The 69,074-nt window shown below is 32.7% G+C and overlaps 7 protein-coding genes and 1 long non-coding RNA gene across 46 annotated transcripts; 4 read left to right on the top strand and 4 right to left on the bottom strand.

Moving 5' to 3' along the window:
• Window positions 1-10,376: 10,376 nt before the first annotated feature.
• On the top strand, window positions 10,377-14,191 carry LOC108460629 (probable methyltransferase PMT9). Of its 4 annotated transcripts, none has more exons than XM_017760196.2 (8): window positions 10,377-10,896; window positions 11,105-11,269; window positions 11,363-11,545; window positions 11,678-12,272; window positions 12,477-12,589; window positions 12,720-12,940; window positions 13,066-13,377; window positions 13,811-14,191. In XM_017760196.2, the coding sequence occupies exons 1-8, from the start codon at window positions 10,645-10,647 to the stop codon at window positions 13,812-13,814; spliced, it is 1,845 nt and encodes a 614-aa protein (XP_017615685.1). In that variant the 5' UTR covers window positions 10,377-10,644; the 3' UTR covers window positions 13,815-14,191. The 4 variants fall into 4 exon arrangements, with proteins under 4 accessions (XP_017615685.1, XP_017615684.1, XP_017615683.1 ...); XM_017760195.2 differs by having other exon boundaries at window positions 10,379-10,896; window positions 13,066-13,383; XM_017760194.2 differs by having other exon boundaries at window positions 10,382-10,896; window positions 13,066-13,399.
• Window positions 14,192-14,785: 594 nt separating this feature from the next.
• LOC108458507 (uridine kinase-like protein 5) lies at window positions 14,786-18,771 on the top strand. 3 transcript variants are annotated; one of them, XM_053027214.1, is made up of 14 exons: window positions 14,786-15,054; window positions 15,138-15,229; window positions 15,310-15,379; window positions 15,463-15,578; window positions 15,668-15,764; window positions 15,986-16,065; window positions 16,273-16,467; window positions 16,560-16,643; window positions 16,725-16,785; window positions 16,934-16,994; window positions 17,872-17,965; window positions 18,077-18,134; window positions 18,208-18,290; window positions 18,366-18,771. In XM_053027214.1, the coding sequence occupies exons 1-14, from the start codon at window positions 14,955-14,957 to the stop codon at window positions 18,507-18,509; spliced, it is 1,335 nt and encodes a 444-aa protein (XP_052883174.1). In that variant the 5' UTR covers window positions 14,786-14,954; the 3' UTR covers window positions 18,510-18,771. The 3 variants fall into 3 exon arrangements, with proteins under 3 accessions (XP_052883174.1, XP_017613422.1, XP_052883172.1); XM_017757933.2 differs by having other exon boundaries at window positions 18,062-18,134; XM_053027212.1 differs by having other exon boundaries at window positions 18,062-18,134; window positions 18,345-18,771.
• A 16,521-nt stretch (window positions 18,772-35,292) lies between these two features.
• On the top strand, window positions 35,293-36,259 carry LOC128291753 (uncharacterized). The gene is made up of 2 exons (XR_008281594.1): window positions 35,293-35,476; window positions 35,934-36,259. It is a non-coding gene; the product is annotated as an uncharacterized LOC128291753 (long non-coding RNA).
• A 261-nt stretch (window positions 36,260-36,520) lies between these two features.
• LOC108460158 (SAGA-associated factor 29 homolog A-like) lies at window positions 36,521-40,204 on the bottom strand. Its single transcript, XM_017759527.2, has 9 exons — window positions 39,771-40,204; window positions 38,822-38,915; window positions 38,527-38,603; window positions 37,898-38,007; window positions 37,619-37,701; window positions 37,477-37,530; window positions 37,165-37,318; window positions 36,969-36,982; window positions 36,521-36,781 (listed from the first exon to the last, which is right to left on the bottom strand). The coding sequence occupies exons 1-9, from the start codon at window positions 39,886-39,888 to the stop codon at window positions 36,679-36,681; spliced, it is 807 nt and encodes a 268-aa protein (XP_017615016.1). The 5' UTR covers window positions 39,889-40,204; the 3' UTR covers window positions 36,521-36,678.
• A 1,307-nt stretch (window positions 40,205-41,511) lies between these two features.
• Window positions 41,512-46,193, top strand: LOC108460156 (uncharacterized). Of its 5 annotated transcripts, none has more exons than XM_017759525.2 (15): window positions 41,512-41,855; window positions 42,761-42,859; window positions 42,986-43,094; window positions 43,228-43,383; window positions 44,009-44,113; window positions 44,336-44,419; window positions 44,507-44,622; window positions 44,736-44,837; window positions 44,918-45,034; window positions 45,164-45,220; window positions 45,319-45,385; window positions 45,469-45,522; window positions 45,620-45,694; window positions 45,774-45,809; window positions 45,883-46,193. In XM_017759525.2, the coding sequence occupies exons 2-15, from the start codon at window positions 42,840-42,842 to the stop codon at window positions 45,997-45,999; spliced, it is 1,215 nt and encodes a 404-aa protein (XP_017615014.1). In that variant the 5' UTR covers window positions 41,512-41,855; window positions 42,761-42,839; the 3' UTR covers window positions 46,000-46,193. The 5 variants fall into 5 exon arrangements, with proteins under 5 accessions (XP_017615014.1, XP_017615012.1, XP_052882968.1 ...); XM_017759523.2 differs by having other exon boundaries at window positions 41,513-41,855; window positions 42,983-43,094; XM_053027008.1 differs by lacking the exon at window positions 41,512-41,855 and adding an exon at window positions 41,868-42,224.
• A 143-nt stretch (window positions 46,194-46,336) lies between these two features.
• On the bottom strand, window positions 46,337-50,237 carry LOC108460155 (uncharacterized). Its single transcript, XM_017759522.2, has 9 exons — window positions 49,182-50,237; window positions 48,639-48,694; window positions 48,464-48,546; window positions 48,210-48,288; window positions 47,902-48,012; window positions 47,535-47,644; window positions 47,339-47,422; window positions 47,124-47,161; window positions 46,337-46,668 (listed from the first exon to the last, which is right to left on the bottom strand). The coding sequence occupies exons 1-9, from the start codon at window positions 50,083-50,085 to the stop codon at window positions 46,598-46,600; spliced, it is 1,536 nt and encodes a 511-aa protein (XP_017615011.1). The 5' UTR covers window positions 50,086-50,237; the 3' UTR covers window positions 46,337-46,597.
• Window positions 50,238-50,343: 106 nt separating this feature from the next.
• LOC108460154 (golgin candidate 6) lies at window positions 50,344-56,633 on the bottom strand. 4 transcript variants are annotated; one of them, XM_017759520.2, is made up of 19 exons: window positions 56,238-56,633; window positions 55,734-55,786; window positions 55,514-55,641; window positions 55,349-55,401; window positions 54,951-55,097; window positions 54,780-54,853; window positions 54,619-54,688; window positions 54,350-54,403; window positions 54,124-54,219; window positions 53,834-53,884; window positions 53,666-53,752; window positions 53,427-53,540; window positions 53,268-53,339; window positions 53,009-53,194; window positions 52,779-52,882; window positions 52,563-52,611; window positions 52,299-52,364; window positions 51,439-52,194; window positions 50,344-51,191 (listed from the first exon to the last, which is right to left on the bottom strand). In XM_017759520.2, exons 1-19 carry the CDS (start codon window positions 56,259-56,261, stop codon window positions 50,652-50,654), a joined length of 2,724 nt encoding a protein of 907 aa, XP_017615009.1. In that variant the 5' UTR covers window positions 56,262-56,633; the 3' UTR covers window positions 50,344-50,651. The 4 variants fall into 4 exon arrangements, with proteins under 4 accessions (XP_017615009.1, XP_052882966.1, XP_017615010.1 ...); XM_053027006.1 differs by having other exon boundaries at window positions 54,831-54,853; XM_017759521.2 differs by lacking the exon at window positions 55,734-55,786 and having other exon boundaries at window positions 56,238-56,591.
• A 1,765-nt stretch (window positions 56,634-58,398) lies between these two features.
• On the bottom strand, window positions 58,399-61,403 carry LOC108458067 (uncharacterized). Of its 27 annotated transcripts, none has more exons than XR_008281415.1 (5): window positions 61,297-61,338; window positions 61,158-61,230; window positions 60,463-60,530; window positions 58,972-59,165; window positions 58,399-58,835 (listed from the first exon to the last, which is right to left on the bottom strand). XR_008281415.1 is itself a non-coding variant. In XM_053026844.1 (4 exons), exons 1-4 carry the CDS (start codon window positions 61,341-61,343, stop codon window positions 58,697-58,699), a joined length of 432 nt encoding a protein of 143 aa, XP_052882804.1. In that variant the 5' UTR covers window positions 61,344-61,358; the 3' UTR covers window positions 58,399-58,696. The 27 variants fall into 27 exon arrangements, 2 of the variants coding, with proteins under 2 accessions (XP_052882804.1, XP_017612796.2); XR_001867233.2 differs by having other exon boundaries at window positions 58,972-59,174; window positions 60,463-60,538; window positions 61,297-61,312; XR_001867237.2 differs by having other exon boundaries at window positions 58,972-59,144; window positions 60,463-60,538; window positions 61,158-61,374.
• Window positions 61,404-69,074: the final 7,671 nt, after the last annotated feature.

Here is a 69,074-nt window from a genome sequence, read left to right as displayed (position 1 = left end):
CTCTCAATTGAGCTAATTTGTTCAATTAATACTTAATTCTATCACTTTAAACTACTTTATAATATTAGAGATCAGAATTTCATCACTAAACTATAATTCCAAAATTTTTCACAATTAGGTCCTAAAATCAATTTCCATCAATTTTAATTGATAAAATCATCATATATCAAAATTAAAGATTCAATTCTATGTTTATTCATCATATTCTTCCAGTACTCATCTATAGCAACTTTAAAAATTAGCCATGAAATCAAAAACTAATGACATAGTAAGTTGGACCCAATTGTAAAAGTCCAAAATCTTAGAAATTTCAAGGAGAAAGCAAGAATTAAACTTACATGAAGCTAGAGTATGAAAACCAGCTTGAACCCTCTTCCATGGTTATTTTTCAGCTGATGAAAATGAAGAAAAATGAAAAGAATTCTAGATATTCCAATTTGGTCCCATTTTTATTTAGCTAATTTTGGCAATTTTCCAATTTTGCCCTTATTTCATGCCGTCCAAAATATCTCCTTTGGGATTATTTTCACTTTAGGTCCTTCCTCATTTGATAATTGAGCTATTTAATCTTTTTAGCAACTTTTACACCTTTTTCAATTTAGTCCTTTTTATTTAATTAACCACCCAAATGTCAAAATTTTCTGTCAAAATTTGAATATTACCTTATTGACACTCCGTAAATATTTATAAAAATATTTACAACTTGATTTATAACATTGAGGTCTCGATACCTCTTTTCCTCAATTTCTTAACTTAATAAATCTTTATAAAACACAAAGTACTAATTCAAAAAATCTCTTAAAAATCACATTTGGTTCATAATTATTAAATAAATAAATTTACGAACTTATTTTCAGAATTTAGTGGTCTCGAACCACTATTTCCGACATCATTGAAAGTCAGCTATTATAGAGATTGCTTAGATAGAGTTCACCACGATGCTGCCTGATGCATAAGGTTTGTTTGACGTGCAATTTTCCCATCTCTATTCATTTTTATGCAATTTGTATCATAGTATATATATAATTATAATTTAGAAAATCTATAGGAATAGATAAATAATGACATCAAAATATCGATCATTTTGTTTTAAAAAATAGATGTTTTTAACATCAAACTATAGCACTTAATAACTTTTTTTTGAATGACAGTTTCAAAAAAAACATACTTCTATATCAAAAAAGCATATTTGAAAAATGTTTGGAAAAAGAAAAATATTATGTAGCCTTGAAAGCTTTTTCATTAAAAAGTTTTTTGTATGACAAATAGATTTGAAGTAATATGAATTGGTTGGGGATTCTTATTTTCCTATCGCCCATTTATTATGTTAATGTTATAATAATTTATTATTTTCATACTATTCAATTTATAATAATAAATAATTAAATAATAGAACAATAATTTTATTTTTATATTCATACTATAACTGATCACGGAGCAAATATATATAAGAACTTTAACTGGGTTGTCAAAACTAATCCATTAAGTTTAAATTTTGTAACTTTATGAATCAGTATTTCTCTAAATTACTATATCTCATCTCCTTGTTCGTCATGATAAGTGATAAAAGTAATATATTTTGATCCCATTCTTAATGCATTTTTGGATGATTATTTATGCAAATTGGTGAATTTTATGCTTCTAATACTTTAAATTCATGTTTTTATACTTAGGAGAGCATTTGAGAGTAAAATGTACAAAGAACGAGTGAAAATAGAACAAATAGAGTAGATTTCAAGAGCTATAAGGGGTGGACACATGGCCATGTAAGCGACCATGTCGATTTCGCGATTCGCATCCCAAACATGCAGAAAAACATAATTTTTAGGCTTTCTGGGCATTCTAAAGTCTATAAATACCAAATAAAAGAAGAAAAGAGGGGGCCATGAAAGAATATTGAAGAAAACAACTTGGAGAACACCATTAGAGCCAACTTTGAAACAGATTTTTATTAAGATTGAAGACCTTATTTTAATTTCTTTTGAAGTTTTTATGAGTTTCTTTATTTCCTGTGGTTATTTTATCTTTAAGATGTTTTTATTCACAATTATGAACTAATTTCCTAGATACTTAGATGAGATAAACCTTATGATGAGTTCTATTATTTAATTTCTATTTTATGTGATAAAAACTGGATTCTTATTCTCAGTTATGTGTACTTATCTCTTGTTTTAATATTTTCAGGATGTTAATTCATGTTTAATGTGCTCAAATCAGAGGAGGAAAAGTCCCTGTTTAAGAGTAGATCTAGCATAATTCAGTGGAGTTATATGCAATCTTAGAAATAGGATGACATAAATCTATCGGATTAGAGTCAAATCTAATAAGGGAATCCATATATGGAGTTAATGCGACGATAGGGGTTTTAATTAGAAAGAAGTTTCAATTAATCAACCTAGAGTCAATTGCTCTTACTCTCAAAAAAGATATTAGCATAATTTAGGGATTTTTACGGATCAAGATATCAAGTGGATAAATCATTTAATTCAAATTCATAATAATAGATGAAGTCTAGGTGGATTCTTCATTGGTTATTGTTTCTCTCATTGGTTATTATTATTGTTTCTCTCATTGGTTATTATTCAATTATTTTCCTGATTTATTCTCTGTTGAGTTCTTTAGTTAGATTAATTTAGTAAGTTTAATTTAAACCAATCACTCCAATTTGTCAGCTAAATAATAGAAAAACGGTAATTACTAGTACTTTTAGTCCTCATGGATATGATATTTCTGCTCACCGTAGCTATACTATTTATCAATAGGTGCACTTGCCTTTGTCATATTTTAGTTAGTCTCGGGATTACATCAATACATATATGATATGAGGTTCGCCTGCTAGGGACACATGTAAAGGACTTACAGATGTGGTAAAACAATTGCTCCCCTAAACAAAAGAAGGTTATAAAGTGACCTTCCCAAGTTTGTTGATAGATAAAGTCCACCAAGTCTATTGAAAGGGTAGGATGTTTGTTGATATCAATTCAGACTTAACTGAGTTTCATGTAATTTTGAAAATGAATTATTCGTAAAATTTATGACTTTGAAATTTTAAATTTTTAAAATTTAAGTTTACCACTTAAAGCAAGCTCTGAATTTAGGCGCGATGAAGAAGTTATGAGGGCATATGTTAGAATGGGGACGCACCTTTTTGGCAACTAAGGCAATAGTAATGGTGATGCAAGCGAATTACGTCTTATCGTGAGTGGTTAATCTTTTCTGTTTGTTGAGAATCGTGCGCGAGGGTGGCGCGTGTTTACTTGGCTGTTATTCATTAAGTGTGACTGAACGGTCGCCCCCTTCTTTATAAATATAGATAGTTATCGATTGTTTTTATTTACTCTTATCTTGTTGTTTTATGCTTACTTTGTGGGAATTTTTTTGAAGTCTTTCCAATTCATCTAAGTTCATCTTTGCTTTTGATTTACCTTCATTTTTTCAAATTTTGGAGAGTTTGCTTTCAAATAATTAGAGTTTAAATTGGTAAGTTTGTTTTGCTTTTTGCTATCATTCTTCTTTATTTCTTGTTCTTTCTTTTTGTTCTATTTTGATTATCTTTCAAAAGTTATGGCACTAAAAATATTTAAAGATGTCCTTATTGAAAGTGATGAGTTTGAACGTACAACCACTATGGAGAAGATGTGGCACTTATTGAGATGTAGGGTGATTGAATGATTTTCTAACTTTAGATATAGGTTTTCAATCCTTAAGGGAATAATTATTTAAGTGAGGTGGGTTGAAGGAAGATGATTTGCTATATTTTTTCATACCACCATATGTATTCGAGGTAGGTTTGCATCTATTCTTCATGGAAATTTTGAATTCTTTTGGGGTTGTAGTGGGGCAATTAAATAGGACCTCTTGGTGAGCTCTGGTGGCCTATTTTTTTACATTGCCACCAAATGGAGGAAGTAGCTTTGGTTGACGTGTTTAGGAGAACTACATATTGTCTTTTGCTAGTGGTACTTACCAAAAAGGTTTTATGATATTGACAGCTCACAAGGGGACTATTTTGATGCTGGATAACACAAGAAATAATATGCACTTAGTAAAGGAGAAATATATCGAAGTTGAATAAGTATGCGAAGGTAGATTTCCTTTTCTAATTTCGTAGTCTAAAACCAGTAATGACGTAACGACTCGAAAGTCAATGGTGTCAAAAAGTGTGGTTTTGGAACCCTATTTCTGTAAACTGAACGCGTAAATATTATTATTTAGTAAATATTATTATTAAATATTTACGAAGTTATATTAGAAGTGAACCGAATTTTGATCAGGTAATTTTATCGAATTAGTGTTTAATCAGGGTCCAAGGACTAAATAATAAAAGTGGTAAAAGTTCAATTACTATATGTTTTCATTAATTAGAAATAGAATAAGGATTAAAGAAGTAAATATACCCCTAGAAAATTATGGATGGTAAATGAATTAAGTATGCATGTTTATATTATAAAACTTTAGTAATTAAAATTATAAAATGAAAATTTATTAAATTAAAGAAAAGATAAAAGTTTGGTGGAATGAAATAGAAAGCATTCTTTCTCTTTACATTTTAAAGCTTCGAAACCATATATAGAGAAAGAGGAGACGAACGGTGACCCTGCGTCTAACTACTGTGAACTTTGACCTGCGTTTCCTACTCGCTAGTTTGTTTAACTAACAACATATGACATTGCTTGGCTAACCGCTGGTCAGATTTCATGAATCCTGCCCCCATTTTGGTAGGAAACTTAATTTTCATATAAGAGGTGGAAATAATCATTCTGACCATTCTCATAATAAGACACCCAAAAATGGCATTGCAAGCCATAAGATGGCCTACCACAAAGAATTAAATGTATTTTGTAGTAGTGTGCTCGTCATCCCCAAGGGTGACAGGCAGAGTAATACATCATTTTACTTCAACTAGATGATTAGCAAATCCATATAAAAGGTTCACCTTCTTCAAAGCATGTTCCTTCAACCCCATCTTTTATTACATGTCCCAAGTTAAAACCTTTACAACACTTCCACCATCAACCATAATCCTTTTAACCTCGAATCCAGCAATGGTTGTTGTCACGACCATAGGGTCGTTGCTTTCCTCATCACACACTGAATCTTCATATTCCTCATTAAATTCTACGTTCCATCTCTCTTGCTGACTAACCTCTTCGATGAACTAATCGACATCGCCTCTTGAGATGAGCCTTCTTTTTTTATGTTTGATGTTGCCTACTCTTTATCTGTACCAATTATTACATGTATCGTGCCTCTGACCTTCTATTTACCTTTATCTGCACCTCGCAAACTCTGCCCTGAAGGTGAAGCCTTTTGTACTACAAAATCTTTTAGTTTAACGTTTCTAATAGCCTCTTCTATAACATCCTTCAAAAAGAAACAATCTTCTATCTTATGTCCCTTGTCGTTGTGAAAGTTACATTTGTCTCTTGAGTTGAACTTCAACTGATTGGGTCACATAGGTGGTGGACTCAACAAAATTCCCAAATTCCTGACCTAATTAAATATGTAGGTACGCGAAGCATTTAAAGGAGTGTAAGCTTCAGATTTTCTATGGGAAACATACATTATCGTGTGCTTACCCTGAGGCCTCTAGAATGCCCTTGATGATTTATTCTGCAAATAGTTCCTTTATTGTCCCCCACCTTAGATCCGTAGACTCTAAGAAGAAGGACTCTACTAGCCGCGTGTATTCTGGCGACTTCTAAATTGCCTATCATCCCTTTAAAAGGTATTACGAGCTGCTTTCTTGATTTCCTACACCTTAGTAAACTTATGTGCCCTTTTATATGAGTCTGCCAAACTCTGTGGTCTATTATCAGTAAATGAGTACTGCACATGCTCGTTTTGAACCCCCATAATGAAGATATCAATATCCCATTGGTCTTCCAAATTCTTCGTGTTCAATGTGGTTGTATGAACTCGTTTCACATAATCTTGCAAAGATTCACCATCTTTCTACTTTACTGACATTAAGCCCATTAGAGTACTTGTTATTGGCCTATGAGCACGAAATCTACCAAGAAACATTTAACTTAATTGTGAAAAGTTCTAAATGGAACCCTGTGGTAAAGATAAATACCAATCTTTCGCATTTCCCTTAAGAATTGTCTAGAAAGCCTTATACTTCACCGCGTCCGAGGCCCTTAACACATTCATATAATCATTATATTGCATGAGATATGCTCTGGGATCCTTTCTACCTTCAAACATCTCTTTCGGCACTTTAGACTCAAATGGTAGGTTCACAACTGCAACCTCTAGTGACAAAAGGTTGCTAGAACAAAACAACCAGTGCATGTCTTGTATACTAGGGTGCAATGCTTGAACATCTCTACACAAAGCATCCATCTCATTCTACCATGGCTTTGCATGTACTTCTACAACCTCTTCTTGGAGGGGGGTGACATTGTCCTGAAGATCAAAAAGGTCAAACTACACCTTTCTTTTTAATTCCTCTATCTATCTGAGCAGCTCCTAGTAAAACAATTGCTACTATTCAAACCAGGTACTCTGTTGAGTCATTTGTTCTTTCATAAACCTTATTTGTTCTTGTAAACCAAATAATTGTTGCGATGATACTTCTTGATCAATGGGAAAGGATGGCCCTTGACCAAAATGGGGCATTAAGATTAAATCGATTAGAAACATCTCCTTATTCTAAGTTACCTAAGTTTTCTAGCCGATCAACAAACCAGCCAGTGAAAAGATCCATTTCTCGGGGTTAATTGTCAGTGTCAGAATCTCCTGCTTAGTTCGATGAGAAGTTGCTGGGGAAATTCTCGTTAGGGTGAGTCATTTGGTTTTTTTATTTTTTGATGGTCAAAATCTGTCCATGTTCACCGCACCAAATTGTTGAGTATTTTTGTGTGTCTGTCTCTAAGGGAGCCTAATTTTCCTATTTATATGATATGATTCCTAGATGTGGCGTCCTACGTAAGTCCCATGCATACCAACATGTACCCTATTTTAAGATTAACACATGTTTCCTCAATATGAGTTCACTTGCATAGTGATGCAAACCCATGATGATGATGTGAACCCAACATGTGCGAACCCATGTAAGCGAACTATGGAGGCCATTGCTATCAAATTGAGTCGATCCCAATCAGGTATCCGAGTAACGGGTCGGTAATGACAAACACCATAAAAACACTATAAGATTACACTCTTGCAATTGGTTATAATTTCTCTTTAATATATAAGACTATTCTTTTGGTAATACTTGCACAATTTACACTTAACTAACCGGTCTTTTACTTCCTCTTTTAACGTCTCCCAACTCCAAATTCTTTAATTGATACTCTTTCCTTCAGTAACAGCATTAAACATGAGTTTAATGCTAAACTTCATCAAATTAAGAATTAGATTTTCAAGAAAAAAAAAAGGTAGTATCTCATAGTGACAGAATATGGATGCCTTTCAATTTCTCTTCTCCCTTTTGATAGTAAAAAATTGAATGAGCTAGGCACACCTTCCTCACTCAAATTGTAATGGTAATCTAAGGGATTAATCACTTGTGGGTCACGATTTAGCCTCCCTTTTTTACGTTACTAGCTTGGCCAATTGTTAGCCAAATTTTCTCTAACTTCTTTGCTCTGTCTCCTCTCTTTATTCTTTCTTTTCTTTTGTCAGTACTACCAAAATGTTTAGCACTTACTCTCCCCCGTTCAGCCGATCAAAGTTGCATGGAATAGAGATTGTTTTGGCAACCTATAATGGTGTCAGTTAAGACGTATTCCACTCGTCAACAATTTGGGTTAAATTCAAAAATTTAGTATTACTTCTAAGAAAGTATTTCTTGAGTCAAAAATATTTTTGAGTAAAATTTAAAATTAAAATTTTGTTTTTGACTAAAAATAATTTTTATAAAATATTTTCTTCTCAATAATATTTTTATTTAATAATATTTTATCTCGAAAGTATTTCTTAGAAATAATGTTAAATTAATACTAAAAAAATATAAAAGGTAAATATTTTTCTTTAAAAGATAAAGGTCAATAATATTTGGGTAAATTATACCATAAGTAACTCAACTATGGGCTCGTTTCTATTTTAATTACTTAACTAATTAGATTTTTTATCTTTCTTTGTTGAGGTTAACGAGAAGGTGATGTGATAACTTAAAAATTAGTACAATAACAATTTTAATATTCAACATTTATATATATTGTGTTGATTTAATCATAATTTTAAAATTAACTTTCAATATCACAAATAATTTCAATTTGATCCTAGTTTTAAATATATATATATAATTACCCGAAAACCTCCTACAACCTCTTCCCATGTTCGGTATTCACTATTCAAGACAACAAAACAGACTAAACGAGTTTTTTACCCCAATACTATAAAAAATTATACATGAAAATGGATTATCACCATTAATTACGAAAATAGTATATTTTTTTAGGTCGCGCTACTACAGTGCACAACCTATTTTTAATATTAAATTTTTTCATTTAAAAATTATTATTATATTTTTTTTCGGGTTAGTATAGAACCCAAGTATATGTACGGGAACATACATATATGTTGCGCCTATCTGACAGGCTCAACTAGTTATTTTAATAATGCATACTTTATCCGGATAAAGTATGTATTAGCAGATTCACTAATATGATTATATATATATAGATATTTACGCATGTATCACATTACAAAAACAAAAATTTAAATACTTATACCTAATAAAACATGTATCTCATTACAATAATAGTTATTTTCTAAATAATATATTGTTTTGTAATTTTATTTCTTATTTAATATTTTAATTTAATTTTAATAATACATACTTTATCTGGATAAAATATGTATTAGTAGATTCACTCTATATATATAAATTTAAGGTCCCCATAAAGGTTTTTTTTTTCCATGAGTGATATGACTCATGCATGAAGAAAATATGGGCAACATGCAGGGCAACAAAAGCAACAGCAAGAATATGACCAAAAGCAATGGCGCAGCAGGAGGCAGTGTGGGGTGTTAGCCTACTGTCGACGCGACTAGTCGCGCCTACAACAGTTCGACCCGTTCGGTGTTTTTACACATATAAAATTCGTATTTTTACACATATATTAATATAAATATTAAAATAATAATAATAATTTTTAAACAAAAAATTTAATATTAAAAAAATAAGTTACGCCTATCAAGTAGGCGCTACTTAAAAAATATACCATTTTCATAATTAATTTAGTTAACAACTCATTTTCATGTATTTTTTTTATAATAATATTGGAGTAAAAAACCCGGACACCTAATAAAATAAAAGAAAAAAATTTAAATTGCAATCTTAAGTGCACATGAACACCATATGCAGAAACTGCTATTGATGTATTTAGTGCTCAAGAGAGTTAAAGCAAACCAAAACCAAAAAAGAAAAAAACTTAAAATTGCAATTTGAAGTGGAAAAAAAAAAAACCCAGGAGAATGATCATCAAACCAAACCCAAAAAATAATGTAATATTCTAAATTGAAACAAGAAGCAATTTTAATGCAAAATAAACAGAGAAAGTGATGGAAATAGAGCAGTAAAAATGGGTGTTCACTGTTCAAGAAAGTTAAAACATACCAAACCGAGAAATAACCTTTAAATCGCAATATGAAATCGAAAAAGTCCATGAAGATGAACAACAAACCAATCCTAGAAAAATAAATAATGATATATTCTGAATTGAAGAAAAAGCAGAAAAGAAAATCATTCTTGTTTTCATTATCCTTCATGAGCATCATCACCATACCATTTCCAAGCTTCAGGGAGAGGGAGAGAAGGTCGACGCCTTCCTAACCGGTGACAGTGCCAACATCAGTGGTGGCACACTGAACGACGATAACAACAATAACGCTAACGAGAGAACTGTAGGGAGTTCTAGCGTTTTCTGGAAAAAAAAGAAAAGGAGTTAAAAAGGTAGTTTGTATAATGTTAGAAAAGAATAAATAAAAATCAAATTAACTTATTATTTTATATAAAATGCAATGTAAATTTTTATGTATTTTTAAATATATCTTTTGAAAATTTTAGAATTAGGATTAGATAGAGATATTTTTAATGTTGAGAGCAAATTTTTGAAATTATAACTAAATTAAAATAAAATATAAAAATTAAAGCGAAATTTATTATTATATCAATTTTAAATTTTTACTTCACCCTTAACTGAAAAAGATTAAAAACAAAATTAATTAATTAAGTAATTAATTTAAAAAAAATTATAATTAAATGATTAAAAAAATAGATCTACAGTTGGATAACCTGTGGAGTAATTTAGCCTTAATACATTGCAAGGCTAGGCTCCTAATCACCCAACAAATGCAAGCTTGGTGAGTTTTTAACACTAAAATTTAACCGTACAATATTTTTTGGGAAAAACCTAATAAAGTTAAACGTTTTTAAAATTTAAAAAGATAAAAATTGAGGAATGAAATCTGTACAATAGCGGATAGGAGAATTTGAGCCCAAGTAAAAAAGAAAAAAGAATCAACGTATTATCTATTATTTTTCTCTTAAATTCAATCCAGCGAAAAATCAGCTCAGCTAAATCTAGGGAGCGCTTTTGTTAAGCCCTCTCTCACTCTCATTTTGACACAAAAAAAGAACCAGAGAAATTATTTTTAGGGTTTTAGGCTTTGGGATTTTCTGATCCCAAAATGAAGCAAAAGAATGAGCAAATTCATACTACAAGGCTGTTAACTTATCTTTTAATCGGGTTAATCGGGGTTCTGGGGTTGGTTTGTTTGTACTATGGATCTTCAGTTGCTCCGGGGTCGAGGAGATATGACGACACAGATTCTCGGCTGGATGGATCGGACCCAGTTTTTGGTGGGTTTTCAAGGAACCGAGATTTGGTTGATTTGCTTGACGAGCAAGGATACTACCTTGAAGTTCCTAAGAGCATCCCTGTAAGTATTTCATTTTTATTAGATCAAGTTTTCTTTTCCTTTTTTTTTTCCATCAAAATATTTACTAAAAATTGTTCTTTTCATTTGCTTTTTTTTTTTCGTGCTTCTCTAAAATCTCTTACTTTTGAGTCTTCTTAACTGTCGTTAAGTTTATTCTGGATTTTGTTTTTAGTTTAGCTAAGTAATGGTGTTTTATGAGTTTTTTCAGATATGTGACATGAAATATTCAGAGTTGATACCCTGCTTGGATAGGAACCTTATATATCAGTTGAAACTAAAGCCTAATTTAACAGTAATGGAGCACTATGAGCGTCATTGTCCGCCACCAGAACGACGTTACAATTGCTTAATTCCACCGCCAAAAGGTTACAAGGTCAGTGATGTTCCTTTTTGCTTAAGTTAATAGTTAAAATCTTTATAGTTTCAGTTAGTTTTGATACCAACGAAATTGTTATTAGAATTTCAGATTCCTATAAGATGGCCTGCAAGTAGAGATGAAGTCTGGAAAGCCAATATACCCCATACGCATCTTGCGGAAGAGAAATCAGATCAGCATTGGATGGTTGTTGATGGGGAAAAGATAAAGTTCCCTGGTGGTGGAACCCATTTTCATTATGGTGCTGATAAGTATATTGTTGGTCTTGCTCAGGTAAATCTTACTTATTGTGCTAATGATCCTTTTGTTATTTGCAAGAGTCAAATAATTGCAACTTTTTTTCTTTTGTTTTTCTTAGAAGTTTATTTTTGTTGAGCTTGATGTTGAGTCGTTATATTTATATAGATGCTAAAATTTCCTGGTGATAAACTGAACAATGGTGGACATATCCGAAATGTTCTTGATGTGGGATGTGGAGTTGCAAGTTTTGGAGCCTATCTCCTACACCATGATATCATAGCCATGTCCCTTGCACCTAATGATGTGCATGAGAATCAAATACAATTTGCACTGGAAAGGGGTATCCCTTCAACACTTGGTGTGTTGGGAACAAAAAGGCTTCCTTATCCAAGCAGATCATTTGAGTTAGCTCATTGTTCACGATGCCGAATTGACTGGCTTCAGAGAGATGGGATTCTCCTATTGGAACTCGATAGATTACTGAGACCTGGAGGGTACTTTGCATATTCTTCTCCTGAAGCCTATGAACAAGATCCAGAAAATAGAAAGATCTGGAATGCTATGTACAGCCTTTTGAAAAGAATGTGCTGGAAAGTTGTTGCAAAGAGAGGCCAAACTGTGATGTGGTCTAAGCCTCTGAGCAATAGCTGTTACTTGAAGAGAGATCCTGGGACTCTGCCTCCTTTGTGCAATTCCAGTGATGACCCAGATGCAAGTTGGAATGTGTCTATGAAGGCTTGCATCACCCCGTACTCTGCAAGTAAGTAGAAGTACCATGTGTATGTTGATGGGATTTAAAGTTGTGATTGCTTCCTTGTTGTAAAACTGCATAATTCATTACTTGTAATGTCATTGTGAATGTTTCTCTATCAACTTGAAGATACTGGTCTATTGTTATTAAAAATTGGAAATAGGGTCTGAACTACTTCGCAAGTGTTAACTCGGTTGTTGCTTGATGCTACAGGGATGCACAAAGAAAGATGGAGTGGACTACTTCCTTGGCCACAGAGGCTTACTGCAGCGCCACCTCGCCTTGAAGAAATTGGTGTTAGCTCTGAGGAATTCCATGAAGATACTGTAAGTTTCTGAGATCACAATAGAGTCCCAAGTGATTTACTTCTGCCATGCTTTCTTGATCTTGATTTATTGGTTGGTTTCCCATATAAAGTCTTAAGTTTTGATGTCTATGATATTTCTTATGATGCAGAAAATATGGCATTTTAGAGTGATTGAGTATTGGAAACAGATGAAATCTGTTATACAAAAGAATTCCATCAGAAATGTCATGGATATGAACTCGAACCTTGGAGGGTTTGCTACTGCACTCAAAGATAAGGATGTTTGGGTAATGAATGTGGCTTCTGTCAAAATGTCTGCAAGATTGAAAATTATTTATGACCGAGGCTTGATTGGAACAGTTCATGATTGGTATGCCTTCACTTTTTGTACATATACATCCTTGACCCTTTTTTTTTTTTTTCCATATCATTCTGATAATCAGATATGCCATTTCTTCTTTTTTGGCTTAATTGCTTTCACCTTTGGTTTTGTAGGTGCGAAGCATTTTCTACATACCCACGTACATATGATCTTCTTCATGCTTGGGCGGTGTTTTCGGAGATTAAGGAGCGCGGTTGTAGTCCAGAGGACTTCCTGATTGAAATGGATAGGATACTTCGTCCTGATGGGTTTGTCATTATAAGAGATAAACACTCAGTGATAAATTACATCCAGAAATTTATCACTGCATTGCGGTGGGATGGCTGGTTATCTGAGGTTGAACCCAGAGCTGATGCTCTCACTGGTGGTGAAGAACGAGTGTTAATAGCGAGAAAGAAGTTGTGGACTGATGGGTTTATGACAATGTGAATGTACTTTCTCTCTCAGGTTTTTTCTTAACTTAGTATCATTCCTTGATTGGTCTACATGCTTAGATCTCTGCATTTGCTGATTGTTTCGAATGCTACTCGTCTTCTTGACTCTCTCTTCCACGTGAAGCTGCTAAATTATAAGATACACATCATAACCAAATGCAATTAGGCTTCAGCTATTCTTTGGAGCAGATTTTGTTTCTTTTGTTTGTGCTCTTGAATGTTTTAGCCATCTATGTTTCTCCGATTCTTTTTATTTTTAAAAATACCTTGATTTGACATTCAGATAGGCTTATCAGGATATGATCCCCCAAAAAAAAACCATGCATATTGAGCATGTGGGTTATGACACTCGCATTCAAGTGAAAGTAACATATATGACTAGGTTTGTTATACATTTGAGATTAAAACTTTGTTTTCTTTGTAGATAATAACAGGACCAAAGCTCAAGAGTAATTGGCATCACGTTGAATGTGCAAACTATAGAATGATATAATGCCTGCTGGTTGCTGCAAACAGCGGCAATCCATGAAGAAAAGAAAGAGCGAAGCTCAGCCTTAGACATTTGTTTTGCACTCAATGGGATGTATTTGTTGAAAGTACCTAAAATCACTTTCGTATATTGTTCTTGTTTTCATATGTATTTGTAAACAATTTATTCCCCCTTGAAAAACCTGTTTTAAAGTCCCAATTTTCTTTGTGCATTAAGTACATGTCTGAACCTTGTCCGTCTGAACCTTGTCCTAAAGGTGTAACCAAAAAGCATATTCGAGCTGAAATAGTTAAGATGTTCTATTCCAAATTCAAATGGAGCTGCATCTAGTTTTATTTTTAAATTTAAGATGGTTGCAAGTATACTTATTTATGGGTTGGGTTATCTGTCTGGGTCTAAAAGTTTGGGATCATTTTTGAAAAATAAGCTTGAGTAAAAAAGTTAGATTGTTTAAAATATGTGCTTGACTTGGGTTTGAGCATTCAAAGTTTGAGTTTAGCTCGGCTCAATTTGTTTTTAAGTTTATAATATTTTATATTATGTTATTTTTATATATTATGTAATTTAAAATATATTAAAAAATAAACAGATACTAAATATATAATGTTATTCTAATATAAATATTAAAATAATGTTAAGATAATTATATAAAAATTTTAATAAATAAAAATATATAAAATTATTAAATATTAAAATAATATGAGCAGATTTGAAATCGATTTAGGTTAATTTTTATAAATATGAATAAATTTAAGGAAACTTTTAAATTTATATTTTAAACTGAAATGAATTTAAGCAAGTACAATTATATTAATATCATACTTTAATTTGACCTAGTTTGTGAAGTAAATCTTTATTTAATTTTTATTTAGTAGAAAAAACGATTAGGAAGCCCAGTTGGAAGTGGAAATCAAACTAAAACAAAAGCGCCACGTAAGCTAGTTCCCGCGTAATTCGCTCGCTTCCTTCACACAAGCAGCATAAAAAAGGAACAAATAAATGCAAGCTTCAAAAAATCGTTTTTTTTTTCAATTTTTAAGATACTTTAATATTCAACTTCATCGTTTTTCGATTGATAATGGAGCCTGCTGCATTGAGAAGTGGATTCAATGATCATATTTCAGTCGAATCTAACGGCGGATTTGATTGTCCAAAAAATAAGCAACCATTCATAATCGGTTCCATCTCTTTTCATTTTTTCCATAAATTCTATTTTGTTTCTTTAATTTATTTTTATTTATTTTTAATTTTTTTGATCCAGGAGTTGCAGGAGGAACGGCATCTGGCAAAACGACAGTTTGCAACCAGATCATTTCACAGCTTCACGATCAACGTGTTGTTCTTGTTAATCAAGTAAATCTTTTAATCTCTATTCTTCTTTTATTATTATGTTCTTTTCCGGTTTTTTATTATATATTTTTTCAAAAACTTAGGATTCGTTTTATCGCTCACTCAACGATGATCAATTAGTGAACGTTCACGAATACAATTTCGATCATCCTGGTAAAGGGTTCAAATCAAACTTCTTCAATTATTAATCTTTTTCTAATAAATATTTTTTAAAACATTATTATTTTCTTTTGCAGCTGCTTTTAATACTGAGCTTTTGCTTTCATGTATGGAGAAATTAAGACGGGGACATCCAGTTAACATTCCTAGCTATGATTTCAAGAGTCATAAAAGTATTGAACCGTCACGTCTGGTAAATTTAAATATTTCTTTTCAAATAATTTTGATTTTGTTGAAATTAAATCAGAAATGTCTGACAAATTAAATTTTGTGTTAATGTAGGTTAATCCAGCGGATGTTATCATTTTAGAAGGAATTCTCGTTCTCCATGATTTCCACGTTCGCAATCTTATGAACATGAAGATCTTTGTTGATATAGGTTTATCCGTTTTTCCTGCTGTTTTTGCTTACTTGCTATGCTGGTTAAGTAATCACTGGTATTAAGGGCTTTAAATACGATTTTGGTTGCATTGTTATGTAATAAATGTTATCACAATCAGATACCCTAATATTTAAAAAGTAGAAAAAGAGATAGGTGCTTGAATGTCATTCAAGTCAAACATAGCATAGAATTCATTTATCAATGATAATGGCTAACAGATTCCGATGTGCGGCTTGCAAGAAGAATTCAAAGGGATACAGTGGAAAGAGGGAGGAACATTCAGAATGTTCTCGATCAAGTTAGTACTAGTTCTAGTACTTGTTTATCTCATTAATTACTACATTGGTACGCAAAGCTGGTAATATATGTTTATGTGTGTCATGTTCATGTTTTTATTTTCCATGTTTAAATAGTGTTAGATGTAAGCATAATACAAATTATTACAAGGTGGGCATGCAATAAATGTTTTAGGTTTTTCTTACAAATCTTTGTATCAATTTTGCAGTACTCGAGATTTGTAAAGCCAAGTTTCGAAGAATTCATACTACCATCGAAGAAGTTTGCAGACATAATCATCCCTAGAGGAGGAGATAATGATGTCGCCATTGATTTAATAGTACAACATATTCTTACCAAGCTTGGCCAGCATGATCTATGCAAAATATATCCAAATATCAATGTTATATTTTCAACATTTCAGGTAGCATTTATTTATGTAGTAATTATTTTATTAACTTGCTCTTGTGTCTGAATTCTTTGGTGGGTTGAATGATGTTTTGGCATGGTGTTCAGATTCGGGGAATGCACACCCTTGTCCGTGATGTCAAAACAACAAAGCATGACTTTGTATTCTATTCAGATCGATTGATTCGCTTGGTAATGAAGCTTAAATGAATAGGAAATTTAAGTCAAAAACAATCAGAATGATATAGAATGGTATAAAATTCCATGTTTCAGGTTGTGGAGCATGGTCTCGGGCACCTTCCTTTCACTGAGAAACAGATTATTACTCCAACAGGTAACTCTTCAGCAATTATATTTTTTGTTCGTCTTTCCCACAAGATAGCCACTCATCATGCTATTCCTTTTAGTTTCATGCCATATGCACTTAGAAATTCTTTGATGATTTGTTAATTATCTTTTTCTCTCTCATTTCTTGCTTGCAGGTTCTGTGTATTCTGGAGTTGTGTTCTGTAAAAGGTTATGTGGGGTCTCCGTTATTAGAAGGTGGGTGAATAACCAATTATCCATATTTTCTTTTGTTCTCTTTTCAGGCCATAATTGTTCTCTCTATGCTTAGTCGTCTCAATCATTTATGGATTCACTAAACAACCAAGTCTCAAACTCATCGTCTAAATTTTAAGTAAGTTGGTTCGTATAATCATTTTTATCAACCTCATAAGTTTTGCAACCTTCCTTTTTATACCTAGATTGCGACCCCTTTGTGTGCTCCTGATATAGGAGAACAAATTTCCTCAAAAGAATAATAAAATGATAGTAGAACAAAACAATTCGACAAATCTAAGTCTTCATACCATACAAAACAATTGGGCTATATTAGAACTCTTATTGAAAACCAACCAGGTAATGCAATACTAGTTGAAATATCATAAGAAAAACTTGAAAATTCGAAAGAATGATATACCACTTGAAACTTTCTCAAAGGAGTTCTTAAAAAGAAGATCCGATTTTTTCATTTGCAATTTGGACTTCTTAAAAAAAAGATGCTCTTATCTTTTTTTTCATAACAACATTCTTGGGGAATCTGATTCCCTCTGTTACAAAGCACTACTTTTAAATGATTGACTATGATCTTGAGTGTCAAAGTACTAGAATAGATGTCAGAGTATTCATTATCACTATTTATGATTAGTTTAACCGCGTTGTTAATGTATTATTATTTGCTCGTCGGTAAAACAGTAAAATAAAGATTCATAATGGAACCTTTTAGAAAATAAAAGATGCGCTTTGTTTTATGGAAAAGTCAAACCAAATTCAAGAGTCAAATCAAAGTTCAAACCAAACTGTTAATTAAGAAGAATTTTATATGTGTGTATATAAATAAAAACAAAGTTGCTGATAAACGAGACTTTGTTGATGCCAGTGGAGAAAGCATGGAGAATGCACTAAGAGCATGCTGCAAGGGAATCAAAATTGGTAAAATTCTCATCCATGGAGATGGAAAAAATGGGCGGCAGGTAGGTTGGAAAAACCAATGTTCAAAGAATCTTTCTGCCATACAGGCATGCAGGCACACACCCAAGTTCTCATTTAACTAATAACATTTACTGCAGTTAATTTATGAGAAGCTACCAGCAGACATCTCAAGCCGCCATGTGTTGTTACTAGATCCTGTTCTAGCTTCAGGTTTGACAACATGAACTTATATCATCGTTGTTCTAAATCTATGATGACCTTTCTCAAATGTATGCATGGTTAGGAAACTCGGCAATCAAGGCTATATCTCTGCTTCTTAGTAAAGGCGTCCCAGAAACCAGCATCATCTTTCTTAATCTTATATCAGTAAGTTCAGCCACCTGCTGTTTCTCAGCTATTCCCAAATTCACGTGTCATAAGATGAGTATTGTGAAACTGCAGGCACCGGAAGGAATTCATGCAGTGTGTAGGAAATTCCCAAAGCTAAAAATAGTGACATCCGAGATAGATTCATCGCTAGATAAGAATTACGGGGTGATTCCAGGCATGGGGGAGTTCGGGGATCGCTATTTTGGCACCGATTAGTTATTTTGGTGATCCAGTCTACACGCCCAAACAAAACTTGAAGATATTGACTCACCTTAGCTAGTTTTTGCTCAAATCATGTCAGTTCTGTAAATATTCCTTCTGCCTGCAGAGTACAAGAATTCTTGTGAAACAACAAATAATCCTTGCAAGTACAATTATTCAAACTTGCATCTTTCAACACATTCTATCACGAGTTTTTTTTTTTTTACTCAACACGAATTAACAATATGTCAAAATTCAATTTATTACACTTTTCAAATCCTAGTATTTCCTCCCTTTCTATGGTTTTGAGTTTTCTTGCTCATTTTTCTTCCTTCCCTCCATTGTTCTTAATTCCTTTCTCGAGGTTCTCCTTGTTTCTCTAATTTTTGCTTCCTCAAAGTTATTTCTCAAGGATTTCAGCCCTTGATTTTAGAGCCCTTGAAGCAAGGAGGAACCAGGAGTTCAGGGCCACCCACTACAGATTTGATTTGTTGTTTTAGATTATGGCTGTTCTTTAGATGTTTGAAACTTTAGTCGATGTTTTTACATTTTCTTCTTTTCTTTCTTTTTTTGTTGTTTTGTGTCCTTGGAAATTTCTTTCGTAACATTATATTCACCGATGACTTGAGTCGAGGTCAAAATAAGACCTTTATTTTAGATCCTTACATTCGGTTAAGAATCTTTATTTCAGACGGTTTTTCGTGTACTTCTCATTGTTGTCTTAATTTGTTTTCATTTTTTGTTGTTTTACACTTTTGATTTCTATGACCTTCCTTTTATACTACCATCTTTAGATCATGGTCTGAACTTTTGATAACGTTCTCTAAACTTGTAAGAAAGTAACTTGGATTTTTTATAAAAATAACCTAAAAAATAATTAATTATTTAAATGATTTTTTTGATAAAATATAAAAATAATTTAAAATCTACCGTAAAAGTTGGTAGAGCCAAAGTGTTTGGTGCCATCAATATGCCACGTCAGCAATCTACATTAAAAAATTATTTTTTTGGTGGACTCATGTCGAATGGCACCACTTATATAAATATTAAAGAAATACTGTGATTTTTAAAAATATAGGGGTTTTAAGTAATTTTATCTTTTTCTGGTGAAGCCAAATAAATTAATGTCACCAAATTCTAAGACAATAGCCTATCTGCCTATTTGCCTATTGAAACAGGTAATTTTTTTATTTTTTATTCACATTACTTTTTCTGTTTCTTTATCCTTTATCCTTTTTATTTTATTTTTCTTTTTAAGTTTTTATTTATTTACTTTTTAAGTTTTTTATTTGTCCTTTATTTATTTATTTTATTTCTTTGTTTTATTTATTTATTTATTATTGGTTTTATAAAAATTGAAATGTATATTTGAAAAGTTTTATAATATTATTTTAAAAATTTTAAATATATTTTTTAAAAATTAAATATTATTTTTAAAAATTAAATATTATTTTTCAATTTTAAATACAATTTTAATATTATAAAACATTTCAAATATATTATTTTTAAAGATATGACCTTTCAAATTTATTATTTATTTTATAATATTTTAAATGTATTTTTAAATATTTTAAAATTCTAATTCTAATTTTTTAAATTATTAATTTTTAAATTATTTTAAAGATATTTAAACTTTTAAATTATATTTAAGATTTTAAAATTAATATTTTGTTTGTTGGAGCCATTCTATTACAGTGTATTTTTTAATATAAAAATTTAATATTTAATATTTTATTTTGGTGGAGCCACTCTTTATGGTTCTACCTCTTGGTTCTTTAGCATATATAGAATGGTGAAATTGTTGTGTTTAGTAGGAGAGTTCAAAAATTCTGTTGAAGATGAATAATGAGGTATTTTTAGTGTACGTTCTTGTTTATGATGAAATTATAGAAGGTGATGTTGGTTGTGTATTTCAAAGTCGGCAAAGAGTAGGGTTGCGATTCAAAAAAAATGTGAAGCTAGCAAAAATAAAAGGAAGATTAGTGCGAAAATAGCTATCCGTTGTGGAATGGCGATGTCCAGATTAATTTACAAGTTTTTCATCTCTAAAAATTCGTTCAAATTTTGTGAGATGCAACTGTTAGATGATGATGACTTGGGTCCTATGATGGAAATATGGTGGTCGACTGGGAGTGAGAACCCCTAACCAATTGAGTTATTTGTTGAGTTAGCAAACTTAAAACCTATTGAGAATGTTAGTCCAATAAGTCAACATCGCAAATTTGACTTTGATCTTAATGTTGGATTGACAGACCAGTTAGAATGTGGAGGGACATCGCAGATACCCAAAAATCTAAATTATGGTGGGAGTTCATATAACAACCCTCCCCCTGATCCCCGTCTACAAATACATCTAGAGGTAATAATAAGCACAGAGGTTGATGTCGGAGAAATGACTAATAATGGTGAAGATTCTGATTAGGACGTTGAAGATTTTAGTGCCCCGATGTTGATGAGGTTTTGGACGATATCGATGATGAAGGCCCAGAGGAGGTTAAAGATGTTTACGACCCTTCATTCAGTAACCCAAATCATGGCATTGTTTTATAAAATGAACCTGGGAGCGACATGTTGAACGTGGATCCAGATGCAGCGTATGCATCCGAGTTCCTTGAGTATGCCGATATAGTACCTACTCATAAATTAGCGTCAATTTCACAGTTGGAGGAGTTGTTCGTTGGGAAACGGTTCGAGAACAAGGAGGACTGTATGTTTGCCATCAAACAGCACATCATGAAGTTGTCAATTGATTACAAGGTTGCTAAGTCTACACCGACATTATATGTTGGAGAATGTTGTTTGATAGCAAACACATCCAAAGAATGGGTGTGGTTGGTGGGTTCGAGCTGCATTTATACAGAGGATTCAATAATGGAAAATACAAAAAATTAGAAGGGCGTCACACATACATTGTCGCACGTATGTTTCAAAACCACCGAAAATTGTATGTCAAAAGTATTTGCAACTGTATCATGCCACTAGTGAAAGATAGCCCAATCATTCCTGTGTCGACATTGACTGCGGACATACAAGCTTGGTTTCAGTACAGAGTGTCGTACAGGAAAGCAAGGTGGGCGAAACAAATGGTCATGAAACAATTGTATGGTGACTAGGATGAGTCATACAATGAACTTCAGGGTTGGATTTCAACGATGGTAGAGTACGTCCCAGGAATTGTCATGGACTTGCAAACGTTGCCTTATAGAGGCCCGAATGGACAATTGGAACTAGGGAGAAGAGTTTTTCGTCGATTTTCCTGGACTTTCAATCTATGTATTAGGGCTTTCTCCCACTGCAAACCGCTAGTACAAGTTGATAGAGCATGGCTTTATGGAAAATACATGCAGATACTTCTAATTGCGGTTGCATAAGATAGTAACGGAAATGTACTACCAATCGCTTTCGCCATCGTGGAGTCAGAGAACTCTGAATCATGGGCATATTTCATTCGGAACTTGTAGAGACAGTTTGTCATGCAAGGCAACATTTACATTATCTCTGACACATTGAAAGGTTTTGTTGCTGCGATTCGACAATCTGAGGTTCCGTAGAGGTTCATCTACTGTATTCATCACACCAATGTCAACTTCCACAATGAGTACAAGAACAAAGACTAGCGTAAATGAATCATGAATATGGGTAAAAATATCATACTTAAATTCGTATTTGTAAATATTTCGAATCTGTTTCCCAATTGAGACGGTAACGTGTTTTATCGGAATACATACATAAGACATGAGCTGGAAGCACACCGATTCAGACATAAGCTGACGAGGTTAGAGATTGATATAGTGGGGTCCAAACCTTCTCTTAGACAGTGGTTAGGTAACATGAAGTCGTGGAAATAGGTTTAATATTTTGGCGAGGGGTACCGATATGGTCATATGACAACTAACCTTGTTGAGCCTGTTAACTCTGTCTTGAGGCGTATGCATCACTTGCCAATTTTAGGGGTTTTTTCAGCCACATTTTACAGGCTAGCAACCTTAATGCCAAAAATGGGGTTGAAACAAACAAAACAGTTGGAGGCAGGACACGTGCACATCAAAAAAATCAAGGATGCCATAAAAAAGAACGCTCAAAGAGCTAGGTCGATGAATACAGAACTATATTCTCGAAACTTGGAAAATTTTCAAGTGACAGAGTACATCAGTTGTCGGCCGAGGATCTCGCCATGGTCCTACAAAGTTAATCTCCAAAACAGGAGGTGTGAGTACGGGATGTTCCAAACACTATAGTACTCGTGTACGCATGTAGTTGCAGGGTGTGTTACCTACAGTTTGAATGTCAAACAATATATTGACGATGTGTACACACTTGAACTTGGGGTAACGAGTTCTCCGTGTTAAGGGATGTATCGACATGGGAAGTGCAACCGCCTGAGTTTGAGATGTTGCTAGATCGGCCACTACCTAGGAGAGTCAAAGGTTGATCGACAACAATGAGGATTTAGAATGACATGGATATAAAAGAACAGGTCGATCCAAAGTGTTGCACCATATGTAGAACAGTTGGCCACAATCGAAGCAAGTGTCCCCTTAGAAACGTCTATATTGGTCAATCATCATGGTATGAAAGAAATTAAATGTTGTACCTGATTTTTACATTTTATGGTCTTTTGGAAATAAAGTTTGTATTGTTTAGTGTTAAGCTTTTATTTAAAATTAACAGTTGCAACTTTTAATACTTTAAAAGATATTATAAATTATACAAAAAAAGACTAATACATAAGTTGTGGAATTATAAACCAATACACCAAATATTACTTAACACTTGAAATTTATATAACTCAAAATTGGAAAGAACCGGGGTTGGTATCATCTTTCGAGGTATAGCAGTTTACAGGCTTTCATTGACAGGGTGGACGTTAGGGTGTACTGTACACATCAGGAGGATCGACAGCTAAATCATACGTGGCCTGAGGCGAGATGAAGTACATGTTATTACCAAACATATCAAGTGATATCAATGGTTGGTCTGGGTGAAATGAACTTGAACCACCTATGTTAAGGTGATATGAACTCGAACTGCCCATGTCCGAGTGATATGAACTGCTTTACGACTCATCACAAAAAACGTCAACCCATTGATCTAATGTGTTCAAAGGTTGATCCTCCAAGTCAGGCTCTATCATATATTGATCCTCTAGCTCCCCCATAGGTTGATTTCCATGTTTGACTTGGTCCACGCGCATTTTTCACTTAAATGGGAAATTTGCGTGGCTAGTCCTTCCCCTTCACGCTAGCTTTCAATTGGCCGCTTATTTGGATTTTATTTGTTTTTAAAATTTCCCTTCGAGTTTGCGTGTTGTTTCAAATCAGTCCAAGCTGAAACGTTCCGTTTTGGGGGTTTAGTGCATTTGTTTTTTTAATCCCTACGGGTTTTTGCACATGGCATTTTAGTCCTCCTTGTTGTTTAACAGTTTTTATTTGCTTGTAAACTATCCTTGTGATTTCATTTTTACTTCAATTGAGTCCTTTCATTATTATTATTTTTATTTCATTTTAAATTATTGTAAGTATTCATGGTTTTCTTTGAAAAATTTGTTTAATAAAGGTTCTTTGGAATTATTATTTTTATTTCATGCTATATCAATTGTTGTTTTTATATATATTCGTTTGTATATACTTTTATATTGCGTATTTATGTAGTGCATTACATTAGAATTAATTGTTTTATGTTTTTGTGTTGTTTAGATTATTCTGATGGCTAATCTAAATATCTTTATATATTATTTTATATATATGGATGCATAATTCATATTAATTTAATTTTATTCCATGAATAAAATTTCTATTGGGTTAATGTACGTCATTTAAATTGTTTTGTATATTACTAAATTTAAATTTTCTTTCATATAATACTTATTTTAATGTTTGTTTATATGTTATTATTTTATATATTATTTATCTTTTCTTTTCATATTTCAAACTATCACATTTGCTACTTATGTAAATTAATTTTAAATTGTTGTATGTATTATAATTTCAAATTTTCTTATTTGATTTCACATCATTTATTTTAAACTCGTTTATCATCATTTTAAAATCCGTTGCATTTTATTTGTGTTGATTGGTTTTATATTTCTTTGAAAATTATTTCTTCGGCACATAAGTTCTTGAGCGTCAATGTTAACATTTGCATAATGTATGACGTGAGTTTATTACTGTTGTGTATGTTTTAATTTGTTTTTATTTTATTTTCATATATTGTCCCTCATTTGTATAATTCAAATTTTTGTGAGTGTCACACTACAATTGAAATTTTCAATTTATTGATCCAAAATTTCCAATTTATTTCAAATCAAATTAATGCGTTTTGAGCCAATTTTATAAAATAAAAGAGATGTTTGATGTTTGAAAATTTGGGAAATCGTATCCTAACATGCTAGGTTTCGATTTCCCGTTTGTTCAAATAATCGAATATCACTTTAAAATTTCGTTTGTGTTTTCCAAACTTCAAAACAAGGCAATGTTTTATGTTTGGAAATTCGAAAGATCGTACCCTAACGTGTTGGGTTTCGGTTTATCGTTGGACCAAATAACCGAATATCCTTTTTTTAATTTTGTTGTGTGAGGTGATCTCGGTTTTTGGAGACTTAAAATATCGTATCCTGACGTGCTGGATGTGATATTTTATTCCTTTGGAACGAGTGAATCTTAAAATCCAACTCGATTTGTTCACATATTTTTAAAGGGATCGTATTTCAATGTTTTTTTCCAAATCTTCAACGATAGGACATTAAATAGTCAATTGGTACCAATTTTCGGTGCTACGAGAGTGCTAACCCTTTCTCGGGCATAACCGACTCCCAAACCTTTTTTTCTCGAATTTCGTAGTCTTAAAATTATTGTTTTAGTAGATCAAAATGTTTTATTAAAATGATCAATCTCAAGGTGATCCAATTACACCTTAAAAAGGATCGGTGACGACTCCATACCTTGTTTTAAAGTCAATCCCCGTTTTTCAAATTTAAAAATGGTTTCGACAGCTTGGCGACTCCACTGGGGACCAATAAGAGAGTCAAGCCGTAAAATTGATTATTTTCTGTCCTTTTTCCTAAAATTTAAAATTTGGTTTTTGACATATGATCCTTTTAATTGGTGTTATGGTTTTCATCATCTTATTAATGTTTTTATGTTGGAGTTTTTTATGTCCCCTCGCATTGCATTGCATGAATGTTGTGGTCACACCTTTTAAGTGGGAGTGAGAAACTATGCCTTCATAAGGTTTTCACCTCCGCATGGGCTGGTGGACTGCTTCCGAGATACATCCGTACCTATGTTTTCGTGAGGTTTTCACCTCCACGTAGCTATAAGAAAATGTATTCCCTTGAATCGAACTTGATCTACATGAGCCTATAATGGGTGAGGGTTGAGGAATCTGCTGGTTCAGGTACCATTTTATTAGAATCGAGCCACATATAGTGAACTCTAGGAACCCGCCCTAGGTAGAGCTATGTGGAACCCTAGCGATTACCCAGTTAGGTGTTTGATTATTTTCTATTTGCTTTGATCTTTATTTTTCGATACTAACTTGTTGTGTTTTGTTTTGGTTATGTTTGCATGTCATTTCATATTAAAGAGGTGTCAATTTCTGTTCGGTTGCTAAATTAGAAAGCTTGTTATGTAGAGCGAATTCCTTGATAAAGTAGAGGATAATGCGGCTATCTGTATGTGGTTAGAGAAGATGCAACTTGAGAAAGGGGATAGCCTAGCTGAGGGGTATACATCGGGTTTGTTGGATTTCACTCACATCAATGTGAACCAGAACGAGTTCCAGAAATTGAGGGATATATGGGCTCGTTGAGATGATGAGACTAAGCAGCTGTTTTATCAAAGTTATGGTGACTTGCCCTACTTGCTCGATATCAAGGTGGACAAGTACTTGTTTCGGGCTATGGCTCAGTTTTGGAACCCGACGTATAGTTGTTTCACCTTCGGGAAGGTAGACTTGGTGCCTAATGTGGAAGAGTATACAGCTTTGCTTCGTTGTCTAAAGGTTCAAGTCGACAAAATTTATTCCAAGGCTACTAATGCCCCAGATTTTGTAAAGAAGTTAATGAGTATCACCGGGATGAGTAAACAATGGGTTACAGCCCGAATTCAGCAAAAGGGTGATGGTAAGTACATTCATTGGGTGAGTTTGAGGGACCTGATCGTAGCACATCTAGATACAAAGAGGAAAGTTGAAATTTTCGCCTTGAGCATTTATGGTTTGGTAATTTTCCCAAAAGCTTTAAGGTATATAGATGAAGCAGTTGCTGACTTTTTTGATCGACTTAACAAATGGGTTACACCAGTATCGGTAATTCTGGCCGAGACATTCAGATCTTTGAGTGCATGTCCGAGGGCAGGTGAAGGTAGATTTATAGGGTGTGTGCAGTTATTGCTGGCTTGGTTCCACAGCCATTTTTGAAAAGTGGATAAGGTTTCTTATCAGGTTTTTTCCGAGAGTTACTCCCTGTTAAAGGAAATAATAGTCATGTCCAGGAGAGATGACATATCAGAAAAAATTGGATCGCGCTCCTCCAAAATCTTCAGGAAGAGGATGTTGAGTGGAGAGCTACTTGGTTTGTTCCTGATAAAATCCTCTATCGGTGTGGAAGTTTTGATTGGGTACCTTTGCCTAGAATTTGGGGAGCTGTTAGATATGCCCCTTTGCTCGTTTTAAGATAATACAGGTCAAGGCAGTTTATATCGATGACACATGGACTAGCCCAGAGTGAGTTCTCGTATAGGGAGAATAGTTATAAGAAGAAAGTTCGAGAGATTTTTTATGCTTGGAAACAGATACGCCGGATAAAGAGGTTGGCTGTAGGATCAATGACGACTCTTGAATACAAAGGATGGTTAAGTAAAAGAACCAATGATAATGTCCCTGAGCCGAATTTAGAGGACATTCAATCGATGGAAGAATACTTGCAAGTAATCCCCTCTGAGCTAGAAATCATAAAACATAACTTCGAAAAGAGAAATTAGGAGTTAGGGAAAAAGATAGAACAATTGGAGGAGGAAAAGATGTATTTGAGGTTGGATGTCAATGTTCAGAAACTCGAGATCGAGAAGTTGAGAAAAGGGAAAAGAAAGGTTGAAGAAGACTTGGACAGTTTGAAGACTGATTATAAGAAACTGTGTATGTCAATGAGAACTGCTGGATTAGGAGCAATGGCGACAAGAAGTTCAAAGGGAAAAAGCTAGGGCTGATTAGTAGGAGAAGAGGTTTCATGATGCTCGAGTACGTGAAAATGCCTTAAAGAAGAGCTTGATTGAAGGCCAAGACGATAAGAAGATGTTAGTAGCTCGGGTAGTGGAGCTAGAGAAGCCATTACATTAGTACCGTGGTCGTAACTCCGACACTGAATTAAGAGCCAGCCTGAGCAGGATTGAGGATTTGAAAAAAAAGGTAGAACAACTCGAGTCTGCATTAGAGAATTGTGAACTTCGAATCAAATTTCTTGAGTTGAATAATGAGCAGTGGAAGGAACAGCTCCGTCGATCGCAGGACCAGGTCAGAGATAGAGATCATATCATGGGTGAAGCTGTGGCTCAAATTCGAGAAGTGGCCGATCATTTACAAACCTTAGCGGTTCAAGCTGATGTGCTAAGTGTGAAGTATGAATTAGAGTCAGACTGGGATCGTGAGCTAGCTTGCCTTCTTAAGAAAGTTAAAACTTTGGGCATTAGGGCAAAGTCGTATATATGATCTGTTTTATGTAAAGGATTTTGCTTATCTAATAAAGTTTTTTAAATGGAATTGAATCAGAATCGACGTCTTTTTATTTTGTATTCATCTCATGCATTTTTATTTCATCGCATCATGTGCATTGAAATACAAAAGAATCCTAATTAATTCGAAATCACATTATAGTTATCCTGGAACATCAATACTACACACGGAAAAAAACCAAAGCTATGGATCAAAAATTAGAAAAATTAGAGCAAATGCAGAAAGAGATGCAGGATTAACTGCAATTATAGATGCAAGAATAGTTGGCCAAGATTCAGCAGGATATGAAGGATCATATGTTGGAATCTCAAAAGAAAATGATAAACCAATTGTCTCAGCTACTGGCTGGAAGGCCAGAAAAGAGAAAAGTCTTATTATCAATAATAAGGACGATAGTGAGATCCTTGCTTACCCACCTGGTTTCACCTCAATAAATATCTCAATACCACCACAAGGGGTGTCTGTCAATATCAAACCCCAATATCAGACCGGTACTTCAGCACCCATAAATTTTCCAATGGGCTAGTATTCTAACCCTGAAGACAGTCAGCCAAATCCTGCAGTCCCTGATCTTGATAATGTAGCGAAAGTAGGAAAGGCAGGAGCGAAATTCCCAAAGCAGCTGGAAGACCGATACAAGTGGTTGGATGAGAAATTTAAGGCGTTGGAAAGCACTGATTATCATTGCAGAATGGATGCTAAGGAGTTGAACCTGGTTCCGGATTTGGTACTCCCTCCGGAGTTCAAAATGCCAGAGTTTGAGAAATACAACGGAACCAGTTTCCCTGAGGCTCATATCATGATGTTTTTTCGGAGGATGACTGGTCATGTCAATAATGATCAGTTTTTGATTCACTGTTTTCAAGACAGTTTATCTGAAGCTGCGACCAAATGGTACAATCAATTGAATCGTAGCCAAGTTAAATCGTGGAAAGACTTAGCACAGGCCTTCATGAAGTAGTATAGCCATGTGACGGATATAGCGCCTGACAGAATCACGTTACAAAACATGGAGAAAAAGTCGAATGAAAGGTTCAGGCAATACGCTCAGAGATTGAGGGAAGTTGCTACACAAGTCCAACCGCCATTGTTGGAAAAAGAAACAACCATGTTTTTCATTAATACCTTGAAGGCACCTTTTATTAATCACATGCTGGGGAGTGCGACTAAGATTTTCATGGGCATAGTGATGTCCGGTGAAATGACAAAAAATACGATAAGGTGCAGAAAGATAGAGGCTGGGGAAAGTATTAGGAGGTCGGCCCCTAAAAAGAGAGAAAATGAAGTCAGCAATATAAGCATGGGTTATACGAAACCAATCACGGTAAACCAGCCGAAAGCGGTAGCCACGAGCCAGCAAGCTTCGTCAAGGCAAGAGCCCAATACAAAGCAGAACACGGAGAAGCCCTAGTTTACTCCCATTCCAATAACATATTGGGAACTGTACAAAAGTTTATTCGATGCACACATTGTATCCCCGTTCTACTTAAGACTATTCCAACTCCCATACCCTAAATGGTACGATGCAAGTTCCCAATGTGAATATCATGCAGGAATCATGGGACACTTGATAGAGAACTATACCTCTTTTAAAAAGGTAGTCGAAAGGCTCATCAAAATGGGTGTTGTGGAATTCGATGATGCACCTGGTGTAGGAAATCCGTTACCCAACCATACTGATAATGGGGTAAACGAGATAGTCGAGAATATGGGGATAAGAATTAAGTTGGATGTGGCAGAAGTGAAAACCCCGATGAAGGAGGTTTTGAAGAAGATGGTGGAGAGAGGTTTAATCATGCGAGACTTTAGAAGCAAATCCCGAGAAGCAGGGAACTATTGTGAGTTCCACGGAGAGGAGGACCATGAGATTAAAACATGCAATGAATTCAGAACCCTGGTACAGGATCTAATGGACAAAAAAGAACTGGAGTTCTTTGAATTTGCTGATGAGGAAGATGTATGCACCTCGGAGGAGGGGCTGATAGAGAGGGTCTGTGAGGTCAATCACCCAGTGGTGATCATTTTACTACCGAGAATCAATGAAGCTAGAGCAAGAATGGCACTAAGAGTTGTGATTTAGAAACCCGTGGTTTTTCCTTACAAGGATAGCAAAAGGGTGCCTTGAATTATTACTGTAATGTGACATCATTAGAAGAGGGGAGCCTGGTCAGCATGCCAGATACGAAAGCTGAGCCTGTAAAAGGGAAACCTTTGATGTTTGAACAGGGGAAAGAGAGGACAAAACCATTGGTTAATGAACCGGTAACTGAGGATGAAGTTAAAGAATTTTTGAAGTTCCTAAAACACAGTGAGTATAGTGTTGTGAAACAGTTGCACACGCAGCCAGACTAACTCTGCTCCAAAATTTGGAGGTACACCGTAATGCGTTGATGAAGGTGTTGAATGAAACCTATGTCGCTAAAGACATTTCGGTGAACAAGCTAGACCGTCTTGTCAGCAACATAAGCGTCAATAATTTCATCTCTTTCTGTGACGACAAGATACCACCTAGAGGCATGGGATCCACCAAAGCTCTGCACATCACCACTCACTGCAAGGGGTATACATTACCAGGGGTACTAATTGATAATGGATCGACGTTGAATGTCTTACCCCTATCTATATTGAATAGGTTGCCAATAGATAGTTCTCACATGAAGACATGCCAGATAGCACTGAAAGGAAGGTAGTGGAAAGGATTAAGATGCCTCTTCTGATCGGACCAAACACATACTAGGTAGATTTCTTAGTCATGGATATCAAGCTTTCTTATAATTGCCTATTGGGGAGGCTATGGATTCACTCGGCAGGGGCAGCATCGTCATCGTTGCAGCAAAAGTTAAATTTGGTGACAGAGGGTTTGTATTTCACTGTTTTTTTCCAAATCTTCAACGATAGGACATTAAATAGTCAATTGATACCAATTTTGGGTGCTATGAGGGTGCTAACCCTTCCTCGTACATAACCGACTCCCCAACATTTTTTTCTCGAATTTCGTAGACCTAAAATTATTGTTTTAATAAATAAAAATGTTTTATTAAAATGATCAATCTCAAAGTGATCCGATTACACCTTAGAAAAGATCGGTGGCGACTCCATACCTCGTTTTAAAGTTGATCCCTATTTTTCAAATTTAAAAATGGTTTCGACAAAACCGAAACAAACACGTTAGCAGTTAAACTTGAGAAAATATTATCCACATTTATGAGTCCTTAAATGCTAAGTATAATTTTGTTTTTACCTATTTACAAGTAGCCACGAATATAGTTGGTGCCTAACAGGCGCTAGAAACGACAGGCTGTATAGTGCCCAAGACTGCAGCAAACCCAAGCAACCAGTAATGTTACTAACACCATGTTATGTTGCTCGGCAAAGCTCATGGTACAATATGGCCAACACTGCCGATCCCCACCTGTAACTACCAACACGAGAGAAATCCTCCAATAGAGGCAAATACTTTAAGTGGACCCTATTAGATGTGTTGTTCGCATAATTACCCCCTAATCAGCTACATAATATAAGCTTTAGCAGCACACATCACCTCGTGCTCAGTTGCAGTGCTCGATAACTTCTTAAAATTTTTTTTCAACCATGTCAATGTCAATCATGTGAAATTCTATTCCCCATCACTAGGGGATCGTTCAAGAAATTTGTGGCATAGTACTGAAGGTTCCAACACTTTGCTTCGAGCCATGACCACAGCACCGTCAACTCGTAACTCAAGTTGCATAGCGGCGTCTTCCAATGTGATAGTGTCCTCTCACGGCATATGAATATGTGGGTCTCCGTACACCACCGCTCAATCAAGGCGGATATTAAGTTTGCACTTAAGTCAAACCTTTGGATCAATGCGACATCCCCAAATCCTGCCAACTTTAAGTATGGTATGATCTGCTCGTCTAGATCGTACTAGGGAAAATAAAACCGCGACCTCAAAACCCGATACCTATCTTGTATGGTAAAATTTTTATAAAAATATGATAAATCTATTATCTATATAATTTAAAGAAAAATTATATATTGAAGAGTAAAATTGAAAGGTCGAGAAAGCAAAAACATTACACTTATACTATACCAACGTAGCCATTCTAAGTATTTTTATTTAAGTTAAATTAAATAAGTAATAAAATATTAATAATAGAATGAAGATTTCTCATAAAATATTAATAATAACACGTAAAAACCAAATGTGATTATTATGTTCTAATCATAGTTAAGCATTAAAACTAAAGGCAACCATAAAACTACAAAAGTACATTAAAAAAACAATAATGTCCTAAAAAACATAGGTGGTATGGGTAAATATAAAAATAAAAAAGACTTATTTTTATTGAATCGATATGTATAATAATACATCGAGTTTTACGTATAATATAAACTAGACATATTTAAACTCGAAAATTTATCTTACATGCGAGAACTTTTATAAAAAATATATATTCACTTGTTAAAGACAAATATAACTTTTTTGTACCCCACAAATGGAACCAAGCATAGTAACAATGCAAAATTAAGCAGAAATGTCGTCATATTAAAAAAATTAATATATAAATTTATAAATATGTCATAAATTAAAAAAATTATAACTAACACGTAGAGATTAATTTCATGCAAAAAAGAGTTAAAAATGGATAATAACAATCAAATAGAGATCAATTTCATGCAATCAAAACACGTTGAGCAAAGTAACTCTTAGCAAGAAAAAACGAGAAGCTAAAACGATTTTTTTATTTAATTTATAATTAATTTTACTGCTTTGTTGATACTCGATGAAGTGTAATCCGTATTTACTCCGTAAGATATTTTAATATCTGCATAATTTTAAAAAAATATCATAAATTAAATATAATTAATTATTATATTACAATAACTATAAAATATAAAAATACAAAATAAAAACTATAAATAACTTACCTTTTTTTTCTCTTTTCTTCCTTCATTGTGCAAATATTAGATGGGGAGACCAAAGCCACATTCTTAAATAAAACGTGCATCTTCTTCTTTTTCTTTTTAAAAGATAACAATTAGGCTAATTACTGATCACATTGTTGATGTCATTGACACAATGTGACCAGTTATAATATTTTTAATTATTTAATATAAATTTTTACTTTTAATATATATATTTTTAAAAAGTCATTTTTATTAAATAAATCTTTTTTAATCAATTAAATTTTCACTTTTAAAATAAAATATTATTTTTAAAATTTTAAATAGAATTTTAAAAAAGTTTGAATATCTTTAAAAATAATTAAATAAATCATAATTAAATAAATATATATTTAAAAATTTTAAAATATACATTTAAAATATTATAAAACAAATAATAAAATTGAAATGTCATATGTTTAAAAATAATTATTTTAAATGTTTTATATTATTAAAAATATATTTAAAATTTTAAAAATTATATTTAAAAAATATTATAAAATATTTAAAATTTAAATTTAAATTTTATAAAACCAATAATAAACAAACAAATAAATAAATAAATGACAAATAAAAAACTTAAAAAGTAAATAAATAAAAAAACTTAAAAGGAAAAACAAAAAAAAATGAAAAAGGACAAAGAATAAAAAAAAAAATAACGTGAATGAAAAAAATTAAAAAATTTAACTTGAATGAAAAAAAAATAAAAAATTTACCTGTTTCAATAGGCAAATAGGCAAACAGGCCACTCTCTTAGAATTTAGTAGTGCCAATTTATTTGGCTTTATTAGAAAAAGGTAAAGTTGCTTAAATCTCCCCATATTTTCAAATATCACAATATTTTTCTAGTATTTATATAAGTGGCGTCATTTTACATAGCTTCACCAAAAAATTAATTTTTAATACAGATTGTTGATGTGGCATGTTTGTGGCGCCAAACATTGTGGCTCCACTAACTTTTACTGTAAGTTTTGAGTTATTTTCATATTTTATTAAAAAAAATAGATCATTTAAGTAATCAATTATTTTTTTAAATTACTTTTATAAAAAAACACCCCATATTATTATATACAACAATTGTCACTAATTTTTGGTCAAAATAAAAGAAAAACAATTGTCACTAATTTTTGGTCAAAATAAAAGAAAAAACAATTGTCACTAATTTTATATTCTTGGAAGATGTACGAATCTTTACCATACAAATACTTTTCATTAAAAGTTATGCATAAATATATTCTATACCTTATAGCGACCCTATGCTTAGTAAGATTACATGAGTTCTACTAAGGGCGGAAGTAAAGTTTGAATATACATGATTTATCAAGTTGGTAATTTAAATTTTCTAATTTAAAATTCAAATGACTTTTAATTTGGTTAACTATTTTTTATTCCGTTTTCATCAGAATATTTATTGTTTCACAAACTATCGTTTGACATAACTTTAAACAGGTTTTCTTCATTTCCTTCACTTTGGCTGAAACTTACCATAAGATTATCCAGCTATTTTTGTTTCGTTTTTACACTTCTAACAAGTTAGAAAGCGCCTCCTAATTATTTTCTATTCAAAAATACACATTTCACCTAATTTTATAAATTTCTATCAATATCCTTGGATGAAAACTTTTAATACACTTGATAAAATAAAAACTATTGGTTAGTATCGTAAACCAAGCTTTAAAGATTCAAAATTTATGAAGAAATTGAAGAAAAACATATATTATACTTGAAATTTGGAGGTAAATTTATAGATTTTTTTTTCTTTTAGGCACCAATATGAAGAAGAAAGACGATCTTTTCTTTTCTTTTTATATATATTATTATATTACTTATAAAATATTATTTTAAGTAAGATATTAAATAATTATTATTTAACAAAATATCATTCAAAAATCATCATGAGAAATTTAACTTCTTCGATAAAATTTTCTCTTTGCTTTTATCAAGAATAATTTTTTAATATTATTTTAATACTATAAAAATATTGAAGGTGCCTACTTATATTTTTAAAAGGGCTATAATATATACACAAATGAGGAAATTACAAAATCTTAAACCTTGAGGAGGATACTTATATGTTTGGGAGAGTCATAGTATATTTACAAAAGAATAAATTGAAAAAAAAAAAAAAACCTATGGGGGCATGTTCCCCGGGCCTCTACTTGGCTCCGCGGTTGGGTACTACAAACAACCTTGTATACACCTTAAAAGGAGCCAAGAAAGAATAATCAAACTTTAGGCAGAGCTACAGATGATGTAATCACATTTGCGGATATGCGTGTTGCAAAGTATAATAAAGTCATTGGCAGTGCAAAAAAAAAAGGAAGGTAAATCATTCAAACAATCTCATCCTGGTGTTTCTTAATGATTTATATAAACTTTGTTACCACGAGTACTCGTTTTCCCAAACCACTTTTTTGTTTACGTATTTACCACTAGTGTAGATAAATTTGTGAGGATAACGTCCAATGGGTTTATAGCAAATCTCATATCCCAACTCTTTGTTTTCTCAAAAGTATTGGTACTTGGCACCTTTGTCATATGCCTTATAGACATCCGAGCTCTTCCCATATACGCCGAAGTATCCGCAATCAACACTCATTTTCTAGCCCGTCTAACACTCATTCTACAGTGAATAAATTTATGATTATAGAATGTTTATATCATCTGGATTTTTGTTTCCTCAAAGTAATCGTCCTATGCTTATATATTATTCACTCTTGACTCCGAATAACATAAACCAATGGTTGATGTTGAAAATGGTATCTGTGTTTTGGTCGGTAGGATTTGTTGATGCAGCAGATTTCATGATGATGAGATTCAAATTTATTGTGGTGACAAACAAGAAATAAAGGGTACGGGAAATCTACGCCGGTTCTTGTGAAGATCCTTGCGGATGGTGTCTACTACAATGAGGTCGCCATTCGTAGGTTTGCTTAGCGTATGGACAATGGCTCATTTAGTGATCCGCGTCTGCCAATTAAAGAGATGTATTAATCATGCAGGAAATTAATTTTAGAGATCACTGATTTTTCAATTATCAGATACTGAGTTCCCTTCATTTCTGCAACCGCACTGATGATAATAAATGTTTGTTTATATTGCTTCAACTCTTCATTGTGTTTTTTTAAATCAATGTTTGACATCTATGCCTAACGCATATCTAAACATGAAATGAGATATAATACTCCAAAAATCTTCTTATACACGAAAAATAATCAACATGTAATCCTACAGCAGCGAACTTCATTTTGTAGGTATTCATTTTTCTCCAATTAAAAAATGTCTGTTAATGCGATTTGAATGGAATTTTGTGCCTTTCAAGAAGAAGAGAAATGAATTGCCAGCCTTTACAATTAACGAAGAATCACTTTAGAATCCTGAACAAGAAGGGATATATATATATATATATATATTCCATTACTAACCCAATACACCACAGGAGACGTGAAAATTATGGTTCTGTTCAAATGTTTTAACACCAGCTCAAAATTTAAAGCTCTGTATTATGCACATCTATACACAGATGTCATTGCCGGTGTCCTTCTGGCAATGGAACCACCTTGTGAAAAGGTACCGTCCTCTGTGGCAAGGCTCCGTCTTCTTCATCATCATCAAACTCTAGTAAATACCTATACAAGGAAGTCAAATGTTCGAGTATTTCAGTAACACAAATAACCAGCAATTTATATACAACTTAGGACTCCAAAAGGGAACTTTCATGCTCTGCTACTCTAGTTTCGGAAGATTAACAAAACGAGTAAAAATGCAACAGGCCAAATCTGCTATAATAGGGCCACAATGAAGGATGTTACTTACTCATCTGATTTCCTCTGGAAAGATACAGAATGGTCGATTGCACCCCAAAGATATGCACGAGGAGTTTCGTAGTCAGTTCAACATATATAAGAAAATAACGATGATATTTTAGCAAATTGACTAAGGAATAAGAACTCGAACAAGTTATCTGAATTGAAATATGGTTATTAATGACAGTGATCGCCAGGATACTCACCTTTCGAGGAGTACTGATGACAGTTGCCTTATAGAGTGCAGTTGTTCCTGGGTAAACGGCCAAAACATTTCTTCCAGCAGGAAATTCTTGAGTGCTCAAAGGATCATTCCTCTTGGGGAAAGGTATAATGCAAGAAGAAGGCAGCTTGTACTTCCTGTAGTTTTGATAGGAAAAAGTCAAATTCGACAAATAAAACATGATAAGAGTTCCTTCATGAACAAGCATAATATAGAAAAATATTTCAATGTAACTTAGAAAAAATGAAAGAATAAAAACTTATAACTTAGAAAAACTGAAAGAATAAAAACTTACTTTTGGCCACTACCCTCTTCATCGTCACCTGGTTCCTCATCAAGTACTTCAAATCTGCATTTGAAGATACAACTTAAAAACAAAGAAGAGTTTTAATGGAACCTTGACACGAGCCAAAAATGAAATGTCAGGTCGTGCTTACTCTTTTGTTTTCTCATCAAAATTTATCACTTTTACAACAAACCACTCATCCTTCTCAGCATCTGAGGTGACTCTTGCGGCCACCTGAGAAAAAGAACACATTTCAATCTCTTTAGTTCATAAGTATATGAAAGAGTACACTCTGTTATCTGGTATGCTATAAGAGTTAAGATCAAATAGAGTAAATTAGGTCTATCAACAAACATCAACAATTGATTGTGATATATCTATACGAACAACAATTTTGTTTTTCTATTTGCTACATTGTCTACAAGCTTGCCTGTTCATCTTTGAGACTAACACAAGCCTCGATATATCTCCACATAGAAGGAGAAAGACGAGATATATCTGAGTCACACTTCATCCTTTTTCTTTTCTGATCATTACCATCTGCAATTTGTTTACAGTCAGCTATGCAAATAGGAAGCTTCAATACTCTCATACTAGTATCTAGAATCTACACATGTAAACAATTTTCTGTTTTGGAATAGATTGTGAAATGTTCTCAATTGGGACAAAAATTGCTAAGAAATTATATGATTTTAACTATCATAATAAAATTAGGAATCCATTGTCATATCAACTCAACAACTTTCCTCTCATTAGCCAAAGCAATTCCATGATTCATTAAACCGCTCATAGGTTGCACTTTTAGAAAGGGAGACAGAGAGAGAGAGAGACAGGATAAGATGGAGAAAATAAAATTGCAGAAAACTACAGCATTATCTGAACATTTTCTTTGATTATCATTTAGAAAAAAAAACTAACACTTCCACAGTTAAGGCAAAGAGATGACTTAACTCTTTGCTTTATAATAATCTAATTCGTAAATACCGGGCAAAGAGAGAACTCAATATAGAGGTTAAAGCAATGGAAATGTCTCATGTAGACATAGTTGGTAGCACACACCCATCTTTATTCGTTGTTGTCCGGGAAGTCCAGATGGCAGGAAAGTGTCAAGTTGACTTAGTAACAAGTTGGAAATACTGTATCATGCCAAAAAATAGGATTGGTCAAAACAATGGAATACAACACTGAAAATCATAAAAGGTCTACAACTGAAACCAGAAAGTTCATTTCTACACTAGCCCCGAACTTCTATATAGAAAAGGTTTTGACATTTGTACCCAGATTCACCATAAAATGGGGGAGGAAAAAGGGCAAACAAAATGGTAAAAGGTTATATCAGAGATAACAAACATACGTTACTTCTCTCTCTGAAAGATCTTTAGCTTGAATATATTTAGCTTTTAGCCTTGCCAACGAAGAATCACCAGGTTTCTCAACTACCTCAGGAGCTGCATCAATATACATAAGTTTAGAAAGAACAAGGCCAAGTAAAGTAACAGAAAACAATATATATGTACATATTCTCAAGTTTTCGCCAAGTTTTTTACCCATTAAATATGCAGTAAATCAATTTGATGCAAGATGACACTCCAGACATTGATTAGATAATGTGTATATAGATTTCAGAGTTCCTTCTCTGATACTTCTACAAGATTCCAGGTATGCACATCCAAGAAGCTGCTAAGCAAACTTAAATGCTATTGAATTAACAACAAAAATTTTCGTTTTCCCTCTTGTTTCTATTTCGTGCAATCAGTTCTTAATTTGTAAAAATATTCATCTTTCATGCAAACGTTCGAAACATTTCGGAAAACAGATGTCAGCATGCCATGAGCAGCCATTTCAGCTAAACAGCATCATTTTGTACCCTAAAGGCAAAAACTTTACACAAAAATTACATGAAACAGATACTCCACTTAGCTCTAAACCTCAATTCAGATCACATGCACTTAGCAGAACTTAAATTCTTTCTCAAAAACAAATGTAGCTAAGTATTATTTTTGGAAACAATGTAGCTAAGTTTTAGCAAATTACTCTTTGAACTCACTTTCTCCTAAAGGAATCACAACTCAAAACAATCACCAATAATGCATAACAAATATAAATTTCTTATCAAATACAAATCCATCATCAACAAAACTTGAGCTCTTTTAAACCAAACCCACCTCAAAAAAGAACTTTTGTTAATTACAAGAAAAATAAAACAGAGACACCCACAAAAAAATTACCATATTTTAATAATCTAAAACAAACCCACATCATAAAATTGAAGCTAAAACGAAAAAAAGGATAAGAAAATTTACTAGCTTGAAGCTTCTTGTGAAGCTTGTTGATTTCGACAAGCACCTCTTCTTGCTCTTTCCTTAACCGATCGAGTTCCCTTGAGTTTTCCAAGATTGAAGCAATGTCCGGCGACGACATCGTATCTGTTCCCTGTCTTGGTCGGAAATACAATGTTGTCCGTTTTACAGGATAACTTCAAGCTATAATTTTTCGCACCAATTAATCTTAACTTCGATCAAAAGTTCAATTTTTGTTGAATTAAAAAGTAATACTTTTCATGATTACAATTATAAATTATAACAGTAATTATAGATAGTAAATCTTTTCTTAAATTCTTTTACCCCGGGGAAAAAAATTAATCGGTGGATCATTTTGATTTTTGAGTTTCTATTTAATTTCTGTTTTGCTTGCACACATGTATCAAAAAATGAAATTCAAACTTTGCCACATGCGAGACTCAAATGCCACAACTCCCTTGTTTTTCTGTGGGCTCCCTTTGAAATTAATAAGTTTGGACTTAATATTGGAAAATAAAAATTTTATAGCCCAAATTGAAAAAATAAAAATTATTGTAGGCCCAAATACGATCTGTATTATTGATAAAAACGAAGGAAAAAAAATATTTTTTTCTTTTATTTTACGATTTGCGGCAACTATTTTAATATTATCTTTTAGGAATTTATATCATGTAAAACAACTTTTTATTTAATGCATTAAAATGTGAATAAATTATTAAGAGGATAACAGCCTGAAACATTCCAAATCCATAATAATATTGTAAATTACATTGAATAATATTAGCTTGGGTTTTATAAATTTATTGGAGCATCTTTTTTCTTTGGGTTTTATAAATTATTAGACGTGGAATGATCTGTTTGAAAAATTGAAAGCTTTGGTTAAAAAGTTTGAGGATAAAATTGATAGAATTTGTAAATATGAAAGGTTAAATTAATTTAATTGTTTAGAAATATGATCGAATTGATTGGGTATATAAGTATTGAGGACTAAATGTGTTATTATACCAATTAAAATAAGACTTTTCATTATCAATTTAACCATGGATGACCAAAACAAAGACAAATTCAAACATTAATACTAAAATTGAAAATTTTTAAAGTTGAACTACCAAAATAGGAAAACCGGTATAATTAAGTTACCATTTGTAGAAACTGCCTGAGTAATCACAAAGTGGGAATTAAACAATTACAAAACATTTTAGAGACCCACATATGAACATATAATTGTACATGATGAATCTCTTATCTAGATACTTAAGACCTAGAACTTCCGTCATCTTAATTATTAATTTAGCCTATGATATAATAAAAGATATTAAAATAACATCAAATTTGAATTTCAGTCCCTGAATACACTACCCTCTTTTTATGAAAGAAATCTCATCTTAGTTCCTTTTATTTCTTGATGCAAATTATAAATAACAACCTTAAATTCTTCATTGTCACATGAATTCCCCTAAAAAAAAAAACCCTAAACTTGAAGAAAGCGTCAATTTTAGGTAATGTTTTAATAAGAAGTCAATGGAACATCCTCTTCTGCTTCAATGTTGTTAACATGGAAGAAAAAGAAATGATTAAAATTCTGAAAAGATTTCAATAGTGAACTGCCTAAGAGACAAAACAGAGTTTAATATTGGGTTCCATATGGCAAAAAATGCTTTTGAGGATATCAGTGAAAGGGTCCCACTCTTGGGGGAACTTAAATGACTAGCCAAAAAACCTTGACTGGGACATATAATGAAGCTATTAAAGGAGTCCTAATAATGGCAAACACACACAAGTATTAACCCCTAATCAAAGAGAAACGGTGAAAAATGGGAATTCCTTTTTACATCATCAATTATGTGAGCAGGAAGAAAGATAACAGAACTTGACAGGGTTTTTAACAACGAAGCCTTCATCAGTTACTATACTACGTTTTTAAAGACTGAAAAAAAAAGGGGGGTAGCTGCTATCCTTGGGACCAGTTCTTTTCTGGCTGCTGATTGGGTTTTGGCTGCCAAATTTGTTTGGCTTCAAGGTTCAAAAACTTTCACGATCTCTCTCTTTCAAGGAAAATCCAGATTGAAAATCCCCGTTGTGGTTCAAGTATGTCCCCTTTTTCTTTTTTTTTCCTCTTGGATAGGAATGAGCTTTTCTTTGTGTTCTTTGAATGTTCAATTCCATGGTTGTCTTTTTGGTTTTTTCTCTTTTTTGTTTCATTAATAGCTGTGATTAAAGCTCGACTAAGGTTGTTGGCTTGAAATGGCGCTAAGCTATTCCAAGACAGGAACTTTTTCTCTTTTTTTTTTCATGGTAAAAGGGGATGTTGGGAAATATTTTTAGCTTGGGATTTCATGCTAATGGAAACCTTGATATATTTTCAGGTGTATTTGGTTAGGAAGAATATCTGATTTTACTTGGTTCATTTGATTTCAGCTGCCTTTTCTTTTCTTTTCCTGCTGTTCTAATTTGTGGGTACGTTTACAAAGAAAATTTTCAAGCTTGTTTTAGCTGAATTTAGATGCTGGAACTTGGAAGATCAGTCTTGAAAGCTTCGCACTGGTTCATAAAAAAAAATTGTTCTTTTTTCAACTTAATTAGCATATCCTTAGATCTCATGTTTGTATGCTGTGGCTGAATCATAACTTAATTGGCAGAAACACCTTTCCTTCAAAGGAAATCTAGAGTTGAAATCTTTTTTTCTCAGCCAACTTTGTATTTTATATATCTGTGTGTATGTACTAGAAAGACAGTTCTTTTTCTGTTGATCTGTATTTCAAATGGTAAAATAGAGCTCAGGATTTAACAGCCAAACTCTTACTGCTAAAGTCAAGTAAATAGGTGAAATTAATGCATGAAGAATAAAGAATTTCGATAGCTAAAGTGTGATTAGCTGAGATGAATCTATCACCAACAGGAATAGATTCAAACTAATGTTCTGTTTTTGTGCTATGTAATTAACAGTAATTTTTAGTAAACTTTATTCTGCATTGGTTTATCATGTCCTGCAGGTTATCATTTGAACTTCAAACTTGATGACAGCATCTGGTGCAGTTATCTTTGTAAAACTAGAATAAGATCTTGAGCATAATGGGAGTTCCCCTACGGAGGTATCACCTTTCATACTATACTTTTACGGGAAACTGTTCATTGACATTTTTACTGCTTTACAAGGTTCGGTAACACCAGAAGTGGTATTAATATGAGTTACATTCACCTCTGTTGGGCTGCAGCAGCAATTTAAGGATACCAAATGAGACAATGAGGCTTATTATAATGGCTTTTGCTGGAGTTATATTTGGCTTTTTTTTAGGAGTATCTTTTCCAACTGTTTCATTGACTAAGGTACTACGGCCACTCGCACTATCTCATACATATGCAGCTGTTATATGTTTTGTTTTGTTTCCATTTTTCCCCCTTTCACAAACTCTTTAACATGGAATAATGAGTTCATTTCGGTATGTTTAAATTTTGGTAGATGCATCTCCCGTCGAGCCTATTCCCTTCCATTGATCTTACATATATTGAGGACAAATATTCCGGCCTTTCAACCCAAGCACTATTTAATGCTTTGAACACTATCAAAGCTAATAAGGTCGACTCAATGTCATCTTCTGGCTACACCGAGACCAAGGTAAATCCCCTTTATTTTGGTTATATATGCAGCATTGCAATTCAGGAACTTGGACTGTAGGCTGCTTCTTGTCTTGAAATTATAAAAATTTTAACCATGAAATCTAATAGAAGCTCCTCAAGTAGGGGGTATTTTATGGCCTAATCTGCTATGATGTTTGCTAATGTCAGCTTGGAAGCTTAGAATGTTTCTAATGAATTGCATGTACAACTTCTTGGTTCTGGTTTGATGATTATGTCATATCAAGGAAATTTCATGTGTTGGTTAGAATCGTTTTGTGAACTAAAGAAACAAAAGTTAATCGTTTTATAAGATTTTGCCCGGGTATGGATGCACACGCTTTTTAACTGTTGTTAATTTAGGCCGGACAAACATTGTGAATCTCCTTTACTCCTTGCCTTGTATAGTACTTTGTGTGCATCAACCTCTGATGGTGTCTCACTGTTATTCATACATTATGTGATTGGCGATAGAGCTGAAAATCCACTTGGATTAGATTCTCCTTTTCAGGTTAATATGTGCCTGTTTTCTGTGGTTGGTGTAACAATTTTCAAGGAAAATCAATAAGCATTAACACTTTCAGGTTTTAGCATGAGTACTAACTCTTAATCCTTAATTACGGCAGATCTGGATTCCAACAAATCCACGGGGTGCTGAAAGACTTCCCCCTGGTATAGTTGCACCTGAGTCCGATTTATTCCTTCGTCGACTATGGGGTCTGCCAAGTGAGGTATGCATCATCTGCTTCACATTGACTCCTTTTTTTATGTTTTGTCATCCTAGTTTGGTTCATGTCAAAGAACTCAAACTGGTTGCCGTCTAAGGTATGGAAGAATTCTATTAAAGCTAAATTTGTGTTACCGCATTCTCAACTCTTGTAACCTGATGAAGTTGAATAAGGCAATGATCATTTTTCTCTGATTTAATCCGGGTTGATGGGTCATATTTGCAGGACTTAACCATCAAGCCAAAGTACCTTGTAACTTTTACCGTTGGTTATAATCAGAAAAACAACATTGATGCAGCTGTGAAAAAGGTCTGTCCTCCCTCACTGCATGCACACATACACATATATATTCTCTGGCATGTTTATACTCTCTTATCTAAAACCAATATTTTACAGTTCTCGGAGAACTTCACTATTTTGTTGTTTCATTACGATGGCCTAACCAGTGAATGGGATGAGTTTGAGTGGTCAAAGCGAGCAATTCACGTGAGTGTTCAAAAGCAGGCTAAATGGTTAGCAACCGACTCCTTTATCTTTATAAATCTTATCTTAGTGTAGTTGGTTGTATGGGATTTTCCCAAGCTCCAGTTGTGTTTGTATATGAACTCCTTAAGTTTTCATATAGGTGGTATGCGAAGCGCTTTTTGCACCCTGATATTGTTGCACCCTATGAGTACATCTTCATGTGGGACGAGGATCTTGGAGTGGAGAACTTCAATGCGGAGGAGTAAGTCCATAAGTTGACTATATTGCTTCAAGTGAAAGTCCGTTTGCATAAAGCTAAAATTGAACCCCTTCCATTCTCAGATACATAAAACTTGTCAAAAAACATGGTTTAGAAATATCCCAGCCAGGTTTAGATGCAAATAGTGCTGGGCTGACATGGGCAATGACAAGGAAGAGAAATGACACCGAAGTTCACAAGTAAGAGCATTTTACATTAACAGCTTGATTGCAGTTTACATATTCCTAATTGGTAACTCCGCGTAGGTTGGAGTGTGTTCTTTGTTAGAAAGGTAGTTTCATCTTTGGCATTTGCTTTTGCTCCTATAGGGATACTGATGAGAGACCTGGCTGGTGTAACGATCCGCATTTGCCTCCATGTGCAGCGTATGAAACATAATTAACCCCCTTTGTTAAAATGATTAAACATATTGTTGCTTATTTCTTGAATCGTAGCTAATCACTCTTGCATACTGGATGCTTAGGTTTGTGGAGATCATGGCTACAGTGTTCTCTCGGGAAGCATGGCGATGTGTTTGGCATATGATTCAAGTAAGCAATGAGCTTATGGTTTTGGATGTTGCCAATTCGCTGTCATTACCTTTTTATAATATAGTTTCTCTTTTGAAACGCAGAACGACTTGGTTCACGGATGGGGTCTAGATTTCTCTCTTAGGAAGTGTGTCGAGGTCAGAGTCTTAGAGACCGTCTTTATTCCTCCTACATTAGTTAGCTTTCTCCATTCTTACAATCCTATGTTGATTTGGCAATTTTGTCCTTGAGCAGCCTCCTCACGAGAAAATCGGGGTTGTAGATGCTCAGTGGATTGTACATCAAAGTGTACCTTCTCTTGGGAACCAGGTAATCATTGACCATTGATATTACCATATTCATATGCACAGTATATCATTCACTTCTGTTTTCTTCTTTTTTCTCACAGGGAGAAGCAGAGGGTGGAAGGGCTCCATGGGAAGGGGTATGAACTACATTTTCCTCTCTCACTCAATTTTATATATGTATGTGTTTGATGAGAGTTGGGTTAATGGCAGGTGAGGCAAAGGTGTAGGAAAGAATGGACAATGTTCCAGGATCGGATGACTACTGCAGAGAAAGCATATTATGCATCACTGGGAATTACTGATCCTTACAATTTAACAGCTAATTAATTAATGGATATTATATAGTTTTTTTTTTTTACAATAGCATTAGAGTTGTACAAGTCAGTCACTTCTATATGTGACCTAGTAAACTTTGATTTTTGGATACAAGAAAAGGCGACTTTGATCCTATCAGAGTACATGCACAAGTGTTGTCTATATCATATATATTAAAAGTAATTGTCGGAACTAACTCAACTAAATCCCACTCAGATTTATGAAGTTTCTTATTTGTTTCTTCTCCTGATGCAAATCAATCCATACCAAAAGTTGCAGTATGAACAAATGGCGAAGGTGTTGATTGAGGCTTAAGCTCAGAAAGGCATTGGTGGCACCTTAGCCCGCATTATCAACATAAGTAAACGATTAACAACTATATAAACTTGTAAATGCTTTAGATCGTTAAGCATTCATGTGAGACAGTCGTCTCTGCCCTGTACAACTTGGAAAATTTGCCTTCAAAAGAATAAAACTAGTAGCCAAAAAGAAATTAATGTTAACAATTATTGCAGTTTTAATCGTTACAAACAAATATGGGGGAGAAAGATTTGAAGATTGGAGCTGATTGATCATCAATGTTAGGACTCTTGAAACAACGGAGATGCAGCTAGAAATAACCTTTAGTGATTGCTTCTTCTAGTTCCTTGAACTCCCATGCATCCTCCGCTGGATATTCCCCTACAATGAGGAAAAGACATGATCTCTTAACCAACTATTGCACCTCAAAACAAAAATCCACTAAAAAATTGCTTTATTCCCTTCTAATCTGACAAAAAACAAATGCATCTCGTGTTTTGTTTCTTCATTTAGCATTATACCTAACTTTGACATAAAGACCGTCTTTAGACTAGGACCATTTCAACTACAACAACGATAAAATCAAGGGGTTCAAAATTGTGTAGGATCTGGTATGGAACCATACACAGTCTTTGTGGTGATTGCACAGAATTGTAGGATTGTTGTAAAAGAAATGTGCCAGGGCACCTCGCAGAGAAACAGAAACAAAGAAAGAAATGATAAATTTATATAGCAGTTGTTCTCTTTTCCTTCACTATCTTCTTTTTTATATTGTGAAATCATCAAGATCTATTTGATCAGAGCACCAATCTATTAACATAATGATGGGATCTTACCAATTGAATCTCTTCGCAGAGCCGTCAAATGAGCACAACTGAAACAGCCAAGGAAATAAGAGAAATATTAACTCAAATGTTGAAGCGATGAAGCTGAGTACTTATTCTAGAATCCAGAAACTATTATCATCATGAATGAGCTAAATAAAATTCAGGGTCAGGCCTAAACACAAGGCATAAAACTTTTGATGATCAAATTATTAGAAAATGATTACCTGCCCAAAGCCTTCCCAAAATCTGCACATAATGATCGGATATATGTTCCTTTTGAACATGTGACTCGGAAAATCAAGTTCTGTCTGCAAAGACATCAGAAATATTAAAATCAAGATTGAGTTATGTTGTATTAAGATGACCGAACCAGTTCTTTTTGAGGTAAAAATAAGAAGAAGAAGAAGAAGAAATAGGCACCTGTCTTCTAAGCTACGCTCAATGTCAAAGTGGAAAATTGAAATTCGTCTGGGTGAAAGTTCAACGGTCTCCCCTTTTCTTGCTTTTTCATACATCCTTTCACCACCAACCTATTCACAATATTGACAATTTTTTTTATTACTCAGTAAATTCCCAAGTTCGCGAGAATCTGAGATGAAACCAGTAAGGTACACTCTACACCGCATATAAGGAAGAAGGAATAGAAGTTTATACATTTAGCACTCCAAACACATACAACTGTATCAGAGTTTTATTAATACCTCTGTCCCCAAAGCAGGTGAAAAGTATTTCTATACAAAGTTCGGAAAAATAATTCTAAATCCCCTAAAGCATTTTTCTACCTTACCTTGATGGCAGAGAACATTGGAGGAACTTGCCATATCTCTCCGCAGAAGGATGCAGCAGCTTTTTTTATGTCCTCGTCTTTGATATGCTCCCAAGGCTCACGTTGAATAACCTATATAAGATCAAATTGACTCTTCAAAATATAGCAGGTTTAATGTCCCAGAACTAAATAAATACATGCTGAGCTCTTCTAGACTTGTCACTAGAGAAACATTAAACAGCACATAACAGTATAGTGGAGTGAATATATATAATCTGGACAAAGAACAGCAGATCCTATTCAGACTGACTGATGAATGATATACACACCGGTGAATCAGCATCCCAAGTTGAAGTAGCCTCCCCTAATCGGAAAACTCCGATGTATCCCTTTACCATTCCTTGGTATCTGCAATTGAAATATTCAAACCCCCTCAGATAAATTCATTTGGTGCATGTAAGAGAAAGAAAATCTACAGTTTCAAGCCAAAAAGCCAGGAAAGTAAGGGTATGGAGTCTGGATTTGGACATTGAAAGAAAGAGCTAGTCTTTACAATTCAGACATGAAATCAGATCAAACATACCTCTCTACCAACTTAGTGGCTTTACCAACACATACAATCAATAGACCAGTTGCCATAGGATCAAGTGTTCCAGCGTGCCCTACCTGTAATAAGTACAGTCCAAAAAGTTAAAACTATATATGAAAATAAGTAATAAGTTATCCAATAATCAAGATGTAAAAACGCAAAACACTACCTTTTTCACTTTGACTAAGCGGCGCAGCTTGCCACAAACGGTAAATGAGGTCCATCCTGTTTTGCAATATAATAGTGTTATCATTTGATACAAGTCAATATCATAATTCCGAAAGTTCTTTTGCATTTATCTTCTGAGGATTTTCAATATTCGTATATCAGCAAGTCAAAGAATTAGATAAAGAGTCCTAACAATTAATAGTGCGGCCAAACAAATTTGATTCACACCCTCTCCGAATTAGAAACAGGAAGTAGAAGAGTCCCTATATTAAAGCCAAAAGCAAGCAGTAAAAACGAACCTTCCACCTTGTCCTAGGCGTTGGCTAACATCAGACTGTAAGCTACATAATACCAAATAAGGAAGCATGCCTACTTCACTAGGAACAAAGGCTCACAAATCATTAAATGCACAAAAACACTAACGAAATGCAACCCTTTCAAGAGTAAAAGACCTCCACTCTTTGATAGATAAATTACAGATTTAAGGAAATCAAAATAAGACGCTGATCAAGATATAGCATTCAAAAGTATACTCTTAGCTTACCTTTGGGCTTATTCACCAAAATTACCGTCCCATATGGACCATCCCATCTCGGGGGGAGCCCAGTACTCCTACTAACAAGGTAAGGCTCCCCATCGTCGGTTTCTTTATTGGGAACTTTCTTCAAACACTTGAAAAACTCCTCCACCTTCTTCTCAATAACCTTCTCCTTCACATCCTCACCTGAATTTTCTTCTTCCTCAAAAAAAACCAACCCTTTATCCTCCACCTTATTATTCTTATTATTATTATCATCAGTCTTTTTACTTTTTCCCTTAATTTTGATTTTCTCATTTGATTCTCCAGGCTCAAGAAAAGCTTTATCAAAACACTGGTCAGGAAAAAACTTCTTTTCCAATTGATAAACCATTTTATAATGTTTATCCTTTTCCCAAGGATAGGCAAATGTATCATAAAAGTAGAGCTCTTCTTCCCTCTCATGTAGCCTATCAAATTCCACAACTTTAGGCTTCAATTCAACAAACCCATCTTCATTTTTCCCCTTATCATCATCCTCAGAATCTGAACCATACATTCTTTTCCTTCTCTTTTTATAATATTTCCTCTTAGACTTATCCATTTCTTCTTCTGAAGTCAGTTTCTTTTGTACCCATGAATCAAAACCCAATTCTTTTTCTGGGTCCTCTTCCTCAGGTGAGTTGGGAGAGTCTGGTTTACTGAGTCGGCGGCGAGTTGGGGTAGGTTGGGACTGAGTCGGGGTGTTGATGATCATGTCATATTGAAGAGGGTAAGGAGTCGATGTTGTGGAGAAGAAAAATGAAGAAAATGGCTGCTTTGAAAAGATCAATTTGTTGGTGAAAATACAGGATTTTGATGATAAGAGACGACTAGACCCAGTTGCTGTAAAGAAATATAGGATCTTTGGACGTAGCAAATGAAGCGACATTTGTAGCTATAGGAGGGGAAATCTTGCCTACACTGAAGTTTCAAGCTTTGAGAGTAGAAGGTTTACAGCAGCGATTCTTTCTTTTTAATTAAAGATTCAGGCGTTCAGCAGAGCCCTTGTCGAAGCACTGAAATTCAAAGATTTAATAGGATTTTGGTCTAAAATTTAAGGCTTTAGGCAAGGCCCAATAGTTTAAAAATGAAAAAAAAAAGATTGTCCTAATTATTTTCTAAATCTATTTAACAAAGTAATCATAAGTTTAAGTTTATAACAACGAAATATAATTCCAAAAATAAAATAAATAAATCCGACATGATTTAGACATGAACAGGTTGTATTGGGTGGACGATAAATCCAGCTTTCTGACATGCTCCGGAAAGGTCTATAGAAATCATGACACAAATCCAAATGAACAAAGATTAATTAATCCTCCTTGGTAAATAATAAACTGCACAGTTTCCCCAGGAAATGTACAAATTGGGAGCTGACAACATACAACCAGCCTACCTCAAGAGAGGTTGAAGACATAATAATATTTGGTACTAGTAGTACTAACACAAGCTCCATCAATCTTCTTCGTCTTCATCTTCAGGAAGCGCCATATCGTCTCCAATACCTTCGAGCAGTTTGTCTACATCCTCGCCTAATTCAGATAACCTTGCACTCAACTTTTCCACCTTGCTCTGCTCTTGTCCGAGGCACACGAGTAAATCATTCAGCTCTGCTTCGCTTTCCTTCTGGGCTTCTTCCCTAGCTTCAGCTTTTATTGCCCCGATATCGGGAGATGTTGATGTCCCTCCACTCTTCAAAGTTTTCGCCTCTTTTTCTAGGTGGATATTGGTCTGTTCAAGACTATTGTAAGCATCTGAAAGACTCTTGAGATCAGACTCCAGCTTCCCTGCCAAATTCTGGTACATTAATGCCTCTGATTCAATCTTAGCTTTTTCTGCCTTCAGCATCTCTACCCGTTGAGATGCTTCCTGAAGATCTCTACGAAGCGTTTCTATCTGAACTCTATCTGAGCCACTGCCTGCCATAAGCTCAGGATGGGAATGACCTGTCCTTGCCAAATCCTCAGCCAAAGTGGCATTTCGGCCAAGAAGTTTCTAGATATGAAAATGAAAAAAGAAAACAGGAGATCAGACAGGTAAGAACACCTGAAGATAATTGACAAACAACAAATATTCACAGATAGTGTTGTCAATGAATGAACATAATTAGTTTATAATAGCGGTTAATTTTCAAAATGAAAATAATACAAGTAATTGACAACAAATGAAATCCAATACAGGTCTATAAATAGTAAAGTGATTTTCAACTAATGAGTTTTTGTAATTTTTAGTTTCCAATTACCTGTATCTCAGAGCACTGTGTCTCCACGAATGCTTTTAGCCGCTTGATATACTCCTTATCACTTTCTCCACCCTTTTGTTCCAGTTCGGCTGGCACAACTGCCACATCACTCTTAGGGCGACTATAAACATCTACCATTTTCTCTCTAATATTAACTTCCAAACCTTTCACAAAATTAACGAACTGAGCATCAAATACCGATGTGAGGATTGGATGATCTTCATTCTTTTGATCTGTCAAATCATTCTCATCATCTTCAATCTCTGCCATACTAGCAGTAGTTGATCTTGTCAATGGTTTATGGGACTGAGCTGGCTTCACTGAAGAGAAAATGAAGCTTCTCTGCATCTCATCAAACTTCAGAAAGTAGGATGTAAGCCCAATTTTCTGGCTTATGGCATCAGCTATGGTAAAACCATCCTTTCCATTTTCACTAGATTTATTGTAAATCACACATTCTCCCAAGAGAACTGCAGCCAACCCCCTAACGCACACAGTTGATGATGTACTTGACACCAACTCCAGCAGATACGTTAAGTGGGGCCGTGAATCTAAGAAGCATTGCACTGCATTTGGGCAATCTGCTAGCCAAGTGATGAGCAGTTTCAAGATAATTGGTTGAACATACGAGTAACCTGGCTGCCCATCTTTATTTTTCATTGAAGATGCAACTGCCAAGTACCTAACAATTCGGTGCAATAGTAGCTCTGGAGCCCCTAAGGATGGCATTGGCGCTTCAAGCTCAATCTGTAGAACCTGCAAATCTCCAATGAAATTAGATTACAGAAAAGCAGAGGCATAAAATTGTCATTTTGCTCTAGATGCAAGTGAAAAAGAAAGAAAAAAAAGTGACAGCATACCTTTTCCTTACACTGACTATTGTCCTTAAGAATATGAGTAATAACACTAGCAGCCCTGCAACAAGTCTGTACTTCACAATATTAGTTGGACAATTCTCAGGCGATAAGCACCATTAAGAAAATCTAATAGTATGCTAAATGATAGAGATTCATATTTATAGAATCTTAATGCATATATCATGAGATGGTCCAACAAACTTAGGCTCTCTGTATTGTTCTTCTAAGTTGATTATTAACCATGGAGAAGTGAGAACATCAGATTACCTCCAGATCACCATCGCTTTCACTCAATGCAAGACCATGTAAAAGCATGCTGCCACATATATACACCGCAATCAAATAATTTCATCAAATGCAGGAGTTTTATACAGAACAAACAAACAGAAATAAAAATTTAAGATTTAACTAGCACCATAGATTTCAATTCCTAGTCAGAATAGCCTATAATAGAGAAAAATAAAGAACTATGAGTAAACAAACCTTCCAAATGACATGTTCACATCCTCCTCAAGAGAAGCATCAGTCATTGAATTTGGATGTGGAATTAATGTGGACGCTAACATTGCTTGCCCATCCGTGTTTTTCTAAACATAAGATCCAAAATTCACAATCAAGCAACAGCAGCTTTCACCAAGAGACTTATTGTAAATTACAGACATAACTATTAACAAAAGAAAAATATCAAGTAAAGAGAATGCTACGATATAAACCTCACAGAAGTTCTTAAAAACATGGTCTGCTGCAATAAACTCTTGCATACTAGATGTTCGCAGAATAATTCGGAGAATAGAATTCAAAGCAGGTTCTACTTGTCGCTCCTCACCAAGAACTTTGCTGGAGAGGGCATCCAGATTCTTGGAATGCCCAGCAACCAAATCACCAATGCACCTTAGTGCCTGGCAAAATATAAGCATTAGAAGAGGGTATGCTGAAATGAAGAAATAGAACAAATCTAGAAAGTGATCTCACCGAACAGCGCAGAGCAATTGGAGCCCATTGGCTTTCAACACCCAGCATTAGTAGATGGTCCAATAACTTCTTCTACAATTAAGGAAACAGGGATAACATATCACAAAAACAGATAGCTCTCCACGAAGTCAATTCAAGCAGACATGATTTATAATTAACCTGAGCTAGGACTGTTTTATTAGTGATCTTGTTTGAATCTTTTTGAGGATCTGCTTCCGAGCCTCCCATCATCAACAAATTAATAGTTTCCAACGCACTGAGTAAATTAATTGTCTACTGGCATGTTGTTTGTTTCACGAAAATGGAAAATCACCAGTAAGCTTGTGAACAATCAACTGGAATGGCTACAAAAGAAAAAAAGAAAAGAAAATAAAGCTGTAAATACTTGAGTATCTAACCTTCTGTTGAGTAAAACTGTAGGAACTTCCTCTTAGTTTCAAGATTGATATTAAGGGATCAAAACCTATAGTCTCCCTTAGTAGCACCTGAAACACACCTAAAATCAGTACCAGAGAAAACTTCGTAAACAGAGAGCAATGACAATGAAAATAAAACGTGGAGTGTACCTGATTTGAGGCATTACTGCGAAGAAGGTTGTTCAGCAACTCAAGACAATCCTGGGCAAGAATAATATATCATTACCTCATTAATTCATTAATAGGATTCTCCAAAAGTGGCATTGCCAAAACAGAATTGACTGCACACATGACTTATCTAAAGAAGTCACAGACATGGTAAAAAGAATTTACAAAAAAAAAAAAGAAAAAAAAAAGGGGAAAATAATAAAAAAATTGCTCAAACAGCAAACAAGCCAGAACAAGTTCATTGAGGTCCAGAATTAAATCTGATGAACCACCTGCACAACCACACCCCCATCAGAACCTCCCTCCTCCTTCATGATACTAAAAATTTTTTCAAATGCACCTTCGAAGACTACAATCTTTTGAATCTCCTGAAATCATAGGACTCTCTTAGTTAGAAAGGCAATCAAACATATTTAAAGAAGTTCACGTGCAAAAAGAAAAGAATGAAATTTAAAGGGCAGAAGAGGGAAGAGGTATAAACAAACACAAAGGGCTCACCTCAGCTTCACGAGTCAAGTATGTAAGAAGCAGTAAGGCTTCATTACGTATAACCTGGAAGACCGACAGTGATCAACATCATAAAAAAAGAAAGGACGTACATAATATCATCAATATCCTATCCCAAAAAAACTGAGACAAACAGAAAATTTAGGTAAGATAAGCAGAAGGTTCATGAAGAGACATATTAAAAAAGCAGACCTACAATAAAGCAGAACATGGAAGTTAACAAAATTTGCATGAAAAACAATTGGCTAATAACTGTTTACCTCACGGTCCATCAGCATATCCATAAGTCGAGTAATACCACGAGGAATAGACAGAATGGCTTCCTGTAACCTGAATATGAATTCAGCAAGAGGTTTTCGAGCAGAAACCAACAAAAATAAACATCCAGTTAGGATAGAAGGAATTTTTGTAAAACTCATACCTATTTGGAGAATTAGTGAGAAGGGCTGTTAAAATTTGAAGAGTGTAATACCGCACATAGAAATCCTCCTCAGACTACAAAATCACCAACAGAGAAGAAAATGATGATATCACATGAAAGATCCATAATAACAGATAAAATAAGTTCCCGATCCATACAAAGAACTCTCACCAGCAAACTTAGTAGGAGAGAAATGCTCTCTGATTCTCGGGAAAGCAAATCAGTATTCATTAAAGCTGGCTGAACCTCATTTGTAGGCCCTTTTGCATGATCAATAGGTGTCAAAGCACTAACAAGAGTTTCAAGGGCACCACGAACCTGCATAAAGGGAATGAATGTCAATCGTTTTTATCAAGTTTCAGGAAATTTGCAATCAACTGTTTCAAATGGAAGGATAAAGGGAAACAACAATATTTGGTCTACAAGGGAATAAAAAAGGCCCTTTGAACTGCAAACTTCTGGCCAAAAGTTCTCTTGGGGATACTGTATATCACTACAGAGAAACATTGTATGACAAACAACAAGAAGAACAAATAGATGAAACACAGAAAGAAAAAATGATTTCAAACCATTTCAACATCATCTCGTTCTTCCTTTAAGACACCCATGAGTACAGGAAAACCTGAAAAAATTTACATGCTAGCTTTATTAAACAACATAGAAAGACAAGTCAAGAAAGACTGGACAAATTTAACTTCAGTACTAGCTTTATTGATCAAGATAGAAACACACACCCATAGCTCCAAAAGCTAGCTGCCCAGCACGGCTTTCAGCCACAATGGTCTGAAGCTCTGCAATAGCATGCCTCCGGTCCTCCGCAAGGACACCATTGCTTATACGGTCGAGCAACCGTTCAACATAACTATTGACATGAGAAAAATGGTAAATCAGTCACGTCATCAATATCGAATTAGCAAATTAAACAGCAAGTACTGATATTCTCATTTCAGTTACCTATCCTCACTGGAATTAGAGTTCTCATTGCCAAAAACAAACCCAACAACCCCCTGCACAAGAACTCAGTTTAAAACTAATAATCACAAAACAAATTCAACCAATCACTTCACTCATAATCAGTGCACCAATAGAATCCATTTAAGCAACATCCAGTGAACATATATCCATGACCTTAACCAACACACGCAATAAGAGGAACAAAAAGCTGTTGCTTCTCTAATTACTTTTTCTAGAAAATGCAAGACTACAAACCGTGCTTTTAATAAGAAAATCAATAGGCTGAATCTAATTTACAAACACAGAGAAACTATAGGATCGACACGAACTTATATATTTGCTAATTTGGTTCATCACATTAATTCTAACATCAATCTTGAGCTAAAACCAAATCAAAATTGCAATTTAAATATGTATACATAAAAGATTTACTAGAATAACATTAACCCCAACCAATGATCGAGAAAGAAAGTAATAATCACAAGAATTAAACATAAAACTCACCTTGTAACGAGACGCCAAATCCATCTAAGCTCAATGAAGGAGCACAGAAAATCCTGATTATAAAGAAAAAGAAAAGCGAAGAAATACGAAATTATTGAAAAGTGAAAATCATGGATTGACCTAATCGAAGTTAACAATTAGGGCAGGAGAAGCAAGTCTAGGGCAAAAATGGAAAGACTTGATTAGGATCGAGTGATGTGGAAAGAGAAGGAATAGGACACAAATTTCAATTTGGATCTGCGTTGTACGTGGATTTTGATCGTCGTTTCTTTGACACAGCGAGTTGACGATTATCGAAAGATAGATTTTTGAGCCAAAAGGCAAAATTAATAAATAAAGTTAGAGAGAGAGATAAACTGTGCGTATTAATGGTGATTTGGGTCAAGCGAGGCCCATGCTACGGCGGTGATCTGTTAGATTTAGGCTTTAATCAATGTGGATGTTGTATAAATTGTATATAGGTTTTCTCCAAATTTATTTTAAATAAATTGTTGTGTTAAGAAAATAGGGTAAAAAGTAAAGAAGTATAAATGAAATAGAACATAAATTCTAATAATTACTAGAACTTAAAATATATCAAACACATATCTATAATACGCATAATATGCTGCCTCATTAAAAATCTTACCAGAAAAATTCAATGGAACAAAACTTTGATTAAGGAAAAAAGAGTACAACTTCATGAAAATGACTATTTGAATGTATTTTTTAAGCATTTATATCACCACTCTTTTGAAATTCATGAGTGAAAAAAATTTTAGAGAAATATATTTTGATCTCTTCAGAAGTTTCAACAATAATTATAACAAATTTTAATCATGATTCTACTATAAAAACATAAATAAGTATTTTGGATCATTTTATAATCCTCTGTCAACTACTATTCACTGAATCAAATTTACCACATATGTTCAAATTATTTCAAGTCATATAAATGAATAATTTCTCGATAATTTCAATATACTTCTACCATTCTAAATCCTTCAAGAATTTTAATATAAACTTTACAACATGGTAATTCATAAAAAGTTGTAACAACAACCATTAGACGCAAATTAAATCTTTTGTGAACTGTCAGTTTAATAATATATCTAAAAGTTATCATTTTTGAACTTCTGGTTTAAATTACTCTCTATAAGGATCTAGATAATGATAACTCATTACAAGCAGTGATTTCATTCAACTATGATTTTCCTCCCCTAATGTCGAGAAAACTGACAAATCAAAATAGTAATCACAGATTATGTCATAATTGAATATCAAATACATTCAAAACATCTAATAAAATAAGGAGACTCGTAATTAATATACATTCCTAACTTTCTTTGAGGATTCATTCATCTTTGTGCGTTGTGGTGGAACAATTAGAATATATACGCACATACAAAAGTTTAAAGATGGGAAATATTTAACTCTTGATCAAAAACTAATTGTAATGAGGAGTATTTATAACTTATTGGCTTGATGCGTACAACACGTAAATCAACATAATCTCATGTTGAACTAGGAAGTTTAGTTCTCATAAGTAATGGTTTAGATATTAATCACAGGCGTTCAATTAATAATTTCTCTAAACTACTATGCGCATAAATAATAAACTTTTACAAAAGTTTTTCAAACTCAATCAATAAAAGACTAAGATATAAGCTCAACAGCTTGAGCAATATGAATTCTCTTAATTGTATAATATGAAATTAATTATTTAAACAATCAATCTTGCAAACGACAGATTGCAAATTGATAACACATAATAGATTATTTTGTTGATGCATCTACCAAAATCATATAATATCAAAACCATCCACATGGTGGAAAAATGAGCTCATATTCATGTCAGAAATGCAAGACATTAAAGGTTCGTTTGTTTGCCAATAAAATTTTTTCTGGAAAATAATTTACTTTTCTGGAAATGATTTACTTTTCTGGTGTTTGGATGAATCTGTGTAAAATATTTTCTATTGTTTGACAGATTTCCTGAAAATATTTTCCGAAAATTTGTTTTACATATATCAATAAAATTATATTTTAAATTGTTTTTATATATATTGGAATGATTTATTTATAAATAAATAAATAAAATAAAATATATAATAATACTCCATTATTAAGCTAGATCCATAATATATGAATTCTGAAAAATAGATCCATAATACCAAATACATGAAGAGAAAAAAAGCATGTATAAATAAGTTTGACATAAGTACAGAACTATCCATTCTTCTTTCAAATCTCTTTAATGAAATATTTACAATACCATTTTTCTCAATGTCCGTGCGTCTTAATGCATGTTATTTCAAATGTTTGTCATCAGTAACTCAATGCAAGCATTGCTAGCTCTAAATAACTTTAAAACTAAAACCAACCATTGGCTAGTAACTGAAACAGCCTATGGCCACCATGTAGAATGTGCAATGTTGAGCCTTGATCTGGTCATCAATGCTAAAGGGAAGAGCTACAAATCACATCTGTTGGGGTTTTGACAGTAGAGGAAGGGGGACAGTGCTATACGGAACGAATTTATCAACTGTGCTATAAAGATATAGCTGTAGACAGTGCGGATGGGCCTCCAAAACTGCATCAAGCACCGCTCTAAACTTTCTGCAGTAGGAACCACAAGTTGTTTATCACAAGCACAAGATTTGATTGCATTCGGAGAGAGCAAATAGCATGGCATGTATGTGTTCATTTAACATTTATGTGGGAAGCAAAATCGGATCATAAAAGGAAAACCTACCTTTCCACTTCCGGCATATTTAGAATGGATTTAAAGAACTTTTCCAGGGAAGCTAGCACTACAACTTCAACCATTTGAGGTTCCGCTTTTTGTAATGTGGAATTGGTCTCTCCATTTTCGGATCCATTCTTTGAGTTGAGTTTCTTCAGTATAGCAACAGTAAAACCAGCTGCCTAAACTTGCAAAGGATAAGCCTTTTTCACCTTGTTGGAAAGCATACATAAGAAAATATACACAAAACAGATAAAACATGACATCCAAGCTCATAATCAAAGAAAACTTTAGGAGAGTTTTATGAAAATAAAAATAGTATGAATAAATTTATTTAGAAGTTGATGGACCATTTTCAAACTTTAATTTAAAGCCCCTATAAAAGTAGAATCCAACATGTTTTTCACGCTAATGAAGAAAATTTTGACTGGACGGTAACTGCTCTATGCTAGAAACCCAAAGCTTTATGAACAAGTATAAAAATTTGTCAATAAAATCAAACACATTGGCTCTTTATTCCAGAATCCAGGAGAAACAAAAGTCAAAGATTGTGCACCAATGGATATATAATGTGATCACCGAATCCACGTGCCTTTGACAAAGTGAAATCTAGTATTAGTATTGGCATCTTAAACACAAATATCCGCCTTTGCATCTTCTATTTTTCCCATCCTTTTTTCACCATATCAGCAGTGAATCCCTAGGGTATCTTAGTTTTGCATATTTTTTTGGAACCATTTGTTAGGGTATCTTATTCATGTGAGCATTTAGGTAGTATGTCAAGTTGAGTAACTAATGACATCACATCATTTGAGCATATCTTATACATCCCAAACTCTAGTAGAGTAGATTATTCTTGGAAACTATACAAACCATTTACATTTGAAGAGAATCTTGTTTTTGAAACTTGTCTTTTTAAAAGTAGCATGTAGTTTTCAAGGGTGCATCGTCCATGTTTGAGCACCCTCTGAAGGAATAAATATGCAATCAATAGGGCCATACATGTGCATCACAACTGGAGAACTCATTCACAACTATGAGAAAGAAGGGCCAAAGGGAGTCTACATCTCCGAATGAAGCTCAAGGTTACTCTATTCGAATTAGCACAATTACAGTAACTTAAATCACACCACAAAGGAAATAAACAAAAACATATCTATCAAATATATATATATAAACAAAAACATATTGCTTAAAAACACCATAACCAGAAATAAATAACCTTAAACAACTTAACTAAAACTCAAAATTTATCCAAATAGTATAAAAGATTGAGAACAGATCAATCAAAAATAAAAAATTACAAACACTTTAGAGACAAAACTGATGGGATTCTTGAAATTTGTATAATTTGAAACATAAAACTCCATCAAAAGAAAAATTCAATCTTTTAGCACAGAACTGGGAATTAATTTGGGTATTAAACAAAGGAGAAAGTTGCAAACTTTTATGCATAGAATAAGTGAAAAGAAGAACTTTCTTTTTTTTCCTTTCTCTTACCTCAAAGGAAATTGGATCCAAGAAAGATCAACCAAAAAAAAGAGTTAGTCACCCGTTTAATCTCTGACCTTGAAAGCTCCAAGCAACCAAAAAAAAAAAGGCAGCTTTTCTCAGTTTGATAAAAAGAGCAAAAAAAGGGAAGAAGGCAAACAATACAAGCTTTTAAGCACTGTGTATATATATGTCTGTGTATGTATATATATTTTGCTTTTGTTAATAGTGAAAGTTGGTAAGGTTTAAACTGTTTTAAGGCACTAATTAAGGTTGCTCGTTTTGCCTGAGGAAGATATATAACAAAGCAAAGCAAAGCTGAAAGCACCGAAAAACTGAAGCAAAAGTAGTGGGGAGGGGAAATTGAAAAATGGTGTCCTAATCCCAGTTCAACCAGAAGTGATTGGAGAGACTTCAAAACCTGAAACTATAATGACTGAAAAAAAAAACTTTCTTTATTGCTCGCAAAGACTTAAACATGTATTTCATGAAATTTGGCTCAAACATAAACCCAACATCAAAATCTGAAATGATATTGAAATTACAGAAGCACAGGTAAAACCCTGAATCAATAGATTTTACCCAAACCCAGAAAAAAATTAAAAATAAAGAAACAAAGAAAGGCATAAATTTTCAGGCATAAAATAGGTAAAAATGTGAACAATTAAAGAACAAGAAGAAAAAAAAAGAGCTTTATGCCATACCTTAGCCAAGACCCAGCGAAGAAGAGCGAGATTTGCCCGAGAAAGAGAGAAAGAGAAGAAATGAAACAGCAGCCTGAGAATAGAAGATGAAGAACGGAAGAAGGAAAATGAATGAAGAAGGGAAAAAGAAGACTTTTACCTGGATGAAGGAGGAAACGAAAAATGTCTTACAGAAATGAAATCCATAAGACATTTTCCCAAAAACGTAAGGCATTTTACCCGTGTCTTAAAAATATTTTCCATTTCGAAAATGTTTTCAGTTAAACAAACACCGGAAAAGCAAGAAAACATTTTTCGAAAAATGTTTTCTTGCAAACAAACGGAGCCTAAATCTCAATTTCAGTTAGTGAATTTCTAATAATCAATTTCATTGAGAACAACCAATGTCTATATAAATTTTCAATTAATTTTCGCATCATATATGATCCAAGATGGTCTAACTGGTCACGCCAAGTAGTAAATGTATTTGTATCAATAAAATTCTGGTTTACTTTAACATGCATTTCAATTATACTAATAATGGCATTATAATTTTTGACAAGTTATTATTTTACTGCCATTCCTTTTACTTTATATCCACATATAACTACTACTGTGACATTTACTATTAGAAATGTCTAAATCAATGTGTAAATCAATGTGAAGTTTAAAATGCCACTAAGTCAACAAAATAAATATAATTTCCAAACAAATATGTGCAATATTCGCTTTAGAAAATATGTTAAAATCTTCAAATATCTAAAAAAAATTATTATATTTATTGCAAACATTTACTTGATAAATGTGCAAAAAGTAATTCGAACAATAATGTAAGCATATATCATATTTTTTACCAATAAGATTATATAGATATCATCTGCTTCAAGAAATGATAAATTAATATAAATCATTGAATATTTTGTACTAAGAATAAACATTTGGCAACATTTTGAATCATCCATCTTCTTCTTATCTATTTGTCAATAATGATAATAAGTTAAATTTTCATAATTGTTATGAATAGCTACATTCACTTCAGGGAATGTAGCAAAATTGGTAAAACAAATAACTCGTTATTTTGTTTAGCCATAATAAGATATGAGATCAATTCAAAATAACTACCAAGAATAACTGGCTAGATCATATATAGAAACAAGCCTAAATTAAATATATTAATAAAAGTCATATCTCAAACATAAAAATATGACATAATAAAAATAACAATTTTTCCTTTCATAACCATCATCATAAACATGCATGAAATTTAATTCAAAGTCCAACCATTCATGCTCATAGAATTTTTATCTACAATAATTCATATCATTTCTCTAAATAATTAACATATGAAATAATATAAAATGTATACCTTTAACAATTCTTTGAACTAAATCGATTTGAATAACCATAAAATTCATTAGTTTATTAACACAAATTTACATACTAGATATGTTTTAATCAAATATATTATTAAATTATAAAACCCATTATAGCGACATAAAGAAATCAATTAATTTTCATTTTCATGAACAAATGACATGCTTAAAATAATATGTATGTAACCTTAGTGGATTCCAACAACAACATCCACTGACACATATTCCAAAATGGTTAAATTATCATTTTGGACATTTGATTAATTGCAATTCAAGTCCTTAAGTCTTTCGTCAGTTAAAAACATATAGCAATTAGACTTTTACAATTTACTCCATGTACTTAAATTAGCTATTAATTCAACAAAATTACTAGACTAAACTTAAAAATATTTTTATACCAACTCTATAAATATTCATATTTAATATTAACAAACTCACCTATGGAAATGAAATTCCAAAATCACATTTTCTGATACAATAAAAAATCGAATTGTTACATCATACCTATCTTAATATTTATACTACACACAAATTCTCAGTTTGGTACCTCAAGAAATTTTTTGATCACTTGTGTTCTTGTACTATCATTTTGTTTATCTTGTTACCTCCGTTTGAGATTTCCATTAAAATAACATCATATCAACTAATAAAATAGTGCCACATGTAAAAAAGTCAAAATTCTTTTAAATATGAAAACTCAAAAATAAAAATCCTTAAAATTTAAATATATATGAAAAATCTAAAATTAAAATAATAAAACTTATAATTTTTCTTAAAATACCATTTTTTATTTTTAAAATTATAAAATATAAAAAATACTAAAATGCTTGTCTAGAATAAGCCTCAACAATTAGACATACAAATTTAATTGAATTTGGACATCCATTTTGTCTGGGATAAGGTTTTTATTAATAATTTTATTTTTTATAATTTCAAAAATAATAATTTTAAATTTATATTTTTGAATTTTAATAAGATGAATCTAGACGTTTATTCATCTGTGCTCACTTCAAACATGATTTAAAAAAAATTATATGCTTCTTCTAAATTGAAAAACAAAAATTAAAAAATAGTTTTTGATAATTTTTATAATTTTATAATTTTTATGAGTTAGCTACTAAAATAGAAGTTTAAAATGAGTCTAGACAAATCGACATTCATATCCAAACGATTTATATTAGATGTGATTTTTCAATAATTTTATTTTTTATAATTTCAAAATAATTTCTCATTTATTTTTTAAATTTTGATGGGATAAATCTAGACATGCATCCATTCATGTTCACTATGAGCATTCATTCTTAATAATTATATATATATATATATATATATATATATATTTCTAATTTAAAAGACAGTGACTTATATTTAAAAAAAACTCTTGTTTCATTTTTATGAATTTTTATTATTTACTTTTTATTTGTTTGACACATCACACATGGCATTTGTTGTTGGGTTGGTGGGATTCTTTTAACAGAGATATGAAATGAGGTATCAAGATAGATGGAGAGATAGAATAAATGACAGAAAAAAAGAAGAAAAAATCTCCATTAAGAATTTGTATATAATACATAGGTCAAAATAGGTATTAAATATTTTTTACCAAAAAAACCATAACTTGATTATTTTATCAAATTTTGAATATTAATATTGTGAAAAATTAATTATAAAATTCAAACACATCGTAAAATATGAGAGGTACAACACGAGAACTTCGTATATTGTCACTCATCTTAATACTATCCTCGTCCAAATACATTTATCTGTAGAGTTTTGATGAAATCCGATGTATTAGTGTTGATATGATCACACCAAAAAAATCTTAAATATAAAAATATTAATATTTTAAAATAATGAAATGAGTTTCGAAGCTTAGCCCGGCTAGAAACACCACTTGAGAAGCCCGAAACTGAGAATAATTGGATAATTTCTTAGATGAATTCAAGTAAAGCCTGTTGCTTCTTTGTCAAAACTACTAGGAACAAAAAGGGGCATGTAACATATTCTCCACTCAAAGTTTTTCCTTATCCTATCAAAATATTAAATGAAGGTAGATTTAAGACACAATACCCATAGGCTAAGATTATTTTTTAGTTTCTCTTTTGGTTATCTTGTTAATAGTCAATATCATCCCTAAACAAACCCAGAACTCTTTTTATTCTATTTTTTCTAAAATTTTGTGTTCTATTTGTATTTGTTAAGAAACACAGAATTTTAAAATTGGGTTCGTTTATTTAAAATTATTTATATTTGTGTATTTTCATTTAAATTAAATGAATTTGTTTGTAAGAAGTAAGTGGATATTTTCGGGAACATGCTCATGAGCATGTAATTAAACATTCTTCACCAACAAGTATTGTTAGTAAGAGAAAACTCAAGTTTAAATCCTAAAAATGATATTTCTGGACAACTACAAATTTTGAAAGGGTTGATAACTATGGATGGTAAAACAAATATGGAAGATACCTTAATTAAAAAATATAAACTCACAAGCAATTGTGATATCATCAATTATATGATAATTGAACAATAAACAAGCTTTATATATTTATTTAGGGAACTTTGAATGAATATTATGTGCTTGTTCATGAACGTAAATAAATTGAACTTGTTTTAGTTATGTAGGATTCATTTAATAAACGAGACTCAAAATGTTATTTATTTTATTTTATTCAACTTAAAAATGTTCATTAGTTGTTATCGGGCGATTTTGTTAATTAATAGGATTAAGAATATTTGTGTGTTGAGAATCAAAATCAAATCCCAACATTTATTCTAACATCCTTCACCCATGCAAATTAGTTTCAAAGTACTTTCACTTACCACTTTTCATAATCTAATCCACTTTTAACTCCAAACAATAAAGATTTGTAGAATCATTTCATAAAAACGATATAAATGCTTTGAATTCCTACATAAAATTGAAAAGGCAAATTGTTGGTAAAGTAGGCATTTATGCTTTGAATTTGAGGAAGTTTTGTTTGAAATATCCATTAAGTTGAGATACCCTAAGAATATAAGAGGACAAATGAACGATTCAAATCTTGTCACACAACACTATGAAGAAAAAGAGAATTATGTGGTGACAATGTACATGGGTGGAGATCTCAACAGCAACTTGGTAGGAAATTCAACATTTCTGGTCAACAAATCAATTTATCCATCACACTCAAAAAGCCATTTGTCACTAAAATTTCACAATTTATACTTGTGGAAGTTAAAATCGTCACTAAAAGCATTAAACTGTTGTATTGAAAGCGGAAAGAACCACGTGGTCCCATTTTATATATGATTTTCTTCAAATATAATTTAAACATATTGTTGTCAAATTCATCAAAAAATTGATCCAAAAAGGGACCTAAAATCTCATCGACAACAGCTAATGATCTTAATTTCTTGTAAATTTAACAATGAGATCCTATAATGGAGCTTATTACAATGTTTAAGTGAGACATTAATTCCAACTAGCTTTCATCAATAATGCAAATAGAACAAATCGCCTAAACTATCTTTATTTTATGTAGCTTTTCATGTGATATATGTAACAACTTTAGAAATTAAAGAATATAATATGTTAATCACAAGAATGAGGTTACTATTTTTCATTATCAACATTTGATTCATATATATATTATCATTTTCAAAAATAAATCAATATAAAATAATTTAATTATACAAAATTTAAACTTAAACATTCAATATCTTAAATCTTCCGTCTTTACACATTCTCCTCTAGAAAATAGGGACATAAAGGAATGGGAAACAATCCCTTTCCCTCTCAAACAAACCCTTCTAAAAAGACAAATATTTTCCATCATTTGAGTTTAAACCATACAATGTAAAGAATATGCTTTCCTCTTTTTTTTTTTCTTAAATAAAATAGTCTGAAATTTCTAGGAAGATACATAGAATTATCATTCCTTGTGTGGCATAGTTTGCAACCAAGGCTAACTCTCCCAAAAATAAAAATAAAAATAAAAGATAAAAAAACTTTTTAAGGAGAAACTTTAAAAAAGTTAAATGAAATTTTATATTTATATTAATTTACAACTTAAAAAAATTACATGGTATAAAGAGTCATACACCTCTCCTTTGGATACTTGATTTCATAGCTTGAGTTCTATCATGGATAATTGCCATGTATGAGTCTCTATTTTATAATGTATTATTATGTGCAAGTTTTAGTCCGATTATTATTTTAATTTTTGATTTGTTTTTGCTTAATATTATAGTATGATGTTAATATTTCATTTGCTAGACATTGGTATGGAGTTTTTATTTTAAATAAAAATTAATTCCTGGCTGTATTTTGTAAATTATTTTTAAAATTTTTAAATATACTATTAAATGTATATATATTTGTAAAATTCATTGAGGATCAATTAAATAATTTATCTGAACTTACCCACTTTGAAGAAGTTAATAATGGATGTTACTATCATCACGTTGCATTCAGAAAACACGTACAAAAAGCTAAATAATACTTATTTGAGAAAGCAAACAATTTAGGGCAAATCATTTCATAGCAATAGAAATATAAAGGGTTTATTTTCTGTTTTCTAAACACGTTCATGTTTCACATTTCATAGCTCTTCTTTAATTTAATAAATAAGAGGATAACGAGCTTCAACATACTTAAATTCACGTCCTCCTACATTGACAACAATGTCTATACTAATCGAGTTAAAACTCAATATGTATAAAAGAAATTAATATTGAAGGACCTAAAATGTGTAAAAAAAAAAAGTTGGGGAAATCTCTAACCATCACTAAAGCATTTATGATATACAAATGAAAAAGATATTAAGGAAAACCTAATGATTGAACGAGAGTGGTCTACAATAATTTAAGGATAAAGTATAAAAATAATCACTTTTATTTGCTTCAGATTATATTTTAGTCATTTATGTTTGAAATATTATATTTTAGTCATTTACGTTATCGTTTTGTTACGAAGTGGTCACTTTAGCGTTAAGCTCCATTACCTCCCTAACAGTAATCCTACGTGGCAGTCCAAATGGGTTTTAAATGCCAACTTCGATAATGACCACTTCGTAACAAAAAAAAATATAAGTGACTAAAACGTAACATTTCAAATATAAGTGACTAAAATGTAATTTGAGGCAAACAAAAGTGATTAATTTTATAGTTTACCCATAATTTAAACCACAACTCTTAACCATGGTTTTAATTTACACATGCATGTAGGTATTTATTCAACATTTTATAATGTGTAATATTATACATAAATTTCGATTCTATATAATTTTATACATGAAATTTTGATTAGATCCATTTTTACAAATCAATAACAACATTATCCAATTAACTTCATTTTGCATTGATTATTTTATGCACAACTAATTATATTAATCCAATATGAAAATAAATTTATATATTTGAATCAAAACCGAGTTTCATATATACATATGAATCACAATTCAAGTTAAATGTGTATAATTGCACCAAATCAAAATTCATTTATCAAATTGCACATTAAAACAAAATTCATGTATAATTTTGATATTTACCCATTTTAAAAATACGTTTAAAAATTAAATTAATCTCCTTAACCAATGTCATTATTTACTTCCTAACATAAGGATAAATCCCAAAATTGTACATAAACTTCAATTCAATGTGCAATTTGATATATGAACTTTGATTTGGTGCAATTATACATGAAATTTCAATTGTGGTTTAAATATATACATGAAACTTTCATTTTGATTCAATTATACAGATTTAAAGAAATAAATACAACAAATTATTTTTATAAGGAATAATATTACATTATAAGGAGTAATATTTTCTTATCTTAAATTATTCATTTTATAATTTGAGATTTTTAAAATAAGGTTTTATTTTAAAATTTAATTCTTTTTATCTTCTATGAAAATATCAGTAATCGACCATAAATGTAAAAATAAATTATTTTTTCAGTTTAATTTATGATTTGACTTCAAAAGCATATTAGTATCTAAACTTTATTTTTCCATTTTAACATTTAAAGTATTAATTTCTTATATTTTTAATGATGGTTACAAAAATATGTTAAGTAACTTTGGTCAATGAAAAACGACACATGGCATATTTTGACTAATGAAAGAAAATGTCACATGATATTTAAGTTTATTTAAAATAAAAAGTATTAAATTTAAATTAAAAATAAAAATTATAATATTAAATATTTAAATATAAAAACTTTTGACTTTGACTGATCATTGACCAACATTGATCGACTGTTGACCGGCAATACCGGTCAACGACTAGTCAACAATCAGTCAACCTTGATCAAAATTAAAAATATTTTTTAACATTTAAATATTTAATATTATTAATTTTCTATTTTTTAATTTAAATTTAATATTTTTATTTTAAATAAACTTAATTGCTACGCGGTATTTTTTCATTGGCCAAAACATGCCACATTGCGTTTTTTTCGTTAGCCGAAGTTGTATAATGAATTTTTTTAACAACCACTACAAAATGGACCAAAAATAGAAGGAAATTGATACTTTAGGTACCAAAGTGGGAAAATAGGTAAAATTTAGGGGCTAAATCA

Source organism: Gossypium arboreum, chromosome 4, assembly GCF_025698485.1.
Source record: "Gossypium arboreum isolate Shixiya-1 chromosome 4, ASM2569848v2, whole genome shotgun sequence".
Taxonomy (NCBI): Eukaryota; Viridiplantae; Streptophyta; class Magnoliopsida; order Malvales; family Malvaceae; genus Gossypium; species Gossypium arboreum.
This window is presented reverse-complemented; position numbering and strand designations above follow the sequence as displayed.

What these genes read in the sequence shown, in the direction of transcription:
- LOC108460629 (XM_017760196.2), top strand. Translation starts at nt 10,645, where the DNA reads ATGAAGCAAAAGAATGAGCAAATTCATACTACAAGGCTGTTAACTTAT. An exon ending in CACCGCCAAAAGGTTACAAG is followed by an intron (nt 11,270 to 11,362) that starts GTCAGTGATGTT and finishes TTAGAATTTCAG; the next exon opens with ATTCCTATAAGATGGCCTGC. An exon ending in ATTGGAACAGTTCATGATTG is followed by an intron (nt 12,941 to 13,065) that starts GTATGCCTTCAC and finishes TTGGTTTTGTAG; the next exon opens with GTGCGAAGCATTTTCTACAT.
- LOC108458507 (XM_053027212.1), top strand. Translation starts at nt 14,955, where the DNA reads ATGGAGCCTGCTGCATTGAGAAGTGGATTCAATGATCATATTTCAGTC. An exon ending in ATACAATTTCGATCATCCTG is followed by an intron (nt 15,380 to 15,462) that starts GTAAAGGGTTCA and finishes TTTCTTTTGCAG; the next exon opens with CTGCTTTTAATACTGAGCTT. An exon ending in ACAGATTATTACTCCAACAG is followed by an intron (nt 16,786 to 16,933) that starts GTAACTCTTCAG and finishes TCTTGCTTGCAG; the next exon opens with GTTCTGTGTATTCTGGAGTT.
- LOC108460158 (XM_017759527.2), bottom strand. Translation starts at nt 39,888, where the DNA reads ATGTCGTCGCCGGACATTGCTTCAATCTTGGAAAACTCAAGGGAACTC. An exon ending in CTTTCAGAGAGAGAAGTAAC is followed by an intron (nt 38,604 to 38,821) that starts GTATGTTTGTTA and finishes GGCATGATACAG; the next exon opens with TATTTCCAACTTGTTACTAA. An exon ending in TTAGTCTCAAAGATGAACAG is followed by an intron (nt 37,702 to 37,897) that starts GCAAGCTTGTAG and finishes TCTTTTTCTCAG; the next exon opens with GTGGCCGCAAGAGTCACCTC.
- LOC108460156 (XM_017759523.2), top strand. Translation starts at nt 42,840, where the DNA reads ATGGGAGTTCCCCTACGGAG. An exon ending in TATGGGGTCTGCCAAGTGAG is followed by an intron (nt 44,114 to 44,335) that starts GTATGCATCATC and finishes TCATATTTGCAG; the next exon opens with GACTTAACCATCAAGCCAAA. An exon ending in GTTCAAAAGCAGGCTAAATG is followed by an intron (nt 44,623 to 44,735) that starts GTTAGCAACCGA and finishes GTTTTCATATAG; the next exon opens with GTGGTATGCGAAGCGCTTTT.
- LOC108460155 (XM_017759522.2), bottom strand. Translation starts at nt 50,085, where the DNA reads ATGTCGCTTCATTTGCTACGTCCAAAGATCCTATATTTCTTTACAGCA. An exon ending in TTTGGTGAATAAGCCCAAAG is followed by an intron (nt 48,695 to 49,181) that starts GTAAGCTAAGAG and finishes ATTGCAAAACAG; the next exon opens with GATGGACCTCATTTACCGTT. An exon ending in TCTGCGAAGAGATTCAATTG is followed by an intron (nt 46,669 to 47,123) that starts GTAAGATCCCAT and finishes TCCTCATTGTAG; the next exon opens with GGGAATATCCAGCGGAGGAT.
- LOC108460154 (XM_017759520.2), bottom strand. Translation starts at nt 56,261, where the DNA reads ATGGATTTGGCGTCTCGTTACAAG. An exon ending in GCAGTAATGCCTCAAATCAG is followed by an intron (nt 53,753 to 53,833) that starts GTACACTCCACG and finishes GGTGTGTTTCAG; the next exon opens with GTGCTACTAAGGGAGACTAT. An exon ending in GTGAACATGTCATTTGGAAG is followed by an intron (nt 52,612 to 52,778) that starts GTTTGTTTACTC and finishes TATATGTGGCAG; the next exon opens with CATGCTTTTACATGGTCTTG.
- LOC108458067 (XM_053026844.1), bottom strand. Translation starts at nt 61,343, where the DNA reads ATGGATTTCATTTCTGTAAGACATTTTTCGTTTCCTCCTTCATCCAG. An exon ending in TTCGCTGGGTCTTGGCTAAG is followed by an intron (nt 59,145 to 61,157) that starts GTATGGCATAAA and finishes TTGCAAGTTTAG; the next exon opens with GCAGCTGGTTTTACTGTTGC. An exon ending in AATATGCCGGAAGTGGAAAG is followed by an intron (nt 58,836 to 58,971) that starts GTAGGTTTTCCT and finishes TTCCTACTGCAG; the next exon opens with AAAGTTTAGAGCGGTGCTTG.